This window comes from Cannabis sativa, chromosome 4 (genome assembly GCF_029168945.1).
Source record: "Cannabis sativa cultivar Pink pepper isolate KNU-18-1 chromosome 4, ASM2916894v1, whole genome shotgun sequence".
Classification (NCBI taxonomy): Eukaryota; Viridiplantae; Streptophyta; class Magnoliopsida; order Rosales; family Cannabaceae; genus Cannabis; species Cannabis sativa.
In genome coordinates this window covers 49,092,486-49,164,574 of record NC_083604.1, presented here as the reverse complement: position 1 = coordinate 49,164,574, position 72,089 = coordinate 49,092,486, and the positions used below count along the sequence as shown (strand labels likewise).

The 72,089-nt window shown below is 36.0% G+C and overlaps 5 protein-coding genes across 5 annotated transcripts in view; 3 read left to right on the top strand and 2 right to left on the bottom strand.

Moving 5' to 3' along the window:
* Positions 1-22,534: 22,534 nt before the first annotated feature.
* Positions 22,535-25,333, top strand: LOC133036968 (uncharacterized). Its single transcript, XM_061113756.1, has 3 exons — positions 22,535-22,716; positions 23,961-25,023; positions 25,133-25,333. Exons 1-3 carry the CDS (start codon positions 22,535-22,537, stop codon positions 25,331-25,333), a joined length of 1,446 nt encoding a protein of 481 aa, XP_060969739.1.
* Positions 25,334-27,746: 2,413 nt separating this feature from the next.
* LOC133036967 (uncharacterized mitochondrial protein AtMg00240-like) lies at positions 27,747-28,625 on the top strand. The gene is made up of 3 exons (XM_061113755.1): positions 27,747-27,751; positions 27,857-27,917; positions 28,173-28,625. Exons 1-3 carry the CDS (start codon positions 27,747-27,749, stop codon positions 28,623-28,625), a joined length of 519 nt encoding a protein of 172 aa, XP_060969738.1.
* Positions 28,626-29,841: 1,216 nt separating this feature from the next.
* Positions 29,842-31,011, top strand: LOC115713572 (uncharacterized). The gene is made up of 2 exons (XM_061113754.1): positions 29,842-30,073; positions 30,191-31,011. The coding sequence occupies exons 1-2, from the start codon at positions 29,842-29,844 to the stop codon at positions 31,009-31,011; spliced, it is 1,053 nt and encodes a 350-aa protein (XP_060969737.1).
* A 21,979-nt stretch (positions 31,012-52,990) lies between these two features.
* LOC133036966 (uncharacterized) lies at positions 52,991-53,422 on the bottom strand. The gene has a single exon (XM_061113753.1). It carries the CDS (start codon positions 53,420-53,422, stop codon positions 52,991-52,993), a length of 432 nt encoding a protein of 143 aa, XP_060969736.1.
* A 17,596-nt stretch (positions 53,423-71,018) lies between these two features.
* Positions 71,019-72,089, bottom strand: part of LOC115712114 (gibberellin 20 oxidase 1-B) — a 4,680-nt gene continuing 3,609 nt past the window's right edge. Inside the window, exon 3 of the mRNA XM_030640348.2 lies at positions 71,019-71,549. Coding sequence (XP_030496208.2) covers positions 71,277-71,549 — 273 coding nt within the window. The 3' untranslated portion in view covers positions 71,019-71,276. The remainder of the gene's footprint in view (positions 71,550-72,089) is intronic.

Below are 72,089 nucleotides of genomic sequence, written 5' to 3'. Positions count from 1 at the left end.
AAATACAGACTCCAAAATACTAAGAAATCGAAACCCTCCAGGTTGCACTGCCGCGATATGTACAATCATGCCGAGTTCTACCTCACTGTTCCTCCAGCTTTGCTTTTCCTTTACCTACACAAGGTAGCAAACTGATGAGTCAACAGACTCAGTAAGATATGCAAGAAATATATATAACACCTGCAATGCCGGCTTTATGATTAAGCCGCCCTGAGCTCACTAACCAAGCTCACCAAATGGTTAAGAACGTTCTTAAGGGAAGTACGACTACTGTACCAAATGCACTAAAGTACCAACTCTGTACTTGTGTTGGTAGAGCCCTAATTGTACTCCCGGAAATTACTAAGTGTTGTACCACGAACACGACGTACCCTGGGTACTCGTGTTGGTAACACCGTAACCATATTAACATACAATACTGTACTAACACTCTAATAATCATTTTATATTCGTGCTAGTAGTATAACAATCAAAACAAGCATATACATTCATATATATATTCTTACGCTATCTTACCTCGTTCTGTGCTCAAGTGTGCCGGTCAGCTTGAGTGGAAGTGCAGCTCGACGTTTTACAGGGCCCTAAACCATAATGTTCAAAATCCGATGAGAGACTCGCTAAAACACTTATCGGGGATTTAAAATAGAAACTAAACTTAGCCCTATCGATAATTAAGATGCCAATACCCTAAATTACTTAAAAACGGGAAAAACTAGGGCTCGGGAAAAAGCCCCAACCGGCAGGCCGGTTCCCAACCGGAAGTCCGGTTCCTGGGACCAACCGGTCGACCGGTTGACGCAGGCTCCCAGGAACCGGAATTCCGGTTCTGAACTGGGAACCAAAAATCCGACCCCACAACTCAAATTAATCCCAAACTTTTCAAAACTTTCCAGAACACCTGTATGCACTATAATAAAGCATAATCAAGCATCATAAACCAATATTAAACTCAGAAATCCAATTCACCATTAAAGTCACAACTTGAGCTCAAAAGCTCCAAATTGAACCAAATACTAAACAACCACCCAATTAACCTTAAAACACTCTAAATAAACCTTATACAACTTCAGAAAAACACACCCACTTGAATTCAAAACATACAGCCCCTAATTCCTAACTAAACAAGCATCAAACCTAACTTTACTAAAAAAAATGAAAGTCCAAAAGCAAGGTTGAATAATATACCTCCAATTAAAGCTTCCAACCCACCTAAAACTTGTTGAATTGAGTTGAGAAAAAACAATTCCCAGCTGATTCCTTGCTGGTTTGAAAGAAAAGAGAGAAGGAGAGGACTTGGTGATGAAGATAATGGTTCTTTTTGGTTCTTTCTTGAAGGTCAAAGACTAACTATTCCTTTGACTAAAGAAAACCCCTTAAAATTATAACATTTCTCAGCCAAAAAGATAAACCAAATAAGACAAAAGAAGTCTTGATAAAAGACCTTTCTATCCCTCCATTTAATAAAAATAATTAAAACATCTCAAGGGTAAATTAGTCATTTACCAAACCCCAAAAATACCAACACCGCTAAAACTTAACAATGATACCCCGAAAAATATTCTAAACCATATAATACAATTCTCTAAAGGCCCCAATGCCGCTTTCCACCGCTTCCGAACACAAACACAGAATTTAGGTAATTAGACATAAAATAGCATAACCACATATATGATACATTAAATATATTTCCAAAATATGCATTCATAATTATTAATTAATCTCATACATAAACCTTAATTATTTAATAATACAAGGTATTTATCATATGCGGTCTTTACAATTATCCCCCCGTTAAAAGGATTTCGTCCCCGAAATCTACCTGAACAACTCAGGATGCTGAACCCTCATATCAGATTCCAATTCCCAAGTGGCTTCTTCCACTTTACTGTTTCTCCAGAGTACCTTGACCAATGATATGGTTTTGGTTCGGAGAACCTTTTCCTTTTTATCCAGAATTTGCACTGGTTGTTCGTCATATGATAAGTCAGGTTGCAACTCCAATGCTTCGTAACTCAGAACATGCATTGGATCAGACACGTACTTCCTCAGCATGGAAACATGAAATACATTATGCACTGCTGATAATGCTGGAGGTAAGGCTAACCGATAAGCAACTTGCCCAACCTTCTCCAGAATTTCAAAAGGTCCAATAAACCTAGGGCTCAATTTACCTTTCTTTCCAAAACGTCTGACTCCCTTCATCGGGGATACTCGTAGAAAGACATGATCACCAGGTTGGAATGTAACATCCCGTCGCTTGGGATCTGCATAAATTTTCTGCCTGCTTTGAGAAGCAAGCATTCGAGCTTTGATCATATCTATTGCTTCATTCGTCTTCTGGACTAATTCAGGGCCCAAGTATTTCCGTTCTCCTGTTTCGTCCCAATGAATTGGGGAATGACACTTTCTTCCATAGAGAAGCTCATAGGGAGCCATTCCTATGGTACTTTGATAGCTATTATTGTAGGAGAATTCAATCAGAGGCAAATACTTACTCCATGACCCTCCAAAATCCATGACACAAGCTCGTAACAGGTCTTCAAGTATTTGGATGGTTCGTTCAGATTGCCCATCTGTTTGAGGATGAAAGGTTGTGCTGAATTTCAAATTAGTTCCCATAGCCTTTTGCAAACTCACCCAAAACTTTGAGGTAAATTTAGGATCCCTATCTAAAACGATTGACTTCGGTACTCCATGAAGACAGACAATTTCTTTCACATACAAATCAGCATACTGATCCACTGTATAGGTTACCTTAACAGGTAAGAAATGTGCTGACTTTGTAAAACGATCCACCACAACCCAAACTGAGTCGTACATTCCTGTGGTTCTAGGCAAGCCGACCACAAAGTCCATTGCAATGTCTTCCCACTTCCATTCTGGAAGTGTTAATGGCTGAAGTAACCCCGCCGGTCGTTGATGCTCAGCTTTGATTTATTGACAGGTTAAGCATTTAGTGACGTAGTCCACTACGTCCCTCTTCATCCCATACCACCAGAAATAGGGCTTCAAATCTTGATACATTTTGGTGGTTCCTGGATGTAATGAGTAAGGGGTAGTATGAGCTTCTTCTAAAATTTCCTTTTTAAGCTCACTGATATCAGGGACACACACCCGTGCTTTAAACAACAGCACCCCATTATCAGAAATTGAGAAGTCCTTAGCTTTGCCTGCTAAGACATCTTCTCGAGTTTTAACCAATTCAGAATCTTCTAACTGGGCCATTCTGATTCTTTCCAACAAATCTGACTGAAGTGTCAGATTAAATAATTTCTCAGTCACCAACTCAATATTTTCTCTAGTCATTTCCGAGGCTAGGTGAGAGGAAATCATGACCATGTTGGATATCTGATCAGGTCCTTTTCTGCTTAAGGCATCAGCCACAACATTTGCCTTTCCAGGATGATACAAGATTTCACAGTCATAGTCTTTTACCAATTCTAACCACCTTCTCTGTCTCATGTTCAAATCCTTCTGAGTGAAGAAATACTTGAGACTCTTGTGGTCAGTATAAATCTCACACCTTTCACCATACAAGTAATGTCGCCAAATTTTCAAGGCGAACACCACTGCTGCAAGTTCTAGGTCGTGAGTTGGGTAACGCTGCTCATAATCTTTCAATTGCCGAGAAGCATAAGCTATGACTTTATCCGCTTGCATTAACACACAGCCTAAACCCTGCCTTGAAGCGTCACAATACACCACAAACTTTTCTTGATCAGATGGCAAGGCTAGAACAGGAGTTGTAATCAATCGTTGCTTCAGCTCTTGAAAACTCTTTTCACACTTATCTGACCATATAAATCGCTGATTTTTCCTAGTTAACTCGGATAACGGCATCGCAATTTTGGAAAATCCTTCCACAAAACGCCGATAATAACCCGCTAAACCGAGAAAACTTCGAATTTCAGTGACTGTTTTAGGTCTAGGCCAATTTTTCACCGCTTCAATCTTCCCTGGATCAACCATAATTCCGTCTTTTCCAACAATATGCCCCAGAAAAGACACTTGTGACAGCCAGAACTCACACTTTTTGAACTTTGCATAGAGTTTATGATCTCTAAGTCGCTACAGAACCATTCGGAGATGTTTCCCATGTTCTGCTTCTGACCGAGAGTACACAAGAATGTCATCGATAAATACAATTACAAAATTATCAAGGAAATCCTTGAATACCCTATTCATGAGATCCATAAAAGCTGTCGGTGCATTTGTTAACCCAAAAGACATAACCAGGAATTCATAATGACCATACCTGGTTCGGAAGGCTGTCTTCGGGATATCCTCTTCTCGAATTCTCAACTGATGATATCCAGACCTCAAATCAATCTTAGAGAATACTGTCTTGCCCTGAAGTTGGTCAAACAAATCGTCAATTCTGGGCAGAGGATATTTATTCTTAATAGTTAACTTATTCAGCTCCCGATAATCGATACACATCCGAAGAGTTCCATCTTTCTTCTTCACAAATAGCACAGGGGCTCCCCAAGGTGACACACTAGGCCGAGTGAACCCTAGATCCAACATCCCTTGGAGTTGTATCTTCAGTTCTTTTAATTCAGCAGGTGCCATTCGGTAGGGTGCTTTTGAAACAGGTTCTGCTCCAGGAATTAAATCAATGATGAAATCTATCTCCCGCTGAGGTGGTAATCCAGGCAATTCCTCTGGAAACACATCCAGGAATTCCTTAACCACCTTAACTTCTTCAGGTCCAAGTAACACAGGTTTACTAGAATCTACTACCACTGCTAGGAATCCAACACATCCATTACGTAACAAATCCCTAGCTTTCAACGCTGAGATTCTTGGGACACGAGAACCTTGGACCGAACCAACAAACACAAAAGGTTCCTCATTCTCCGGTTCAAAAGTCACCATTTTCCTTTTACAATCAATACTAGCAGAGTATTTAGACAAAAAGTCCATACCAAGTATGATATCGAATTCGGCCAATGGCAACTCCACAAGATCAGCATTTAATTCTCTATCTTCAATTCTAATCATTACAGATCTAATCCACTTTCTTGAAATAACTAATTCTCCATTAGGCAACAGGGTTCCAAACCCCGTCTCGAGAATATCACTAGGTCTATCAAACTAATCAAGAAGTCTTGATGACACATAAGACCGAGTAGCACCCGAATCAAATAAAACAGTATAAGCAAAACCATTGATTAGAAGCTGACCTGTAACTACTGAAGGACTGGCAGCAGCATCAGCCTGAGTTATAGCAAAGACACGAGCCGGTGCAGACACAGGTTTGACCACAGGTTTTGGTTCCTCTTTCTTCAACTGAGGACAGTCCTTCCTGAGATGTCCCACCGAACCACACTGAAAGCAGGCTCTCCGGTTACAAGTTCCGGGATGGTGCTTCTTGCAACGCGGGCACTCAGGATAAGAATAAGTCTGACGTCCTCCTCTGTTCTGGTTTCCTCGAAACCTTTTACCTTGCCCTGAACTTCCCGAAGATGGAAAAGTTCTTTTCTTCTGTTCAAAGGTAGAACCCCCACTCTCTTTTTCAGGACCAGACGTAGGGAGGATAGTGACCCCACTAACACCGGAAGACTCCCGGGTTTCTTGCAAAAATTTCACTGCTCCTTCAGCTCAAAGAGCCTTATCAACCATTTCTGCATAAGTTGTGGTATCATTTGTTGTAATAACCAGGTCATGCCTGATCTTGGCATTCAACCCAGCCAAATACTTTTCTTTCTTGCTGAAATCTGTCGGTACGATTCCGGAGGCTAACTTGGCCAAGCGATCAAACTTGGTTGTATATTCAGTCACTGACATACCCTCACCTTGTACCAACTCAACAAATTCCTTCCGCTTTGCACTGCGGACCGCCTCATTGTAATATTTGGCGTTGAATAATTCCCGGAACTCTTCCCAGGTCATTCTGGTCACATCTCTGGTGAGGGATACCATTTCCCACCAAATCAGGGCATCCTCTTGAAATTGAAATGTGGCACATGCCACCCTATCATTTCCGACCACTCCCATAAAATTCAGTATTTTCTCAATAACGGTCAACCACTGCTCAGCCTTTAAAACATCAGGGCCTCCTAGAAATACTGGAGGCGCTTGCTTTCTGAACCTCTCATATAAAGGCTCCATGCGGTTACCAGCAATATTTTGCTCAGCTGGCACCGCAGGGGCTGCAGGAGCCGCAGGAGTCGCAGCAGGCGGTTGCGGGGGAAAGTGAACAGGAGCATCTCGTTGTCTAAGTCGTCGAATCTCTTCTTCTTGTTGCTCAATTCTAGTTTGCATCTCAGCAAACCTTTGTTCCCAATCAACAGGGGCCTGAGGTGGATTCTCCTGTCCACCTCTCGGGACTCGACCGCGGCCTCTACCGCGTCCACGGGGGTTTTGGGGATTTCTACCACCCCGACCACCTCCGGTCTCAACCAATTCACCCTGCCTTCTAACGTTTCGCTGGTCGTCCATTATTTAGGACTTAGCCTGCGAACCCACAAGGCACGTAGGTCAGACAGTGGTCAAAATATTTTCAAGACCGCAATTAAGATTTAAAACATCTCAATTAATCATATATATAACACAACATATCTTAAAACAATTTGCAAAAAGAAATAAAGCTGACGGAACCGTGAGTTGAACTCGACACTGGCCTTGATTGTACATATCTTGACGGTCTTCAGTGGACAACCCGGTGGCTCTGATACCAAACTGTAACGCCCGTATTTTATAATAATAAACTCGAAAATTAATTTTAATAATTTATATATTAATAATCACATGGATCGGGATCCCGAGTGTCAAAATACAAGTTAAAAGTACTTTACTACTATATACATATATATTTTTTTTAAAGTTTAGCGGACATGCATCCTCAAAATACAGACTCCAAAATACTAAGAAATCGAAACCCTCCAGGTTGCACTGCCGCGATATGTACAATCATGCCGAGTTCTACCTCACTGTTCCTCCAGCTTTGCTTTTCCTTTACCTACACAAGGTAGCAAACTGATGAGTCAACAGACTCAGTAAGATATGCAAGAAATATATATAAGTACTGCAATGCCGGCTTTATGATTAAGCCGCCCTGAGCTCACTAACCAAGCTCACCAAATGGTTAAGAACGTTCTTAAGGGAAGTACGACTACTGTACCAAATGCACTAAAGTACCAACTCTGTACTTGTGTTGGTAGAGCCCTAATTGTACTCCCGGAAATTACTAAGTGTTGTACCACGAACACGACGTACCCTGGGTACTCGTGTTGGTAACACCGTAACCATATTAACATACAATACTGTACTAACACTCTAATAATCATTTTATATTCGTGCTAGTAGTATAACAATCAAAACAAGCATATACATTCATATATATATATATTCTTACGCTATCTTACCTCGTTCCGTGCTCAAGTGTGCCGGTCAGCCTGAGTGGAAGTGCAGCTCGACGTTTTACAGGGCCCTAAACCATAATGTTCAAAATCTGATGAGAGACTCGCTAAAACACTTATCGGGGATTTAAAATAGAAACTAAACTTAGCCCTATCGATAATTAAGATGCCAATACCCTAAATTACTTAAAAACGGGAAAAACTAGGGCTCGGGAAAAAGCCCCAACCGGCAGGCCGGTTCCCAACTGGAAGTCCGGTTCCTGGGACCAACCGGTCGACCGGTTGACGCAGTTCTCAGAACCGAATTCGGCTCCGAATCGGGAACCAAAAATCCGACCCCCACAACTCAAATTAATCCCAAACTTTTCAAAACTTTCCAGAACACCTGTATGCACTATAATAAAGCATAATCAAGCATCATAAACCAATATTAAACTCAGAAATCCAATTCACCATTAAAGTCACAACTTGAGCTCAAAAGCTCCAAATTGAACCAAATACTAAACAACCACCCAATTAACCTTAAAACACTCTAAATAAACCTTATACAACTTCAGAAAAACACACCCACTTGAATTCAAAACATACAGCCCCTAATTCCTAACTAAACAAGCATCAAACCTAACTTTACTAAAAAAAATGAAAGTCCAAAAGCAAGGTTGAATAATATACCTCCAATTAAAGCTTCCAACCCACCTAAAACTTGTTGAATTGAGTTGAGAAAAAACAATTCCCAGCTGATTCCTTGCTGGTTTGAAAGAAAAGAGAGAAGGAGAGGACTTGGTGATGAAGATAATGGTTCTTTTTGGTTCTTTCTTGAAGGTCAAAGACTAACTATTCCTTTGACTAAAGAAAACCCCTTAAAATTATAACATTTCTCAGCCAAAAAGATAAACCAAATAAGACAAAAGAAGTCTTGATAAAAGACCTTTCTATCCCTCCATTTAATAAAAATAATTAAAACATCTCAAGGGTAAATTAGTCATTTACCAAACCCCGAAAATACCAACACCGCTAAATCTTAACAATGATACCCCGAAAAATATTCTAAACCATATAATACAATTCTCTAAAGGCCCCAACGCCGCTTTCCACCGCTTCCGAACACAAACACAGAATTTAGGTAATTAGACATAAAATAGCATAACCACATATATGATACATTAAATATATTTCCAAAATATGCATTCATAATTATTAATTAATCTCATACATAAACCTTAATTATTTAATAATACAAGGTATTTATCATATGCGGTCTTTACAAGCATATTAGAAACATTGTTGTTAATATTGTATATTATTCAATTTTTTTTTTAAATTTTAAAAAATAATATTGTAAGTATAATAATTTAAATACAAAAATTGAGAAAAAGTTTATAATCAAATCTCCTCATATTTGTTTGTTTCAATAAATGTTCTTTAAATCATTTTGATAGCATTAAAAAAATATCAGGTAAGATATTACATTACCAACAAAAGAAAAAGGTAAGATATTATATTATTTTTGTTTGAGATATGAATAGAAAAAGTGGGTCGGAAGCATTTTGATATGCAAGGAGAAACATTGGTGAGGTCAGCTGACTATACCTGACTAGCTAGCTAGAGTTCATGTCGTTTCGATGTTTTGTGTCATGATAGAAACGTTAGATTATACATACAAAACTAGTGTTTGTGTATAAGCGTTTGTTAACTTCAATGTATAATTCCTTCAAAAAAAAAAACTTCAATGTATAATAATTTAGGTCCTGGGGTACTTATATATACAAGAGAATCTTACGTAATCAGATTAAAACAATTGATAAAAGTCATTTATGTTTATTTCCTCATCTCAAATACGATAGGAAAGTTCTAAAATGGGGACACCAACTTTTGCCCATACAAACAGATTTGCTAAAATTGATGGAAGAGAAGTTAAAGCTCCACGTGAAGATGGGCCACAATGGACTCTGTGTCATTCATTCATTTATTTACTTCAGATATGTACCCTACAAATGTAACCCAAAAGGGAAATGGAAATCCTAGAAGATGATTTCTTGTACATATTAGAACAAATAGAAGAAACTGAAACTTTATATTGAATTGATCGCCAAAATTCATACACAACTAATTTAATTTTGCAATATAGTTAGGATGGTGGTAGAAGTTCATTGTGAGTATGATAATGATATATTATTGCTCAAAACAATCAAACAAGCACTTCAATGAATAAAGTTTGGTGCAACATCTAATTGTGAATTGAAAATGTTGATGTTATAATATAAATTTTTTGCTTTGAAATAAGAGCACAATCTCGTAGATATGTGATACATGAATTTAATTTTTAGTTGGAAAACAATGACGTGTCAGTAACGGCTCCTATAGATTCTCTCTTGATTGAAACTTGCGAGAATGTGTGACTGAGACAAGGTATAGTCCCACACTATGCGTAGTGTTATGTGCGGTCCAAGAGGGCACGTTACAAACTAAGTGATGCCCACAAGTTGGCCAAGTAGTGGTCAAGTGGTGGCGCATGTTGTGGCGCATGCTGGTGGCATGTTGATGCTTAGTTTGTATGCAGTGGCATTTTCGTAAATATCTTCAATATTGTTCGGAACGGGACGGGACTTGGTATTCGCCATTTATTTGGGTCTACAAATAGAATGGTGCAATCGGTTTGGCGAAACTAGGTGATTTGGTATATGGTTCTTCCCATATGTCTACAGAGCAAAAATCATTTATGTTCCTGGTAGAAGGCTAAAAGCTCAGAATGCTCTTTAAGGGGGTACCCTGGTATCAGCTCTCCACCACCCCTTGCACCTTGGTCCTAAGTGAGCTACTACTAGTCAGTAGAGATAGTAGGACGGGCATATGAGGACCGCGAGGGGACTCATATGTCTCCATGAGTTGGAGTACTCATGGACATTATCGGGCCGGCCGACCCGATAGTGCGTCGAAGAATGCCGCCAGAGGTTCACTGGTACGTTTCCCTTAGCTTGCCAGTATGTCGCTTGCACGGGACGTGGCCTAGATCCTCCAAGAGACGTTGTGGTGCGCCTTGGCCACAAGTCTCAACACGAGATGACACGGGTAGTCATTCGTGGGCTAGTTGGCATGCACGCATGGGATGGATGCACCATGCTGGAAAGGGACAAAGGTCTAGTGTATGCAACTAGTTTGGTGGCTTGTCTTGAGGGCTTGCCAACATGCGTGGAGGTATGGCGCCTTGAGGATTGGTCCATGGACGTATGGGAGTCCATGGGCGACGAGGGAGACTGTTCAGACAGTATCGAATGGGGCATGATAGAAGTGTTGGCACCTTAGCTTGGTGTTGGCATCTTGCCACACATGCTACCTTGGTCACGAGTGACAAGGTGAGCGTCGGTGTTGGGATTTTCCTTATCATAGTGAGAACCTATGGACAGTGCGAGTATCTTGGCTAAAGAGCCTCGATGAATGGATGCACTCATGGATGCTTGCGAGCATGACTCGGCTGGAGTTGTTCGAGAGACGGGAGTGTGCACGTGGCACACGGTCGCGCGAAAAATGAGCCCATTGTTACTCGGATGGTTGGAAGGCTGACCTTAGCTTAGAGAAGTCAAGGTGCTACACTGGTGTTCCGCTGCCTGAAAAGCTGAGCCCGTAACACGTAGCTTGGTAGAGTAAAAGTAGGACCAAGAGAAGTTTTCATAAATTGCGGATATATCAGTTATATTCAAGGATCAAATGATTCTCCTTTGCCTCCCATGTAAAGATCGTTGATATGTAACGCCCAAATTGTGACTACAGCGGTGGTTGTAGTATAGATCGGGCGATCAATTCCACAAGGAGGTGATTATGGACAAAAATGTTAGTAGAAAAATAGAAACAAAAGGTTAATAAATAGTGATAATAGTGACTGATGAGTTTGTGATTTTTCGTTTTTAGTAATAAATATTAAAAGAAAGCAAATAAAATGTGTAATCAATAGTAAAAGAAATAAAGGCTTTAAGAATCATTCATATGCTTGTTTAGCTATCTTGTACTCTTAATTCACAAAGTTGACACAAATAATATATAGTATTAAAATTCATTATATTTTGAGTATACAAGTTCTTGAAAATAATAGAAATAATTTAATCTTATGTAGAACCTATAAATGACATTATACATCAAGCAATAATGCAATAAAAGATTAAACATAAATATTATTTTTACTAAATAGAAACATATAGAAAGAGCATAACTAATCCTATATATCTTTAGTAAAAACAATGACAAAGAGATAGAAATAGAGATGGTGGTGATAGTGAAAGAAATGAACATTATAATCACTTTTCTTAATTTTTATGCACATAGGAAGAGCATGATTAAACCTATATGTTTAATAAAAAGTAAATAAAATGAACATAAAAGATATAACAAGATAAATACTACTATTACTACAATCACTAAATAAAATATATAGAAAGAGTATGACTAAATCTATGTATCTATATATATATTTAGTATATAATAGCATATATAGTAGTATAGATGGATGAAGTACAAGAAAATAAAAGTGAAATAAGAACTTGCATTGCTCAAATAAATATTACAAGTGAATCAAAGATACAAAACAATCTCACTTTGCATATGGAATCATCCCTAACCTTCCAAGGAAGATTAGGCCATTATGCTAATCATTCTCATAAAGAAATATGAGAAGAAAAGTGAAAAGAGATTTTGCTATAGTTTCTTTACTCTAATTACACACTAAAAAATTGTCTAAAAGATTGCTTCAAGTTATCTTCTCTCCTTCCTATTTATAGCCAAAGTGAGGGAATTAAAATAATTAATAAATTAATTATTTTAATATTTTTCTAAAAACTTCTGATATAAATGAGGTAGGTGGAATATGAAAATGGTAGCATGGTAAAATATATGATGTGCAATTTAATGGCTGAGAAAAATAGTAAAACCGGAAAATGAGCCAAATAAATACAAAGGAATAGGAAATTATAATGTATTTTTGTAATTGACATTTTGAGTACTTTTTCATGCATTGGGACACTTGGCAGCATCAAAATAATTTCAAAATGGTGGATGGAAGGAGGAGACAGCACTTGGCGCACATGGGAAGGCTGCTGGAGCTCGGATTGAACGAGAGGCGGACAAGTGGCAGCTGGCAAGTGGCTGCCGTGGGGAGACAAGCTGCAGCAGGAGGGCCCCACGCGTCTGACGCTGGCAGGAAGGAGAACAGGGCTCACGCATCCTTGTTTGGAGTGGGGAGCACGCGCCTGTCTGGGCCACTCGATCAAAGAACGGACGGCTCTGATGAGGAGAGGATGCTACGCGCGTGTGGGCTTCGATCAGGGTCCAAAATATGATCTTTTTGTAAAAAAATATATTATTTTTTTTACTCCAATTTTTCACTTTAAAATACCACAATAATTTTAATTCCTAAAAAAAAAATAATAAATTAAATCTAAATCAAATATTTTAAATATAAAAATATATCTTATTTTTTTTTGACTCAAATCAGTATCTTTATTATTTAATAAAATCGTTAAAAATTATAGAACGTGCTGTAGAGGAACAATCCTCCAACTGAAGCATACGACCTAGAGAGAAACAAGAATCTCTGGCTAACCAGCGAGCCAGCTAGTTTGCAGATCGTTTGATAAAATGCAGTTCAACATTGTCGAAAGATAAAAGCAACGCACGAACATCATGCACTAAAAGGCCAAAAGAAGATGACATAGAGACTTTACTTTGAATAGCTTGTACGCATACCAAGTTGTCTGATTCCAAAATTACTTGTCCCCAATTGTGACAATCAATCCAACTTAATACTTCTTTGATGTCAACCATCTCAGCAACTTCAGGTTGAACCCTCCCTACATGACCCCGATTGAAAGCCTCCACGATATGACCATGGCAGTCGCGACCCACACAACCCCTCCCAAACCTGTCTTCAACCATCACAAACCAGACAACCATAAAACATCTCAAACTAGAAAATTTAGTTTTTCAAACCAGAAAACTTAGACTCTCAAACCAGAAAATAATGGCAAAAACCAAAACAATCTCAAACCAATAAACAAGAACCAATCTCAGACCATAAAACAATCACACCATGTCACAAAAGACAAGACATGGGGTAACGGAACAGAACGGAAGACAAAAGACAAGGCGGTGGCGTCGTTGATCGGTGACTCTGGCCGACGTGGACCGAACGGACGACGACCCACCGGCGACGCTCCTGGACTCGACTCCCCTGTACGGTTATGGCAAAAGCTTCTCGACTTCTCATCCCTCGACTCGGATCGACTCGCTGTAGGGTTTCTCTCCCCTCCGTATTACGTGGTCGATATATCTTATTAATTTCATGAAAATATTAATGTTTTTTAATTTATTTTAAACTTTAAGCTTATTAAATGTATATTTTTCACCATTAATCACAACCCCCAACTAGCTTATTGCTAGTCCTTAGCAATTCAAGCGAAGAAAACTAATAAACAAGTTGATTAACAAGTCAAACCAAGCAAAACTATCCAAGCATTTTCAAAATATTGGTAGAGAGTCAAAAATTTCTATCAAAGTTATTTAAGTTGTAATTCTAGAGTTGTGTGTGTGCATCAAACTTTTATTTATTTTTTTAAGCATTAACACAAATAGTATCGAAAAATCTTAAAAGTGTAAAGGTCTCAACTCCGATTTCCTTACGGGTATTGAAAGTACGTATTTGCATTGGGAGGGTGACACTCTTTTGGAGTTGGAAATGTAGCAATTAACGCACAAATGAGAGAGGATAAATATTTTTTAGGATAAACAATTTGAACAAGAATTGATAATAAGATAGACACATCAAACCAATAGAATTCAAATGACAAACAACATTTGGGATTTATATGAAACACTTACAAATTAAGAGCCAAAGAACTAACTATTAAAATAGAAAAGTACAACGATAAATATGTATATATATATTTTTTATTTTTTTATAGAGAAATATGATATTTCTCTATCTTTTTTTTTTTTTTTGAATAAGATACTAAATTGAAACACTTTTTTTTAGAGAGAAAATAATATTACTCTAGTTGTCTCACCTTTTTTTTTATTATATAAATATATATATTTTTTTTTATTTAGAAAAGATGCACACTACTTGAAAATTGAAATAAAATGATGTTGCTCTTGTTCTATAAATATATTTTTTTTTTATGATTTTTTTTCTCTTTTATTTACTTTTTTTTTATTATTTTTTTTACAAGAGACAACATATACGAAGGAATAAAAATACAAAGAAATAAAATAAGATTACAAAGAAATAAAAAAAAAATAAAGGTTCTTTATTACAAAAGAAATTAATCCCTCTAGTAAATGTCATGTTCGAAATTTTAAAAGTTTAACTTTGCCAACTCAAATGACCAATAAAAATTCAAAAAGTTATTTTCTCAACTCTCACAACTCACAAAAAAATGAAAAGTTTTACACTCAAATTATTTTTCTCAACTATATGTGTTAACAACAATTTCTTTACAAGTTTGGAAGTGCATAAAATAACTCTGAAAATACAACTTGGTAACAAAACATAGCAAAAATATGACTCAAACCATAATTTTACAATCATGCTCGGATAATTTTGAAAAAAATTGACCTAAAAATTCAACAAGATAATTAAAATTCTCCAAATGAACGCTCAACAGAGCTGACCACCCCCAACTCAAAATTAGACAGTGTCCTCAATGTAACAAAATATGAAATGAAGAAGATAGGGAAAAGAGTACACCTAATTGACGATATGTACGAGACGAGAGCTAAGATAACCTGATAATGGTAACAATAACAAACATAGAAAAAAAATGTAAAAAATAAAAATATAAAGATAAAATAAAATATTATAGCATATAGAAAGAAAAAAACAAATATTCAGAGTGTATAATCTGGGTCCTCAAGAAGCACCTCTTCATCAAAGCTCATACGCTCATTATAATATTTCAGTCTCTGGCCATTGACTCAAAAAGTCCTCCCATCGGTTGGCTCCTCAACCTCAACAGTACCGTTGGAGAATACTTGTTTCACCATATATGGACCAGTCCACCTTGATCTCAACTTACTAGGGTGGAGATTCAAACGAGAATCGTACGAATGTACTTTCTGATTCGGCTCAAAATGTTTTCTCAAGATCTGTTTATCGTGAGCAACTTTCAGCTTTGCTTTGTAAATCTTGGAGTTATCGTAAGCATCATTTCTCAACTCCTTAATTTCAGACAATCGGTGTTTTCGATTCATACTTGCTGCACTTAGATCGAAGTTCAAGGCCTTAATAGTCCAATAAGCTTTGTGCTCAAGTTCGACAGGTAAATGATATGTTTTTCCATGTACAAGCTGATAGGGAGACATCCCAAGAGGGGATTTGTAAGTTGTGCGGTATGCCCAAAGTGCGTCTTGAAGACGTGTTGACCAATCTTTTCGGTCAGGATTTACCATCTTTTCAAGAATGTTTTTGATCTCCCTATTAGCTAGCTCAGCTTGACCATTGGTTTGTGGATGATAGGCCTTTGCAACTTTGTGAAGTACATCGTACTTTTGCAAGAGAGCCTCAAAAGATCGGTTACAAAAATGAGTGCCTTAATCACTAATGATAGTGCAAGGGGTACCAAACCTTGATAACACATTTTCTTTTAAAAATTTCACAACTGAAGCGTTATCATTATTTTGACATGGTACCGCCTCGACCCATTCTGAAACATAATCCACAGCAAGAAGGCTGTAAAGGTAACCAAAAGAAGGCAGAAATGGTCCCATAAAGTCTATACCCCAACAATGAAATATTTCTATGACAAGGATTGGGTTCAAGGGCATCATGTGCCGACGGGACAAGGAGCCTAACCTTTGGCACCTTACACAAGAACGACAAAAATCATTGGTGTCTTTGAACAAAGTGGGCCAGTAAAGACCGCATTGTAAGATTTTTGCAGCGGTTTTCTTCACAAAAAAGTGACCACCACAAGCATCATTGTGGAAAAAATTTAGCAGACTAGACACCTCATCATCATGAATACATTTTCGCGTAATCTGGTCGGGGAAATACTTAAATAAGTATGGATCATCCCAAAAGAAGTTTCGTACCTCGACCAAGAATTTGCATTTGTCTTGTAAACTCCACTCAGAAGGGAGTTCACCAGTTACTAAGTAGTTGACAATGTGCGCATATCACGGTAACTTAGTAACAACGAAGAATTGTTCATAAGGGAAATCTTAATGAATAGGTGGGCCATCAGCGGGATCACTGAATTCAAGTCGGGACAAGTGATCGCTACTACATTTTCAACACCTTTCTTGTCTTTAATTGTTATGTCAAATTCTTGCAAGAAGAGGATCCAACTTGTTAGTGTTATTATTTTGTGAAAATTTTGTTCTGTTCAATGTCTAGTAGTGTCTGGTGTTTTTAGTCTGTTATATCTGCACTAGCGTTCTGTTAAGTCAGTTTCTGTTAAGTGTTAGTTAGTGCCAGGTGGAATATTTTTTGGATATATAAATAGTCGGTTTCAGTTAGTAAAATGTTCATCCATAAAATCGTATAGTTTGTTAATTCAGTTGTTCGTGGAGATAGTATCGTATCTAGCTTCTCGTTGTTGTGTCTACAGGTCAGATCGTATAGCTTGAAGATGGTCATCAATGGCGAAATGATCTGAGCCTGGAGTTGCTGAGTTCTAACTGAAGGGAGTTCAATGTCATCTTCATCATCAGATCTGAAGGGATTTCAGGTTGAAGAAATGTTGAAGAAGAACTCAGTTGCTGCACAAGGGATTGTGCACTAACAATCAGGATTCTTGATTGTTGTTGGTAATTCATAACTAATTGCTGTTAAGTTTGTATTTGATTCCTTTAGAGAGAATTGGAGATTCTAATACAAACCTATTGAGAATTAGTAGATGAATTTACCCTGGTTCGGGGAACCCAAGCACTAGTCGGCTGAGATGTGTTCTCAATGCAGATGAAGCTTGTAAATCTTTGTGTGATTTACTGCTTTATTATCGATTCAAGTCTATAATTCATATCTTGAAATCAATCAACCTAAAGATAATCAACTTGGTAATTTGGATCTTTAAAATCAACAAGTTGTACTTTCAATTGGTATCAGAGCCTTAAATTTTCTAAAAATTTGTGTTAGATCCTACTCTTGTCTAATTCTTAATCCTTGATTCTAGATTCAATCTTAAGGATTGATTCTGTCGTCACTAACCACCTCTGAGTTCTCTCTCGAAGAACTACGGAACGTTTGTGTGTCTGTTCTCCACTTCTTTGTGCAGGATGGAAATGTTTAGAGAAGGAGGTTCCACCTCGAGACCTCCGATGCTGGAAGGAGCCAACTATCCATAAAAGAAAACCAAGACGCGTGCTTTCTTGAGAGCTGTAGATGAAAGAGTATGGATGTCCATAGAAGAAGGGTGGTGGAAACAAATGATGATGGAGAGTGGAATCGTTATTCCCAAACCTATGAGCCAATGGACCACAGTTGAAATGGAAAGAGCTAATTTCAACTCGAAGGCCCTTCATGCTTTGTTTAATGCTGTCTCCACTAATCAGTTGAAGGTCATAGCCAATTGTGAAATTGCAAAGAAAGAATGGGAGAAGCTAAAAATTAAAAACGAGGGAACTGATGCTGTCAAGAAATCAAGACTGCGTGCCTTGGCAAAGGCCTTTGAAAATCTGACCATGGAGGAGGATGACTCCGTAGCTGAATTCCATGCAAAATTTTGTGATATCTCAAATGAATCGTATGCTCTAGGGAAAACTTACTCTAATTCAAAATTGGTTCGAAAGGTGCTTGGTGTTCTCCCCAGAAGATTCATTTCCAAAGTTACCTCAATCCAACAAATGAGAAACATTGAGGAACTTGATCTTGACAAACTCATCGGGTCCTTGCAAAATTATGAGCTATCACTGTCCAGGTGGAAGAAAACCAAGAAACAGAAGGAGGTGGTGAAAGAAAAGTCAGATTCAAGCATTGCACTTATTCACCAAGAAAACAAGAAACCAGATCTAGAAGAATTGAATGGCATTACTGACGAAACTGTTGCCTTGTTGACGAGAAACTATGCAAAATTCTTGAAAAAGAACTACAGAAGAAATTCCCCAGCTGACAAAGAAAATTTTCTCAAGAGAAACAAAGGTGTAAATTTCAAACAAGGACAAGCCCCTACTGATCAAAAAGGTCGAGGAATTAAGTGCAGAGAGTGTGATGGATATGGCCACATCCAGGCTGAGTGCGCCAACACACTAAAAAAGAAGAAGGCCCTTGCAGCAACCTGGAGTGATAGTGAAGAAGATAAGAACTCCACAGCCACTGAAGGATCAGATGAGGATAAGCAGGTACTGGCTTTCATGGCCCAAAGTTGTCATCCAATTGAGTCTCAAGATGATGCAGTATCCACCTCATCAGAAGCTGATAGCACAGGTCGACAAAATGCTTATGAAGAAATGTTTGCACAATGGGAGTACATGACTAAACAGATCCGTGTTCTAAAGAGTTCATTAGAGCAAGTGGAGACTGAAAAAGGAAAGTTAGAAGAGACTGTCAAAAACCTCAACAGACCTCTTGATGAAAAGGAGAATGAGATCTATAAACTCACAGCTGATCTAATTAGAACCAAGCACGCTTTATAATTCATTCCCCCAAGCAGTGCATCTATCAATCAAACCCTACAACTCTAGAAGCCCTATGGTGATCGAACCTCATTAGGATATAAGATGTTGTATAAACAAGGGAATGACCTGTCTGTTGAGAATTCTCTGCCCTCTAATGTTGATTCAACAAAGAAGGAAGATGAGTTACCTGACATCTCAACCACCATTAATGAATCTGACTCATTTGAGAAGAGATAGGTTCCAACTGGACCAACTAAACTCAAGTTTGAAGGAAGGAGGACTGATGCAGAAAATCTGCTACAGAATGACAATTTCATTCCTACATGTCATTTCTGTAATAGGAGAGGTCACATTCGTCCCAAGTGCTACAAATTGCAGAACTACTTGAAAGCAATGATCAATCGTCCAAATAGTTTCCCTCAACCGAATAAGTCGCATGGACGCAAACCTCATCAAGAATGGAAAATAAATTCCAAACCAAATCCTGGTGTAGGTTTGGTTGCAAAGCTATCCCTGTTTGCCTTTGTTGAAGGACAGTGGTACTTCGACAGTGGATGCTCTCGTCACATGACTGGAAATAAGAAATTGCTAGTTAACTACAAAGACGAAAAAGGGGGATCCGTGACTTTTGGGGATGGTAACAAAGGGCAGATTGCTGGGAGAGGTGATGTGAACGTGAATGGAGTGGCTCAGTTAACAAACGTCCTATATGTGAGAGGACTAAAAGCCAATCTCATCAGCATCGGCCAATTGTGTGAGGACAACCTCTCTGTAAGTTTCACTAAAACTCACTGTTTAGTTTCATCTGATGGGTGTGTTGTCTTAACAGGAAACAGAACAGTAGACCAGTGCTATGTTGTATGCAATACCATAGTGTGCAGGACCTTCATGGACAAACCTGACTTATGGCACTACAGGCTAGGGCATTTGAACTACAGAGATCTCCAAAGATTGGTGAAGCTTCAAGCTGTAAGGGGAATTCCTGACATGAAAGTGTCCAAGGAGAGAGTCTGTGGACCATGTCAGCTTGGAAAACAGCATAAGACACCTCATCCCCCAATTAAGAGACTCCTCACTTCTCGTGTGTTGGAACTAATGCATGTGGACTTAATGGGGCCAATGCAGAATGAAAGTATTAGTGGGAAAAGATAAGTAATGGTCTTGGTGGATAACTACTCTCGGTTTGCCTGGGTCGAATTTCTTAGAGAAAAGTCTGACACATTCGGATCGTTTTCTGCCTTGATATTGAGACTGCAAACTGAGAAAGACTCCAAAGTTGGAAAAGTATTTAGGCTGAGAAGTGACCATGGAAAAGAGTTCGAAAATTCCATATTCTAAGAGTTATGTAATTGAATGGGAATTCATCATGAATTTTCAGCCGCAAAAACTCCTCAGCATAATGGAGTTGTTGAGCGAAAAAACAGAACTCTCCAAGAAATGGCTCGAGTCATGATGCAAGCCAAGGATATTTCAAAACGATTTTGGGCTGAAGCTGTCAATACTGCCTGCTATGTGTGCAATAGAGTTCATCTTCGCATTGGTACCTCTCAAACTGCTTATGAGCTATGGAAAGGAAGACCTCCAAACGTGAGCCACATGCACATTTTCGGATGTACGTGTTATGTTCTGAATGATCGTGATCACTTGGCCAAGTTTGATCCCAGGAGTGATGAAGGGACATTTCTGGGGTACTCCACCAACAGTCGTGCTTACAGGGTATTCAATAAAAGGACTCTCTCTGTGGTCGAATCAATGAACGTGAAATTTGATGACTTAGAATGACATGAAGAAGTGTGGGTCGAGGATGATGCACCTGCCCTCTCTGGCCCTAGACCAGTCATCACTAGACCGCCTCAAGTGTATCCTGACACTCCTATAGATTCTCTAAATACAGAACCAGGTGTATCAGGTGATAATCAAGCAACTGCCAGTGACCCAGGAAGAGGAAATGAAGTTGATAGTGCCCTGACCAAAGAACCCCAACAAGCAAAATTATATAAAAATGGACCCCCATCCTGGGTTCAGAAAGCTCATCCTCAGGCCACTGTCATAGGAGATCCGAATGACACCATAGTCACTAGACGAGAATTGCAGAACTTGTTAGCCTTTGCATGCTATCTATCACAAATTGAGCCCAAAAGTGTCCGAGATGCCCTGTTGGATGAGTTCTGGTTGGCTGCAATGCAGGATGAAATGGGAAATTTTAAAAGACTTGGTGTCTGGATAATGGTCCCTCAGCCAGATGGTGCGAATGTTATAGGGACAAAATGGCTTTTTAAAAACAAGTCTGATGAATTTGGGACAGTGACTCGAAATAAAGCAAAATATATTGCAGCTGGCAGCTGCTGTAGTCAATTAATATGGCTGAATAAAATGCTCACTGATTATGGATATCCTCAACACACACTGACCATTTTCTGTGACAGTACAAGCGCCATAAACATCTCTAAGAACCCTGTGCAGCCCTCTCGGACTAAACACATCGACATCAGGTACCACTTTATCCGAGATCTAGTTGAGTCAAATATGCTGTCAGTATCTCATGTGCCCACAACTAATCAATTAGCAGATCTTTTCACTAAAGCTTTAGATACTCAAACTTTTACTCACTTAAGAACATGTATTGGTCTCTGTACTATCTAAACTGTTCTTAGTGTCATCTGATCAATATATTTTGCCTATGAGTATTCTTGTGTTTCAAAGTCTCTTGAGCAATGGGTTGTTCTGTCTATCCGCATCTACTATATGCTACTTCAAATGATACTAAGCTTGAATCTTCCCCAGATAAAAAGGCTACCTCTTCCAGATGCAATGGGAAGAGCTCTCTTAAACCTTTTACTAATAAGTAGTATGCTCCTTCTCTATTAGTTCTTGGTGATCAAAGAGGACGGCTACATCTCTTGAAGAGAGTGAAAGCCATGTCTGGGTACAAAAGAAAGAGCCAGAGTGTTATAAAAAAAAGGCTTTATATTAAAAAAAAAACAAAAAACATTAGTTCTTTTTCTCATATCAGTTTTTGCTTAGTTGAGAGAGTGGTCTAGCTGATCTTCACTCTTCTTGGACCACATGAGACCACTTCTCACACACGTATGGAGATTCAAGTTTTAGTGCTCTCATGCGTATCATTATGGATGGGTGTGGGGTAATGATCTGTTGCTCAAGGTGTGCAATTTTTTTACTCAGAAGCTATATTCATTGATCAGTTGATACCGTTTTTTTTCTAAAATTTGAGTATCCCTAAGTCTTTTATTATCTGATTTGTCTAAGTGTGGGCTGTGTGCAAATATTGTTGGCATATTTGACAGATTTCTGGTCTCTATATTACTCTCATTACCTGATGACGTTGGTTTGTTTCATTTTGTGTGCCGTATTATGTGGTGGCAAATATTCAATTTGGGCGCGTGCATTTTCTTTGGCGAAGATCAAATTTAAAAAAATGATCATTATTTTTGCCTGGTCAGTTGTGTCAGGGTGCCTATACTTAAGGCCTACGGAAAGTGATCAGTCTCACTCTTTAACTTTCCTCTCAGAAACCCTAAGCGCTGCAACATTCAACCCTTTTTCTCTCTAAAATGGAGAATACCACCCCCATCGCAGTACCCCCTGTTGCTATGCTTGTTCCATCCATGGCAATGACTGTTGATCCTACAGTGGCTCCTACAGTAGAGACTACACTACCTAATCCCTGTCGTGACATTGTCCTCTACCAGTTGGAGGTCAGTGGTTCTGCTCATCATCATGAATACATTTTCGCGTAATATGGTCGGGGAAATACTTAAATAAGTATGGATCATCCCAAAAGAAGTTTCGTACCTCGACCAAGAATTTGCATTTATCTTGTAAACTCCACTTAGAAGGGAGTTCACCAGTTACTAATTAGTTAACAATGTGCACTTATCACGGTAACTTAGTAACAACGAAGAATTGTTCATAAGGGAAATCTTTATGAATAGGTGGGCCATCAGCGAGATCACTGAATTCAAGTCGGGACAAGTGATCGGCTACTACATTTTCAACACCTTTCTTGTCTTTAATTGTTATGTCAAATTCTTGCAAGAAGAGGATCCAACTTGTTAGTGTTATTATTTTGTGAAAATTTTGTTCAGTTCAATGTCTAGTAGTGTCTGGTAATTTTAGTCTGTTATATCTGCACTAGCATTCTATTAAGTCAGTTTCTGTTAAGTGTTAGTTAGTGCCAGGTGGACTATTTTTTGGATATATAAATAGTCGGTTTCAGTTAGTAAAATGTTCATCCATAAAATCGTATAGTTTGTTAATTCACTTGTTCGTGGAGATAGTGTCGTATCTTGCTTCTCGTTGTTGTGTCTACAGGTCCGATCGTATAGCTTGAAGATGATCATCAATGGCGAAATGATCTGAGCCTGGAGTTGCTGACTTCTAACTGAAGGGAGTTCAATGTCATCTTCGTCATCAGATCTGAAGGGATTTCAGGTTGAAGAAATGTTGAAGAAGAACTTAGTTGCTGCACAAGGGATTGTGCACTAACAATCATGATTCTTGATTGTTGTTGGTAATTCATTACTAATTGCTGTTAAGTTTGTATTTGATTCCTTTAGAGAGAATTGGAGATTCTAATACAAACCTATTGAGCATTAGTAGATTAATTTACCCTGGTTCGGGGAACCTAGGCACAAGTCGGCTGAGATGTGTTCTCAATGTAGATGAAGCTTGTAAATCTTTGTGTGATTTACTGCTTTATTATCGATTCAAGTCTATAATTCATATCTTGAAATCAATCAACCGAAAGATAATCAACTTGGTAATTTGGATCTTTAAAATCAACAAGTTGTACTTTCAATTGGTATCAGAGCCTTAAATTTTCTAAAAATTTGTGTTAGATCCTACTCTTGTGTGATTCTTAATCCTTGATTCTTGATTCAATCTTAAGGATTGATTCTGTCGTCACTAACCACCTCTGAGTTCTCTCTCGAAGAACTACGGAACGTTTGTGTGTCTGTTCTCCACTTCTTATTGCAGGATGGAAATGTTTAGAGAAGGAGGTTCCACCTCGAGACCTCTGATGCTGGAAGGAGCCAACTATCCATACAGGAAAACCAAGATGTGTGCTTTCTTGAGAGCTGTAGATGAAAGAGTATGGATGTCCATAGAAGAAGGGTGGTGGAAACAAATGATGATGGAGAATGAAATCGTTATTCCCAAACCTATGACCCAGTGGACCACAGTTGAAACGGAAAGAGCTAATTTCAACTCGAAGGCCCTTCATGCTTTGTTTAATGTTGTCTCCACTAATCAGTTGAAGGTCATAGCCAATTGTGAAATTGCAAAGGAAGCATGGGAGAAGCTGAAAATTAAAAACGAGGGAACTGATGCTGTCAAGAAATCAAGACTGCGTGCCTTGGCAAAGGCCTTTGAAAATCAGACCATGGAGGAGGATGAGTCCATAGCTGAATTCCATGCAAAATTGTGTGATATCTCAAATGAATCATATGCTCTAGGGAAAACTTACTCTAATTCAAAATTGGTTCGAAAGGTGCTTGGTGTTCTCCCCAGAAGATTCATTTCCAAAGTTTCCTCAATCCAACAAATGAGAAACATTGAGGAACTCAATCTTGACGAACTCATCGGGTCCTTGCAAAATTATGAGCTATCATTGTCCAGGTGGAAGAAAACCAAGAAACAGAAGGAGGTGGTGAAAGAAAAGTCAGATGCAAGCATTGCACTTATTCACCAAGAAAACAAGAAACCAGATCTAGAAGAATTGAATGGCATTACTGACGAAACTGTTGCCTTGTTGACGAGGAACTATGAAAAATTCTTGAAAAAGAACTACAGAAGAAATTCCCCAGCTGACAAAGAAAATTTTCTCAAGAGAAACAAAGGTGTCAATGTCAAACAAGGACAAGCCCCTACTGATCAAAAAGGTCGAGGAATTAAGTGCAGAGAGTGTGATGGATATGGCCACATCCAGGCTGAGTGCGCCAACACACTAAAAAAGAAGAAGGCCCTTACAACAACCTGGAGTGATAGTGAAGAAGAAAAGAACTCCACAGCCACTGAAGGATCAGATGAGGATAAGCAGGTACTGGCTTTCATGGCCCAAAGTATCCACCTCATCAGAAGCTGATAGCACAGGTCGATAAAATGCTTATGAAGAAATGTTTGCACAATGGGAGTACATGACTAAACAGATCCGTGTTCTAAAGAGTTCATTAGAGCAAGTGGAGACTGAAAAAGGAAAGTTAGAAGACACTGTCAAAAACCTCAACAGACTTCTTGATGAAAAGGAGAATGAGATCTATAAACTCACAACTGATCTAATTAGAACCAAGCACGCTTTACAATTCATTCCCCCAAGCACTGCAGCTATCAATCAAACCCTACAGCTCTAGAAGCCCTATGGTGATCGAACCTCATTAGGATATAAGATGTTGTATAAACAAGGGAATGACCCGTCTGTTGAGAATTCTCTGCCCTCTAATGTTGATTCAACAAAGAAGGAAGATGAGTTACCTGACATCTCAACCACCATTAACGAATTTGACTCATTTGAGAAGAGATAGGTTCCAACTGGACCAACTAAACTAAAGTTTGAAGGAAGGAGGACTGATGCAGAAAATCTGCTACAGAATGACAATTTCATTCCTACATGTCATTTCTGTAATAGGAGAGGTCACATTCGTCCCAAGTGCTACAAATTGCAGAACTACTTGAAAGCAATGATCAATCGTCCAAATAGTTTCCCTCAACCGAATAAGTCGCATGGACGCAAACCTCGTCAAGAATGGAAAATAAATTCCAAACCAAATCCTGGTGTAGGTTTGGTTGCAAAGCTATCCCTGTTTGCCTTTGTTGAAGGGCAGTGGTACTTCGACAGTGGATGCTCTCGTCACGTGACTAGAAATAAGAAATTGCTAGTAAACTACAAACACAAAAAAGGGGGATCCGTGACTTTTGGGGATGGTAACAAAGGGCAGATTGCTGGGAGAGGTGATGTGAACGTGAATGGAGTGGCTCAGTTAACAAACGTCCTGTATGTGAGAGGACTAAAAGCCAATCTCATCAGCATCGACCAATTGTGTGACGACAACCTCTCTGTAAGTTTCACTAAAACTCAATGTTTAGTTTCATCTGATGGGTGTGTTGTCTTAACAGGAAACAGAACAGTAGACCAGTGCTATGTTGTATGCAATACCATAGTGTGCAGGACCTTCATGGACAAACCTGACTTATGGGACTACAGGCTAGGGCATTTGAACTACAGAGATCTCCAAAGATTGGTGAAGCTTCAAGCTGTAAGGGGAATTCCTGACATGAAAGTGTCCAAGGAGAGAGTCTGTGGACCATGTCAGCTTGGAAAACAGCATTAGACACCTCATCCCCCAATTAATAGACTCCTCACTTCTCGTGTGTTGGAACTAATGCATGTGGACTTAATGGGGCCAATGCAGAATGAAAGTATCAGTGTTAAAAGATATGTAATGGTCTTGGTGGATAACTACTCTCGGTTTGCCTGGGTCGAATTTCTTAGAGAAAAGTCTGACACATTCGGATCGTTTTCTGCCTTGATATTGAGACTGCAAACTGAGAAAGACTCCAAAGTTGGAAAAGTATTTAGGCTAAGAAGTGACCATGGAAAAGAGTTCGAAAATTCCATATTCTAAGAGTTATGTAATGGAATGGGAATTCATCATGAATTTTCAGCCGCAAAAACTCCTCAGCATAATGGAGTTGTTGAGCGAAAAAACAGAACTCTCCAAGAAATGGCTCGAGTCATGATGCAAGCCAAGGATATTTCAAAACGATTTTGGGCTGAAGCTGTCAATACTGCCTGCTATGTGTGCAATAGAGTTCATCTTCGCATTGGTACCTCTCAAACTGCTTATGAGCTATGGAAAGGAAGACCTCAAAACGTGAGCCACATGCACATTTTCGGATGTACGTGTTATGTTCTGAATGATCGTGATCACTTGGCCAAGTTTGATCCCAGGAGTGATGAAGGGACATTTCTGGGGTACTCCACCAACAGTCGTGCTTACAGGGTATTCAATAAAAGGACTCTCTCTGTGGTCGAATCAATGAACGTGAAATTTGATGACTTAGAAGGACATGAAGAAGTGTGGGTCGAGGATGATGCACGTGTCCTCTATGGCCCTAGAGCAGTCATCACTAGACCGCCTCAAGTGTATCCTGACACTCCTACAGAGTCTCTAAATACAGAACCAGGTGTATCAGGTGATAATCAAGCAACTGCCAGTGACCCAGGAAGAGGAAATGAAGTTGATAGTGCCCTGACCAAAGAACCCCAACAAGCAAAATTATATAAAAATGGACCCCCATCCTGGGTTCAGAAAGCTCATCCTCAGGCCACTGTCATAGGAGATCCAAATGACACCATGGTCACTAGACGAGAATTGCAGAACTTGTTAGCCTTTGCATGCTATCTATAACAAATTGAGCCCAAAAGTGTCCGAGATGCCCTGTTGGATGAGTTCTGGTTGGCTGCAATGCATGATGAAATGGGAAATTTTAAAAGACTTGGTGTCTGGATAATGGTCCCTCAGCCAGATGGTGCGAATGTTATAGGGAGAAAATGGCTTTTTAAAAACAAGTCTGATGAATTTGGGACAGTGACTCGAAATAAAGCTCGGCTTGTGGCTCAAGGATATAGTCAGGTAGAAGGAATCGACTTTGATGAAACCTTTGCACCAGTGGCATGATTAGAATCTATACGACTGCTACTCATCATTGCATGCTTCCTGAAGATCAAACTCTTCCAAATGGACGTCAAGAGTGCTTTTCTCAATGGGGTAATTCAAGAGGAAGTCTATGTCAAACAACCACAGGGATTTGAAGATCCACATCATCCACACCACGTGTACAAGCTCAATAAAGCCTGATGTGGACTGAAACAGGCTCCACGCGCTTGGTATGATCGACTCACCTCATTTCTCATCTCTCATGGCTTCATCTGAGGTACTGCAGATAGCACTCTATTCATTAAACATATTGAAAGAGGAATTTTTGTTGCCCAAATATATGTTGATGACATCATTTTTGGCTCAACTTGTGATAGTGAAGTCCATACATTTGTCACCTTAATGACTAATGAGTTTAATAGGTGACCTTAATTTCTTTCTAGGACTCTAAATAAAACAACTAGATCATGGCACATTCATATCACAGTCCAAATATGTCAAGTCTATGTTAGATAAGTTTGGATTCTCACAGGTCAAGCATGCACATACACCAATAGGCACCACATCCAAATTGTCACGAGATGAGTCTGGTGACCCTGTAGACCCCCCTCTATACAGATGTATGATAGGTGGCTTACTGTATCTCACAGCGAGTCGTCCTAATATATCCTTCAGTGTATGTTTATGTGCCAGGTATCAAGCCAATCCTAAACAGTCCCATCTCTCTGCAGTCAAAAGAATTTTCAAATATCTACCTAGGACAGTTAACTATGGTCTTTGGTATAGTTGTGACACCAATACTTCTTTGGTAGGATATAGTGACTCTGATTGGGCAGGGTGTTTAGATGATAGGAAAAGCACTTCAGGGGGATGCTTTTACATTGGGAATAACCTAGTCTCGTGGTATAGCAAAAACAGCAGTCCATCTCACTTTCCACTGCAGAAGCAAAATATATTGCAGCTGGCAGCTGCTGCAGTCAATTAATATGGCTGAATAAAATGCTCACTGATTATGGATATCCTCAACACACACTGACCATTTTCTGTGACAGTACAAGCGCCATAAACATCTCTAAGAACCCTGTGCAGCCCTCTCGGACTAAACACATCGACATCAGGTACCACTTTATCCGAGATCTAGTTGAGTCAAATATGCTGTCAGTATCTCATGTGCCCACAACTAATCAATTAGCAGATCTTTTCACTAAAGCTTTAGATACTCAAACTTTTACTCACTTAAGAACATGTCTTGGTCTCTGTACTATCTAAACTGTTCTTAGTGTCATCTGAACAATATATTTTGCCTATGAGTATTCTTGTGTTTCAAAGTCTCTTGAGCAATGGGTTGTTCTGTCTATCCCCATCTACTATATGCTACTTCAAATGATACTAAGCTTGAATCTTCCCCAGATAAAAAGGCTACCTCTTCCAGATGCAATGGGAAGAGCTCTCTTAAACCTTTTACTAATAAGTAGTATGCTCTTTCTCTATTAGTTCTTGGTGATCAAAGAGGACGGCTACATCTCTTGAAGAGATTGAAAGCCATGTCTGGGTACAAAAGAAAGAGCCAGAGTGTTATAAAAAAAAAAGGCTTTATATAAAAAAAAAAACACAAAAAATCGTTCTTTTTCTCATATCAGTTTTTGCTTAGTTGAGAGAGTGGTCCAGCTGATCTTCACTCTTCTTGGACCATATGAGATCACTTCTCACACACGTATGGAGATTCAAGTTTTAGTGCTCTCATGCGTATCATTGTGGATGGGTGTGGGGTAATGATCTGTTGCTCAAGGTGTGCAATTTTTTTACTCAGAAGCTATATTCATTGATCAGTTGATACCGTTTTTTTTTTCTAAAATTTGAGTATCCCTAAGTTTTTTATTATCTGATTTGTCTAAGTGTGGGCTGTGTGCAAATATTGTTGGCATATTTGACAGATATCTATTCTCTATATTACTCTCATTACCTGATGACGTTGGTTTGTTTCATTTTGTGTGTCGTATTATGTGGTGGAAAATATTCAATTTGGGCGCGTGCGTTTTCTTTGGCGAAGATCAAATTTAAAAAAATGATCATTATTTTTGCCTGGTCAGTTGTGTCAGGGTGCCTATACTTAAGGCCTACGGAAAGTGATCAATCTCACTCTTTCACTTTCTTCTCAGAAACCCTAAGCCCTGCAACATTCAACCCTTTTTCTCTCTAAAATGGAGAATACCACCCCCATTGCAGTACCCCCTGGTGCTATGTTTGTTCCATCCATGGCAATGACTGTTGATCCTACAGTGGCTCCTACAGTCGAGACTACACTGCCTAATCCCTGTCGTGACATTGTCCTCTACCAGTCGGAGGTTGGTGGTTCTGCTCATCACCCAAGTCTTGAGTCGACTCCGTCTCCGCCCTCACCCCCGGTCAGTCAGAAACCTCGTACGTTTCTAGGTAAGGCTCCTCCCCTGTCTAAAAAGGTTAGACCTTCTCTGTCGTCACCTTCCTCACTTGTGTCAAAATGAGTCACTCGTTCTTCGTCGAGTCATCAACCTCCCTCAAAACCCGTAGGACTTCCTCGTCCTCCATCTAAGGTTTCTATTCCTACCCCAACCAGTGAACGTGTTCAACCCAAACGAAAGTCCTCATGTGATACCACGTATCAACCACCTGAAAAGAAATCCAAGACAAAACCCATTCCAGTTGCCTCTACAGATTCATCTCCTAAACATTCGTCTAGAGGTTCTAAAAAATCCAAACTTCCCAAAGCACCTATATCGACTGTCGACCTAGCATCTGTACAATGCTTTGTTGATGCCTCTAAAGCCTCTGTTTATCAACGGTGGTTTGGTAATCGTGAGCTTTGGTTCGAACAAGCGGTTATCTTAGATGATTTTCCTAAACTGCATGAGTTTTTAAAACTCAGGAAATGGGTAAACACGGTCACTAACTTGTCTGCTCCTCATCCCATCTTAGTTCGAGAATTCTATGCCAACCTAGATAGGACTGTTATTGCTGAGGGTCATCCAGGGTGTGTGAGTGCCTTTGTTAGGGGTCATAGAGTTCCATTTGGTCCATCCACTATTGCATGCTTGTTGAAAGTTGAGTCCATCAGAAAACCAACATATGGGAAACAATTCAATCCAGATCAAACTTTGATGGGTAGAGTGCTAACTGGTAGGGATGACTATATTTGGGAGAAACAGGAAATCTTGGTCACTCATCTGACTCCATTCTATAGGGTTCTTCATCGGGTAGCTTTGTACAATTGGTTCCCTAATTCTCATTTGTCATCTGTTACACTTGAGATTGGCAAGTTCTTGTATGTTGTAGGAACTCATCTGTCCATTGATCTGCCATCGCTCATATTTGAAAGGATACTTGAAGCCTAAGAAACTACTGGCACTCGTAACAAGCTCCCATTTCCAAGCCTTGTTCAACGAGTTCTTATGGCTGCTCACCCTCCTCTTACAACGCATGACTATCAAGTTCAAAATCCTGTTCTCAGTAAGAGCTTTCTCTCTATGGTCAATAGGAAGCCCTCATCAACCACTCCCTCTGTATCAAAAGTGAGTAAAGGCAAGTCTCCTATGTTCAAAGGGCTTTCAGATTCCAGCTGGCAGGTACAAATGTTTTCTGAGTTTCAATCTTTTTCCAAACGTTATAAGAAGGATCAAAAATGTCAACTTGCCTTTGAGGCCTCCATGTATCAAATGGTTCGCTCTATCAAGTCGACTCTTTTACACAATTTTCCTGGGGATTCTCTGCCTGACATCTCTCTGCCTGAGTTTCATCGAGATTTGTTTGGAGTATCATCTGATACGTCTAGAAGTAATGCACATGTGCAGCGGGAGCCTTCAGCATTTGACCCTGTCACCAGTTCAGCCCAACCTGATCTGAATCCTCCAGCTGACTCGCCTCCAGTAATCTCTGCAACACCTTTGGTGTCGACTAGGCCACATTCCCAGGGGGAGTCTGGCACAGAACAGGATCCAACAGCTCATATTCAATGAAGGGGGAGATATTTGTAATTCGTTTTGTTTTATGGTAGCTCTGTTTATATTCCTAAAGACATTTATATTTGGATCATTAATTCTGGAATTGCTATTTCTTTTGTGGTCTTTAGTTTTTTTTGTTAGTCATTGAACATAACCTGTCAAGGGGGAGAATGTTAGTGTCATTATTTTGTGACAGTTTTGTTCTGTTCAATGTCTAGTCGTGTCTGGTGTTTTTAGTCTGTTATATCTGCACTAGCGTTCTGTTAAGTCAGTTTCTGTTAAGTGTTAGTTAGTGCCAGGTGGACTATTTTGTGGATATATAAATAGTCGGTTTCAGTTAGTAAAATGTTCATCCATAAAATCGTATAGTTTGTTAATTCAGTTCATTGTGGAGATAGTGTCGTATCTTGCTTCTTGTTGTTGTGTCTACAGGTCAGATGTATAGCTTGAAGATGGTCATCAATGGCGGAATGATCTGAGCCTCGAGTTGCTGAGTTCTAACTGAAGGGAGTTTTGTGTCATCTTCATCATCAGATCTGAAGGGATTTCAGGTTGAAGAAATGTTGAAGAAGAACTCAGTTGCTGCACAAGGGATTGTGCACTAACAATCAGGATTCTTGATTGTTGTTGGTAATTCATTACTAATTGTTGTTAAGTTTGTATTTTATTCCTTTAGAGAGAATTGGAGATTGTAATACGAACCTATTGAGTATTAGTAGATGAATTAACCCTGGTTCGGGGAACCCAAGCACTAGTCGGCTGAGATGTGTTCTCAGTGCAGATGAAGCTTGTAAATCTTTGTGTGATTTACTGCTTTATTATCGATTCAAGTCTATAATTCATATCTTGAAATCAATCAACCTAAAGAGAATCAACTTGGTAATTTGGATCTTTAAAATCAACAAGCTGTACTTTCACAACTAATTAAGCGCGCCTTATCATCCTTTTTGGAAAGGAGGTACTTAAGGGTGGAGTGATCGGTGAAGATCGTAATAGGTGATCCAATCAAGTAAGCTCAGAATTTGTCAAGAGCAAAGACTATGGCAAGCAACTCTTTTTTAGTAGTGGAATAGTTCATTTGAGCACTATTTAGAGTTCTACTTACATAGTAGACAAGAAAAGGTTTCCCCTCCCTTTGTTGTCCAAGAACAGCTCCAACAGTAAAATTACTAGCGTCACACATGATTTCGAATGGAAGAGTCCAATCGGGTGACTGAATAATGGGAGCAGAAGTGAGTGAGTTCACAAGTGTTCGGAAGGACTCCTCACACTTCAGTGTCCACTCAAAAGTAGCATCTTTGGCTAGGACGTTGCATAATGGACGAGAAATCATTGAAAATTTTTGTATGAACCTCCTATAAAAACTAGCATGGGATAGAAATGACCGGATGTATTTCACAGTCTTAGGGGTAGGCAATTTAGAGATGAGGTCAATTTTAGACTTGTCAACCTCAATCCCTCTTTCAGAAATAATGTGGCCTAAGACAATTCAAGAAGATACCATGAAATGGCACTTTTCCCAATTAAGAACAAGACCTTTCTCGATGCATCGTTTTAAAACGGCTTCAAGATTCAGAAGTCATGTGTCAAAAGATTTTCCAAAGACGGTTAAGACATCCATGTAAACTTCCATGGTGTTTTCAATCATGTCACTGAAAATGCTCATCATGCATCTTTGGAAAGTAGCTGGTGCATTACATAGTCCAAATGGCATACGCCGGAAAGCATATGTTCCGAAAGGACAAGTGAAAGTGGTCTTTTCTTGGTCCTCTTATGCAATCTCAATCTAATAGTAACCTGAATAATCATGGAGAAAGCAATAGAAAGGATGACCAGCTACGCGCTCAAGAATTTGATCAATGAATGGCAGCGGGAAATGATCTTTACGGTAGGCAGCATTCAATTTTCGATAATCGATGCACATACGCCAACCCGTCACTGTTCTTGTGGGAACAAGGGTCCCTTTTTCATTTTGGACAACGGTAACACCTGATTTCTTAGGCCCTACCTGAACTGGACTGACCCATTTAGTGTCGGCTACTGGGTAAATGATACCTACATCAAGAAGTTTTAACACTTCATTTTTCACTACTTCTTTAATCGATGGGTTCAATCTTTTTTGAGGGTCCCTTCGTGGGATAACCTCTTCTTTTAGATTAATTCGATGGGTGGAAATTCGAGGGCTAATACCTTTGATATCAATAAGCGTCCAACCTATCGCAAGTTTGTATTTTGGTAGTAGCTCGAGTAACTACAATTCTTGAGAAAGTTGAAGGTCGGACGAGATGATAACTGGAAAGGTGTCGCCATCTCCCTGGAAATCATGTTTCAAACATTTGGAAGTTGGTTTAGTTGAACATTGGGAGTTTTTTCAGCGAAAGCTTTTAGTTCTTACCTCTCACGAGGTAATGCTTCAAAGTGTGGTTTCCAAAATTTCTTCCCTCTATTTTGTGTGTCCAAGTGATCAACAGTAGCGAGAGTGGACTCAACAAGACTGGGATTTTCATTTTCGAAGTGAGAGAGGAGTTCATCAAGATTAACAAAATTTCTTTGCAATTGATTCTCCTCAGAAATAAGATTGTCAATCATGAATGTTTGATGACATTCTTCATCCTCTTAAAGTTGTTTCCCAATGTGAAATTTTTTGACCTCAAGTGTCATATTTCTGAATGATATTTTCATTTGACCATTACGATAATTAATCAAAGCATTTGCAGTGGCAAAGAATGGTCTTCCACGGATGATAGGAATTTTCAATTCCATGTTGACCATAGATTGGGTATCAAGAACAAGGAAGTGTACGGGGTAATAGAATTTCTCAATTTAAACAAGAACATCCTCAACGATGCTCTGAGGCTTTTTGATAGAGCGGTCAGCAAGTTGTAGCACAACAAATGTTGGCTTCATTTCTACAAGACCAAGTTGCGAATACACAGAGTAAGGCATGAGATTCAAACTCACGCTAAGGTCAAGCAAAGCTTGGTTGACTTCATAAGTCCTAATTTGGCATGAAATGGTGGGACAATCAGGATCATTGTATTTTGGCGGTGTCTTTTGTTCAATCACCGGACTCACTTATTCAGTCAAGAAAGCAATCTTCTTGACATGGTGCTTTCTTTTTGCAGTGCAAAAGTCCTTGATGATTTTGGCATAAGCTGACACTTATTTTATCACGTGGAGCAAAGGAAGATTAATCTTCACTTGTGTCAAGTGCTCAAGGAGTTCATCTTGGTTTTCAAGAATTTTCTCAACAAGTCTAAGAGCCTGGGGAAATGGTACTTTGACTTGAGCATTGAGTGGTGCACTGTCAGGGGCAACTTTTGGATTTGAAGCAGTGGTTTTGATGAATGGATCGTCCAAAGTTTTATCACTTCTTGTTGTGATGACGTTAACCCCTTTAATAATGGGATCCTTAGAGGTGGAAGTTTCAGCCATATGTTCCCCTTATGCATTGAATTGAGGTTAGGAAGGAAGTTTGCCTTTCTCAGAAATAGCCAAGGATGCGGTCAATTTTGAAAATTGACTTTTTATTTCTTGGACATCTTCCTTTAACTGATGATTTATTTTGGTTTGTTCCTCAATGAATGTATGAATGGTATTTTCAAGGGAGTTCCCTTGTTGTTGAGCATTGTATTGGGGCGCAGGATATGTCTTTGGAGGTTGAGCTTGATTCTCATTTCTCCATTTTCCTGTTGATGTTTGAGCTTGGTTGGAATTATCTCTCCAACTGAAATTCGGGTGGTTTCTCTAATTAGGGTTGTACATATGGGAGAATGGCTTATTATATTGCCCTAAGGCATTGCATTGCTCCTCATGAACCCCCCTCATTTCTTTGAAAACTAAGAAGTCCTTAGCTAAATGCTCATTTTCTCCATAAATGAAACAAGGTTCAGGTGGTCTTGTTTGAGCTTGGGCAACCAAGCGCCCTTTTCGGCCATCTTTATTTGAAAGGATTTCAACTTTCTTTTTTAAAGCTTCGACTTGGGCCTTTATATTGCCCTCTTCCCGCAGTTGGTAAATCCCAGCTGGTCGATTTCTATTGGTGCTTTCAGCAGCAGTTGGACCAATCCATGTGTGAGATTTTTCAGCAAGCTTAATGAGAAACTCAAGAGCTTCTTCGGGTTCCTTTTGAAGAAACACACTGTTACACATCATTTCTACGAATTAGCGCTCATGACTTGTGAGGCCTTCGTAGAAGTAGCTCACGATTCTCCAACTTTCATACCCATGGTGTGGACACTGACTTAGGAGATCTTTAAAATCTCTCCCAAACTTGATAGAACGTTTCAATGTCTTTTTGGGAAAATATTGAGAATTGTCTTTTCAAACTGTTGGTCTTATGGATGGGGAAATATTTAACAAAAAATGTTTTGGTCATTCTATCCCATGTTCCAATAGACCTAGATCTTAAAGAAAACCACCAACTTTTAGCTTTATCCTTCAAAGAGAAAGGGAAAAACTTTAAACGTGCAGCATCATTGTGTTGGGTTTTATGCCGTAAATAAAACTCTATTTCAATGTAATCTAGATTATTCAATATCAATAAAATAACAGAAGTATTTTTCATTCATTTGTGTATGTTTTGGTTCATCTTATCAATTGTTTGTCTATTTGATTTATAAATTCATTCAAACCCTTTTCACATACTTGATCATGTTTATTGTGTTGTCAACACAGTGGAAAGTAAACATGACTATGTGAATAAAGATTCCTAGATTTATCAGAACACTGGGTTTTACTGATATGACAATCTACAATAGAGTTTACTTGCATTTGGAGAAATGCTATGTTCTTTCTAGAGCATTGGTTAAAGTAAAGCTTGTGTTGGATGCATGGAGTATGCATTGGAATGGACCGATATTGAATTTTGATATAGATTTATTAAACTTACCGTAATATCTATTCAATTCAATATCACTTAGTTGATCCTAGATCAAATGATCTAAATCCTGATATGATTAGGTTCAATCTCAAGAGTATTATTCGTGTTCTTTGATCTGTTAGTTAAGCCTACTTTTGGGTCAAGGTGATACGTACATTTTGGGAACACGGTAGTGCAATTGAGTGGGAGTGCTAACATAAATATGGAATCTATAGCTTCTATCTGGCGAATAGAAAGTAAAGGATGATTTCCTTCGAGCTTAACCAAACGAAAATAAATGGTGGAGTACTCATTTCACTTAGCTGAAATATCATTTATACAGGGTTAAGTGTTTTAAGGATAAAATACATTGTAGGGTGTTACGGTAATTAAATCCCTTTATAGTGTAAATCATCCATGTAGAGGATCATTGATCAAATTAGGATTATAACAATGGATAACTAATGACGTGTCTATATGGTGGAAGATATAGATCATTCTATATAACTGAGAGTGCAATTTTAAGTTCTATGCGTGGATTCAACGAAGAATTAATAAGTCAGTGAATTTAAGTTGTAAATTCTTGATCTGCTTATTGGAAGATCGGATATATAGACCCAGGGTCCCCACACTAGTTGAGACAATATTACTTGTAAGACTCATTTAATTGATTTTAATTAATCAATTATAATTCTCAAGTTAGACTATGTCTATTTGTGAATTTATCACTTATTAAGGGCAAAATAGTAAATAGAGAGTTTAAAGGGTATATTTATTAATTGGGAAACTTTGATTAGTTTTATTAATAAATAAAATAAATGAAAATAAATTATTTGATAACTAATTATAATTATTAAATAATTAGATTTGACATTTATGTGGTTGAATGAGAGAAATGGAAATTTTTGAGAAAATGGGAAACTAGAAATGATGAAAAAGGAAAGTTAGAAAAGTGGAAGGCTTGTTTCCATAATGCTATGGTCGGCCACCTTTGCTTCCCTTTTCTAATTTATTTTTTATTTTTTAATGCCAAGTAATTCAGCCATAACCCTATGTTTTCTTTACCTAATGCAAAAGAAATCTGAAACGTTTGAAAAGTTTCAGGAATTTCATGCTTTGGCTCAAAACCAATTAGATAAAACATTAAAGATCTTGCGAACTGATAGGGGGGGAGAATATATGGATAGGTAGTTCAAAGATCATTTAATTGAACTTGGAATTGAATCCCTATGTACTGCCCCAACCACTCCACAGCAAAATGGAGTTGCAGAAAGGAGAAATCACACTCTCTTGGAAATGGTTAGGTCTATGCTGAGTTATTCAACTCTGTCTACGTCCTTCTGGGGATATGCTATTCAAATGGCAAACGACATTTTAAATGTTGTTCCATCTAAAGAAATCCTTAAGACACCCGTCGAACTATGGAATGGTCGTACACCTAATTTACGCCATTATAGGATTTGGGGGTGCCCAGCTCATGTCTTGAGAAAGAAAGAAGGCAAACTGGAATCGCAAACTGAAGTTTGCATGTTTGTCGGAAATTCTAAAGAGACTAGGGGTGGACTATTTTATAGTCACAAGGATAACAAAGTGTTTGTTTCTACAAATGCTACTTTTCTTGAAGATAACTATATTAAAGACAACAAATCGAAAAGTAAAGTTGTATTAGAGGAAATGCTTACAGATATAGTTCCTTCAAATGTTCCACCCTCTTCTACTCAAGAAGAGGATAATCCCACTCCCTCAGTTGTAGAAACTGAGAAAACTACTACCAAAGCTCCTGTTCAGAAGATCACCGCTCCTCATCGTAGTGGGAGGGTTTCTACAAAACCATCTCGTTATGGCTTGGATGGTGAAGTCAATATGGTCATTGGTGACTGTATTGATGACGACCCTGTTGGGTTTTATGCCCTAAATAAAACTCTGTTTCAATGTAATCTAGATTATTCTATATCAATAAAGTAACAGAAGTAATTTTTCATTCACTTGTGTATGTTTTGGTTCACTTAATCAATTGCTTGTCTATTTGATTTATAAATTCATCCAAACCCCTTTCACATACTTGAACATGTTTATTGTGTTGTCAACACAGTGGAAAATAAACATGACTATGTGAATAAAGTATTCCTAGATTTATCAGAACACTGGGTTTCACTGATATGACAATCTACAACAGAGTTTACTTACATTTGGAGAAATGTTATGTTCTTTCCAGAACATAGGTTAAAGTAAAGCTCAGGTTGGATGCATGGAGTATGCATTGGAATGGACCGATATTGAACTTTGAATTAGATTTTGAAACTTACCGTAAACATCTATTCAAATCAATATCAGAAGTTGATCCTAGATCACATGATCTAAATCCTGATATGGTTAGGCTTAATTTCAAGAGTGTTATTCGTGTTCTTTGATTTGTTAGTTAAGCCTAAAACTTTAGTCTGGGCAATACATACATTTAGGGAACACGGTAGTGCGATTGAGTGGGAGCGCTAACATAAATATGGAATCTATAGCTTCTATCTGGCGAATAGTAAGCAAAGGGTGATTTCCTTCGAGCTTAACCAAACGAGATAAATGATTGAGTACTCATTTCACTTAGTTGAAATATCATTTATACAGGGTTAAGTGTTTTAAGGATAAAATACATTGTAGGGTGTTACGGTAATCTAAGTCCCTTTACAGTGTAGATCATCCATATAGAGGATCATTGATCACATTAGGATTATAACAATGGATAACTAATAATGTGTCTATATGGTGGAACATATAGAGCATTCTATATACTGAGAGTGCAATTCTGAGTTCTATGTGTGGATTCAACGAAGAATTAATAAGTCAGTGAATTTAAGTGGTAAATTTTAGATCTGCTTATTGGAAGCTCGGATATATAGACCCATGGTCCCCTCACTAGTTGAGATGATATTACTTGTAGGACTCATTTAATTGATTTTAATTAATCAATTAAAAATTCTCAAGATAAACTTGTCAGTTTGAGAATTTGGCACTCATTAAGGGCAAAACAGTAAATAGAGATTTTGAAGGGCATATTTATTAATTAGGAAACTTTAATTAGTTTCATTATTAATAAAATAAATGATAATATATTATTTGATAATTATTTTTAATTATTAAGTAATTAGATTTATCATTAATATGGTTGAACAGTGGAATTGGCAACATTTCACAAAAAGGGAAACTATCAAGTGTAGGAAAAGGAAAGTTGGAAAAGAGGCAGACCTTGTTTCCACATTGCCTAGGCCGGCCTCCTTTACCTTCCTTTTCCCTTGATTTTCTCAGTTCAAAATGTCAATCATAGCCCTTGGTGGTCTTCTATAAATAGAAGGCAAAGGCTTCAGAATTTAACATCTCTGAAAAAGCTTTTCACAGCATTATTCTGAAAGAATTTTCTCTCAGAAAATTCTCTCTGAGCCGCCACCCTCTCTCTCTCTCTATACCTTCACTGTTTCGAAATATATGAGTGCTAGAGTAGTGCCCACACACATCAAGTAATACCTCAATCATAGTGAGGAAGGCTGTGTAGAATTCAGAGACAACAAAGAAGGACTTTCGGGCTCAGATCTTGATTATACTCTGCTACAGAAAGGAATCAAGGGTTAGAGATCTGAGTGGGAGGAGACATATATATTCCGCTGCAATCACTGTAAGATTTCTGATACTCTTATGTGTTTAATTTCATATCGTTTTAGAAGTTCATATTTAGGTTGTTAAATCAACATACTTGTGAGTAGATCTAAGATCCTGGTAAAATAACTTCCAACAACTGGCACCAGAGCCATGGTAATTGATTTGCTTGCAAGAAATTTGGACTTAAAACGATTTGCTTGTTTTTTGGATGGTATCATGTTGCTTTGAGTGTCATATTGATGTTTGAATGTTGTTTGTGAATTCTGGGAAAAATGGTTACTGTTTTTATTCTGTAATTATTTTTGTTGGATAGTTTGGAAAATTCTAAGCAATTTACTTTTTTACAGAACTCGATTTCGATTTAATTTGAATTAGTTATGAATTTTTGAAAATTGGAAAAATCGGGGTGACGAGCAACCTCATCACGCGCGCGGAAGGGCTGCTTGCAGCCTCCCTGCGCCGTGATTTCTCGGCCAATCACCCCAGATCCGCGCGCGGATGGCCATGCACAGCATGCCATCCGTACAGTTCATCCAATTTTCCAATTTTTTCGATTTTTCATGCTATTTCATGGAATTAAATTCCGATTTTTTGTGTAGTTTTGTATGTTGATTTTTGTTTTTCAAATTTCAAATCTAATTATCAGAAATAAATTAATTTTAATTTTTAAAATTAATTTTAGATATTAGTGTAATTTGATTTTGAAAATAGGAAAAAATCAAGTTTTGCTTACCTTTTTCTTATTTCCTTTAAAATTTGATTATTTTATTTTTTTAAAGGTGAGATATTAATTTTTTTGGTAACTTGACCTTAATTAAAATAAGATCATAATAATCATGATAATTTTAAAAGAGGAAATAAGGTATTTTTGTTAACTTTTAAATTTTGTTATTTTTTAATTAAATTAAATTCTAAAACAAAAAAAGGGTATGTATTTACCATTTTCTATTTTATTTTTAATTTATTAAATAACATGAAATTTAAAAGGAAAGTTAGCAATTTATTTTGAAATGACATTTAGGTTACCCAAAACCTAATTTTTCAAAATGGTAGGTTTAATTTTATTTTTATTTTTCGAAATAAATGATTAAAATTAAATAAATCCTACATCCAACTATCCAAATCTAACCTTGTTGCAGGAGTATGTGTTTTAGATTGTTTGTAAGTTTTCTAAAACCTATTATTGCTTGATCTAAATTGCCTTGGTTAAATTGATGATAGATCAGTTGATCTAATTTTAACCAAAGGTTCAATTGACGATAGATCAAGTAAATAATTTGTAACAGGTAATTTTTACAAACTTCTTTCATCTGTGTATGACTTAGCAACATGATAGGATCCATCCAAATGTGTATGCCTGTGTGAGCCTATATGTTTAATTTCTATTATAGATACATATAGGTGGTTGTTGCTAAATAAAATATCATAACTGATAGATTTTATTTAGGCTCATTTAGTTGTGAGCCTATTCAATTAATAACAGTTATTCATTGTAAGGTTAAATTCCTCTCTTTTGGGCCTTGTGTGAGAGTTGGGAGCCTTAGAAGTGGGTGCGACATACTGGACCCAGCTCCCCCTCACATGAACAACCCCAATTGTGAAGGCCCATTTGCCTGATTTGGATAACTGTGATAGGTTAATTATATTTGTTTGACCTAATAAAAGATTGATTAGCAACATAATTAATTTCATTGTTCCTTGAAATTAATTAAAGAAAAACATAGTTTGAATAGTCATATTCTAGAAAGCTATATGTATTTTTCTTGTTTCAATTAAATATGGAATTATAACCATATAAATTCTTTCTGAATCTTAATTTTATAATTTCATTAAATATTCCTATTTAAGTTGAGATTTAGTTAAATCTATCAAATCAACTTAGATTTGAATATTTTTGAATTTCCTATTATAAATTAAGTTGAAGAATTTTGGAAATTGGTTATTAAGATTCCTTAGATATTTTTTTAAGTTGATATTTTCTAAATATGGGAACTTAAAATGGAATATATTCTAAATTAAGTGGTTACTACTTAATTGGTAATATTTAATTAAGTCATTGTTTGAGGAATATTTTTAAGTTGGGTATTTAGATTTTCTAAACAACTTAAATAAGATATTTTTCAAAATTATTCCATTTTTGAAATTTAATTAAAGTTTTTTACTCTAATTTGTAATATTTCATTATTGAGATATGGAATATAAATGATTAGACAAAATACATGTTTAAATAATGAGCTTTAATCAAAGAGAAATTCGATCTCCATTGTTGGTTTTACATAGCTATTGTTTTAGTGAGTAATCCTCCCTAATGGAGGAACGTTCATTAGCAAGTTAGCGCCGTTTAATCTCGAAAGATAAGTATTCTTATAGGTTTATTTATATGGTTCATGACCACCCTAATGGTGGCGACTATGTAAGACTTATAAGAATACGAAACAATGGTAGAAGCTCATAAGATAGAATTGCCTTGACTCTCGCCTAAACGGGACAACGCTGAATTCCAATCTTGATCGAATAAAAGGTTGCTAGAATGTTTGACATTTTAGATGAATTGACAACTCTATTCAATGGATGATGCTTTGACTCTCGCCTAAACGGGACACTGTATCAGTTCGTTGGAAACCTTGGAAAATAAACTATGTTAGATTTAGTATTTTTATAACATAAGTGATTGTTTGTTTTCTGAACCTGTGTATGAATTTATAGAACCGAAACCTTACTTCTGTTTATTGATATGTTGTAGTGCCAAAATTAATAACCCTCATCCCGATCCACTCCTAGTTAGTATCTTTGCAAAAGAACTCAATAGTGTGAAAATGCATCCTGGTAGTTGCATTAACTCGCACCTATTGTTGATGAATCTGAAATTCCAAAAGGCAAATCTACTAGGAATTGATTTATCAAAGGAACAATGGGTGAAACTCATACTTTATAGTCTTCCTCAGGAGTATAACAGTTTTGTTCTATATTACTTATTGAATAATCCTAACTCCTCCGACATGAATAATCCTAGCCTTGTTTCCACATTGCCTAGGCCGGCCCCTTTTACCTTCCTTTTCCCTTGATTTTCTCAGTTCAAAATGTCAATCATAGCCCTTGGTGGTCTTCTATAAATAGAAGGCAAAGGCTTCAGAATTTAACATCTCTGAAAAAGCTTTTCACAGCATTATTCTGAAAGAATTTTCTCTCAGAAAATTCTCTCTGAGCCGCCACCCTCTCTCTCTCTATACCTTCACTGTTTCGAAATATATGAGTGCTAGAGTAGTGCCCACACACATCAAGTAATACCTCAATCATAGTGAGGAAGGCTGTGTAGAATTCAGAGACAACAAAGAAGGACTTTCGGGCTCAGATCTTGATTATACTCTGCTACAGAAAGGAATCAAGGGTTAGAGATCTGAGTGGGAGGAGACATATATATTCCGCTGCAATCACTGTAAGATTTCTGATACTCTTATGTGTTTAATTTCATATCGTTTTAGAAGTTCATATTTAGGTTGTTAAATCAACATACTTGTGAGTAGATCTAAGATTCTGGTAAAATAACTTCCAACAGACCCATTAACCTATAAACAGGCAATGGCAAGTCCGCAACGGAAGCGTTGGTCAGCCGGCATGGATTCAGAAATGGATTCAATGAAAAAGAACAAAGTCTGGGAATATGTAGATCCACCCATTGACTATCGTCCAATCGGATGCAAATGGGTCTACAAGAAGAAAAGAGGCGCTGGAGGCGAAGTCGAAACTTTTAAAGCTAGACCGGTCGCCAAGGGTTATACCCAAAGAGAAGGTGTGGACTATGAAGAAACTTTTAGTCCTGCCGCCATGCTCAAATCCATCCGAATTCTTCTCTCCATCGTAGCCGCTTTCGATTATGAAATCTGGAAAATGGATGTCAAGACAACCTTCCTTAATGGGCTTCTTGAAGAAACCATCTATATGGAGCAACCAGAAGGCTATGTTCTTCCTGGGCAAGAAAATAAAGTTTGCAAATTAAATAGGTCTATTTATGGACTTAAGCAAGCTTCATGCTCATGGAATAAAAGGTTTGATGAGATCATTAAAACCTACGGCTTTCATCAGAATGAAGATGAACCTTGTGTTACCAACTCAAGGAAGACCAAGTAGTAGTATTCCTTGTCCTTTATGTTGACGACATTTTGATCATTGGCAACAATATCAAGAAAATGACTCACATTAAGGAATGGCTAGACACTCAATTCGATATGAAAGATTTGGGTGAGGCTGCCTATGTTCTTGGTATTCAGATTATTAGAAACCGGAAGAACAGATCCCTTGCTCTCTCTCAAACAACTTACATTGACAAAGTTTTAGAGAGATTCTCCATGACCAATACCAATGGGGCAAATATGCCTTCTAGATATAGTATCCGTCTATCTAAGGAACAGTGTCCTACTGATCTTCAAGAGATAGAGGACATGGCAAAAGTTCCTTATGCTTCTGCAGTTAGAAGTCTAATGTATGCAATGTGATGCACTAGACCTGACATCTGCTATGCAGTTGGAATCGTGAGCAGGTATCAGTCAAATCCAGGACAGGAACATTGGAATGCTGTTAAGTATATTCTGAAATACTTAAAGAGTACAAGACACTACGTGTTAGTCTACAAGGGTGGTGATCTAAATCCCATAGGCTATACAGACTCAGATTTCCAGACATGTCTTGAAGACAGGAAATCTACATCTGGGATGGTGTTTACTCTTGGGGGTGGAGCAGTGGTTTGGAGAAGTGCGAAACAAACCGCGACCTCAGATTCTACCATGGAGGCAGAATACATAGCTTCAGCTGAAGCTGCTAAAGAGGTTGTGTAGCTTAGAAATTTCTTCACTAGTCTTGGTGTAGTACCTAGAATGGAAAAGCCTCTAGTCCTTCTTTGTGATAACAACGAAGCAATAGCCAACAATAAGGAACCTCGGAGCCACAAGAGAAGCAAACATATAGAAAGAAAATATCATATTATCAGAGAATATGTGGCAAGAGGGGATGTACTGGTGGAGAAAGTGGACACACAAGACAACTTAGCTGATCCATTCACCAAAGTCTTGGAAGTGACTGCTTTTGAAAAGAACCGTCAAAATTTAGGGTTAATTGAAATGTACTGATTAGTTTTATATTAGAGCAAGTGGGAGTTTGTTGGGTTTTATACCCTAAATAAAACTCTATTTCAATGTAATCCAGATTATTCAATATCAATAAAATAACAGAAGTATTTTTCATTCATTTGTGTATGTCTTGGTTCATCTTATCAATTGTTTGTCTATTTGATTTATAAATTCATTGAAACCCTTTTCACATACTTGATCATGTTTATTGTGTTGTCAACACAGTGGAAAGTAAACATGACTATGTGAATAAAGATTCCAAGATTTATCAAAACACTGGGTTTTACTGATATAACAATCTACAACAGAGTTTACTTGCATTTGGAGAAATGCTATGTTCTTTCCAGAGCATTGGTTAAAGTAAAGCTTGGGTTGGATGCATGGAGTATGCATTGGAATGGACCGATATTGAACTTTGATATAGATTTATTAAACTTACCGTAATATCGATTCAATTCAATATTACTTAGTTGAACCTAGATCAAATGATCTAAATCCTGATATGATTAGGTTCAATCTCAAGAGTATTATTCGTGTTCTTTGATTTGTTAGTTAAGCCTACATTTGGGTCAGGGTGATACGTACATTTTGGGAACACGGTAGTGCAATTGAGTGGGAGCGCTAACATAAATATGGAATCTATAGCTTCTATCTGGCGAATAGAAAGTGAAGGATGATTTCCTTCGAGCTTAACCAAACTAAAATAAATGATGGAGTACTCATTTCACTTAGCTGAAATATCATTTATACAGGGTTAAGTGTTTTAAGGATAAAATACATTGTAGGGTGTTACGGTAATTAAATCCCTTTACAGTGTAAATCATCCATGTAGAGGATCATTGATCAAATTAGGATTATAACAATGGACAACTAATGACGTGTCTATATGGTGGAACATATAGAGCGTTCTATATAACTGAGAGTGCAATTCTAAGTTCTATGCGTGGATTCAACGAAGAATTAATAAGTCAGTGAATTAAAGTTGTAAATTCTTGATCTGCTAATTGGAAGCTTGGATATATAGACCCAGGGTCCCCACACTAGTTGAGACAATATTACTTGTAAGACTCATTTAATTGATTTTAATTAATCAATTATAATTCTCAAGTTAGACTATGTCTATTTGTGAATTTATCACTTATTAAGGGCAAAACAGTAAATAGAGAGTTTAAAGGGTATATTTATTAATTGGAAAACTTTTATTAGTTTTATTAATAAATAAAATAAATGACAATATATTACTTGATAATTAATTATAATTATTATTAAATAATTAGATTTGACATTTATGTGGTTGAATGAGAGAAATGGCAATTTTTGAGAAAATGGGAAACTAGAAATGATGAAAAAGGAAAGTTAGAAAAGTGGAAGGCTTGTTTCCATAATGCTATGGCCGGCCACCTTTGCTTCCCTTTTCTCATTTATTTTTCATTTTTTAATGCCAAGTAATTCAGCCATAACCCTATGTGGTCTTCTATAAATAGAAGGTAAAGGCTTCAGGTTTGACACACACTTTACAGCATTATTTTCTTTCACTCAAAAACATTCTTGAAGCCCCCACTCTCTCTCTCTTCCTTCTCTGTTTTTCGAAGTCCCTCTAAGTAATAGAGTAGTGCTCACACACATCAAGTAATACCTTAATCATAGTGAGGAAGGCTGCGTAGAATTCAGAGTTAACAAAGAAGGACATTCGGGCTCAGATCTTGATTATACTCTGCGATAGAAAGGAATCAAGGGTTAGAAATCTGAGTGGGAGGAGACATATTATTCCGCTGCACCCAATGTAAGGTTTCTTAACTTTATATGTGTTTAATTTATTATCGTTTTAGAAGTTCATATTTAGGTTGTTAAATCAACATACTTGTGAGTAGATCTAAGATCCTGGTAAAATAATTCCAACACATTGATGGTTGCTCGGTCATAGAAAGGGTCAACAACTTCTCGAATTCTCTAATATGCACATATGGATTTTTATTTTCCATTCCACGAAAAGTCGGTAAAAGTTGAATAATGCCGGGTTTGACACCAAGATTTGGCATATTAGGTGGAAATATAAAACGTGATGGTATGGAAGTATGAGTAGGATGAAGGTAATCATTAAGTGTTCTCTGTTGTGCTTCATTATTATTATTCATGGCGAAAGGATTACCGATTATTGTGTGAACGGGAGAAGGAATAGTGGATGGATTGGAAGAGTTTTCACCAGAAGTGGTTTCGTCAAAAGAAGAGTTACTCATCCACTCTAGTTTGAACCTTTTTTTTTTAATTATTTTATTAGTATTATTTTGTTATAGTAAAGAGCACAAAAATACAATATTACAATGACCAACACAAAAATATTCCCAGGCCAGTTGGAAAGATTGCCAAGGTACCGCTTCGTCCCAACCTTGCCCAGACAGAACCGAGATTCCCAGATAAGGTGGAGGGTACACTAACACAAACCTTATTTAAAAACCAACTTTTCTAGACAGAACAATTTTAGTTTGTGTCATATATAATATTAAACTGTTGTTTTATGTATTTTATGATTTTTTTAAAGGACTTAAATTCTAAGAATAATAAAAAATAAATAAATAAATAAACGAGAAAAAAAAAAAGAGAACTAAAACATAATATAAACTATCATACTAAACAAAAGTCAAAGTGAGAACAAAAAAAAAATTAAAAGAAATAATTTTTTTATATCAAGAAATCATTTCTGATAAGGAAGATCAGATAAAATCGCAACCTTAGAGCATACTTTGAATTTCTTGGTAATTTTTTTTTCAAAAATATTTACACAACATAAGAAAATATTCACAAGAAAATAAAAAAATTATTAACCTCTTGATTTCAGATTCACTAAGTTTTTGAAAAAAATTACCTCCCCGGCAACGACGCCAAAATTTGATATGTAACGCCCAAATTGTGACTGCCACAGCGGTGGTTGTAGTATAGATCAGGTGGTCGATTCCACATGGAGGTGATTATGGACAAAAATATTAGTAGAAAAATAGAAACAAAAGGTTAATAAATAGTGATATTAGTGACTGATGAGTTTGTGATTTTTTGTTTTTGATAATAAATATTAAAAGAAAGCAAATAAAATGTGTAGTCAATAGTAAAAGAAAGGACTTTAAAAATCATCTATATGCTTGTTTAGCTATCTTGTACCCTTGATTCACAAAGTTGACACATATGATATAGCATTAAAGTTCATTATATTTTGAGTATACAAGTTCTTGAAAATAAAAGATAATTTAATCTTATGTAGAACCTAGAAATGACATTATACATCAAGCAATAATACAATAATAAAGATTAAACATAAAACTAAACATAAATATTATTTTTATTAAATAGAAACACATAGAAAGAGCATGACTAATCCTATATATCTTTAGTAAAAACAATGACAAAGAGATAGAAATAGAGATGGTGGTGATAGTGAAGGAAATGAACATTATAGTTTATCGAGGAACTCCTTCATGTTGTTAATTGAGATCCTCTAAATGTCTTTCCATATCTTACTCAATGAGAGGATGCCTCGAGCATGGTCGTATACTGACCTTCTTTTGTAAGGCTATTGTTGAGCCTGAGATCCCTGGCCAGCCCCTTAGACCGCTGGTTGGTGGAATCGGGCTATTCTCGCCATAAGACCTTCGTGCCAAGGCCTGTCCTTCTTTGGATAGGGGAAGGTTTGTCCTGGTTCCTGAAGAACCTAGTTAGTTAGCTTGTTGATAGACCCTCTCTGATCTATCAACTAGTCTTCGTTGGAGTGGATCTTTGATGAGATCCTAGCCTCTTCCATTTGTTCTCTGATTGAATCGCCTTATCAAGTCATTGGCTTCTCTGTTGCGGCGATCCAACTTTTCCTGGTGAGTTCAAAGGATGTACTATTGGTCATCCATCCATCTCAAGAATTCTCATCTCTACTTTGCGAATACATCACAATCAATAGCGTGTGGTTCTTAAGTTAGGCTGGCTTGGTAGACGGCCTCTCTCAGTCTAGCTAACTCGAGATCTTCTCCCAAGTCCACATGGGGCTTGCCAATTCCTGGTCCTGTCTCTCCAACATAGTACTAGAGACGAGATTCGGTTGTTGAACCTGAGGGCTATTCCCCAAGGGTCTTTCCTTTAGTGGGAGGCGCCAGTGGTGGGTCTTCCTTCGGAGGCAAGGGTCTGCTGCTTAGATCCACCGGGATGTTTGTGTCACTCTGGCAGCTGTAGTGACCAAATTCGAGGTGCCTGTCATGATGGTAAGATTGACCACATCTGCATGGGAATTCCAATAGTGGCTGGAACATGAACATCATGATCTAAGCGTCTTGAGGAAGACCTAATGATGTAGATGGTGCAACCAGAGTTCTCGTGTTCACCATGGCGTTTGAATAGATTACTTCATAGCTTTCTCTTAATGAAAGTACCAATTTGTTGACCTCAAAAATTGCCAACCGACAACAGGGTTATATTAATCTGATGCTTGCCACGTGTTACAGAATTAGAACTAGAAAGTAAAAGAACATAAGGATTTTATAGAGGTTTGGCCCCCTGAGTTAGCGGGTAATGACCTACTCCTTTTTTAGTTGTATTGATACCGAGAGATATACTATAGGTGGGATCTGATATAGCTCTCTTAAGGTTACAAAGTAATCAATGATGGAAAATCTCAAGTATTGAGAGAAGCTAAGGGGTGTGTGTGTGTGTGTGTGTGTGTGTGTGTGTGTGTGTGTGTGTGTGAGAGAGAGAGAGAGAGAGAGAGAGAGAGAGAGAGAGAGAGAGAGAGAATATACTCTATAACTTATAGCTTACTTAGTTATGACTTAATGACTTAGGGTTTTAGGGTTGAGTTAAGACTATTTATATAGGAGAGCTTAAACCCTAATTAGTAGTTAAAATAAGAGATAGTTACATATTAAATTAGTAAAATACAAAAGACTAAAATGTCCCTTAAAAATAGGTATTTTCTATCTACTTTATTGGGTTGTTAGGGCCTAATTCGCACTTTAGCTTGCAGTCGACGTGTAAAGGTGTGCATCGAGGTCTTACCAGATCCAATCCTTGTTGGCCATGCACCTGCAGGATGTAGGCTAGCCAGCCTTGCGATGTCCAGAAGCTAGCGGCCATAGGGCTGGCCAGCCCCCTTGAGGTGGTTGGTCTGTTGCCCGCCATCCCGTTTAAGTGTCGGGATCCCCGTTGGCTAGGGTGCTTACTTGACATCCTTGTCGGTAAGCTATACTGTTACGTGGCGCTGACATCGGCTATGTAAGCATGCCACGTCTGGTAGGTAAAAATCGAAATAACAATAAAATTTGGAATTAATATTAAATCTAGCTGCTTAATCTGTGAGAATAATAATGAGTCACATGAACATTAATTTTTTGAGTGTTAGCACTATTTGTCTGAAGTGTTTGATTGTATGAGTACATGCCACTCATAATTATGAATTATGTGGGCTTGTTAATTGGATTAGATGATGTAGGCATTCTCGAACCCGTCCGAGTGTGTAACATTCATTATAAAAAATAATTACTTTTAATATATTTTTTTAATCACAACATAAATTTTGTTGTGACTAAATGTAATTTTTAGACACAATAAAAAACTATTTGTTACTAAAATATTGTATTTAGATACAAATTGTCACTAATATAGTTTTAGTAACAACAAGTATTGTGACAAAATATATATAGTCATAATAAATTATAATTTTTGTGACTAAATATACATTTAGCCACGGACCTTTTAATCACATTATAGGAATAATAATTTATAATTAGTCACAACTTTTTTTAACTTTTAGTCACAAATTTTATTATGATTAAAAGTAAGATTTTCTATAATAATTACACTCTAAGTGCTAGTATTTATCCTATTTAGAAGGCCATAAATGAGGCTCTTTAGAACCTCAAGATGCCTCTAGTTTCTTTTGTTGCCAAAAGTATTAAAAATGATGTTTGTAAAGGACTATTTTTTAAACATGGACAATATAAGTCGATTGGGAGAGCAATTTAATTACAATATTTTGGCACTACTTCAAAATCATCATTTAAATGTTTTTAAGACCTTTCAGCGTCGGTTTTGGCAAAATTTACTACCGATGCTGATCTAGGTAACACTGTAGAGTCTAAATTAAATAACCGACATCATAAGGGTACGTATGACGTCGTTTATTTGCTAGGAACCGATGCCATAGGGGTGTATATGGTGTTGGTTCCTAGCAAATAACCGACGCCATATACAGCCTTAGGAACCGACGGCAAAGACCTAAGGATTTTTTTTCAGTTTATTTAATTTAATTTAATTTATTTAAATTATATATTTATTAACAAACTAGTTTGATCCATCAGCAACCTCTCTAATTACTCAATTGCAATATTTAAAAAAAGTCGCCAACAAGAAAGAATATAAATATATAGACACGATAAAATCATCAAATAATTTGTCAGTAGAAAAAAAAGTGAGGAATTAAAATATTAAGTTTAATTTTTTTTTTTTTACGGAAATCAAATCTAAATTTAAAAATAAGAAACATTTATTGATTTTAGTTCATTATAAATTTAAAAACATTAACATCTTTAACTTCTCGTGTTTTCAATTAATTGAATTATAAAAGTATATTAAAAAATAACTTTATTAATTTGTTGGAAATCAACTATTTTTTTTTTATTTTATTAACTTTAATTTATTTTCTATTTTTTCTTTAAACATTATTATTATTATTATTATTTCATGTTAATTGTACAAAACATTTAATAGCTACTTTATTTTATCCAGCCATATATAAATTTATTATTATTTTTTTCTTTTTTGAGATAAATAGAACTTAAAAATGGAGAATAAACACGTGGCTAAATACATTCTTCTAGGGTTCCTGTTATATGTTGTATTGTATTGTATTGTATTGTGTTAGATTGTATTGTATTATATTGTATTATATTGAATTGGATTATAGATATCATATTTTTATATATTACTATGTTAAACTTTAACTTATGCTAAAATATTATATATTTAAGTATCCATAAAAATGAATACCACGTATAGTTTTACATAAAAATATTCCATAAAATACAACTCAATATAATACTATACAATACAATACGGTGTAATACGACGTACCAAACGAATAGTATTATTTAGGAATATTGGCGGCTAAACCACCTGAACTTAACGGTTTGTAACAGTTAACCACAAAAACTGAATTTTTGGCGGCTAAACTACCTAAACCCTGGTTCCGTTTTGCTCTGCACACCTCCATCCAAAAATCACAGTTAAGTGCCATAGTGGACTGTCCACGTGTATGCACTTGTACACGTGGTAAATTTTTAGTAGTCCACGTAATTTTAAATTTAAAAAATAATTATAAATTTTAAAAATTAAAAAAAAAAAATCTTTTTCTTTCTTTTTTCTTTTTCTTTTTCTTTTTCTTTTTCTTTTTCTTTCTCTTTCTCTTTCTTCTCGAATCTCGACAAAACCCTTTCTTCTTCTTCTTCTGCCATTACTACAATCAGAACCCCAAAATCCCTAAAACCACCCCTGAAACCACCATCACCACTGAAACCACCTGCTATCGCCATCACCATTATCGAGATCGACAAACCCTCCCACCCAATACTCAAAAACCCTTGTATTTTGTTGTTGCCAATCACACAATTGTTGCATTTATCTGAGTTGTTTGCTTAGAGTTTGTCCTGAAGTGCCACGGTATTGTTGTTAATTGACATATTTAATTTCATTTCCATTTGATCTTGTTCTTCATCGTCTACCTATGGCTGCAAAAGTCCAGAAGCTTCTTCCTTCCTTCAACGATTTCATCAAAGAAATCATCAAGTTGGGCAACGATATTCTCAGCTCCATATCTCAAAACCATAAAACAATGTCTCAAGTTGTCAACCCTTTCTCCGATCCCACCTTCCGATTCCCACTCCATTACCTGACTCGTTGTTGTTGTTGTGGTGGTCATCGTCGTTGTCCTCTCCAACTCACTTCTAAGCTCATCCATGGCAGCCTTAGACCTCCTGAACTCATACAAAAGAATCCCCAACCGACCACCGATCTGTTTGATCTCCACCGCCACTCTCTGTTGCAACCTCCCCGTCGATATCATAAATGACGATCCAAAGAACAAGCAACCTTCGTACCCACCTCCGCCTCTCAGAAAACTCGATTCCGGCCAACAGTAAACCAGCCCCATAAAGTAAGATCATCAGCAGTAGTGATGGTGGTTTCAGGGGTGGTTTTAGGGATTTTGGGGTTTTGATTGTAGTAATGGCAGAAGAAGAAGAAGAAGAAGAAGAAGAAGAAGAAGGGGTTCTGTCGAGATTCGAGAAGAAAGAAAAAGAAAAAGAAAAAGAAAAAGAGAAAGAGAAAAAAAAAAGAAAAAATAAAGATTTTTTTTTTAATTTTTATAAATTGTTTTTTTTTTAATTTTTTTTAAATATTTATAATTATTTTTTAAAATAAAAATTACATGGACTACTAAAAATTTGCCACATGTACAAGTGCGTACACGTGGACAGTCCACAGTGGCACTTAACTGTGATTTTTGGACGGAAGTGTGTAGAGCAAAATGGAACTGGGGTTTAGGTAGTTTAGCTGCCAAAAAATCAGTTTTTGTTGTTAAATTTTATAAACCGTATAGATCAGGTAGTTTAGCCGCCAGTATCCCTATTGTTTAATACAATACTATGTTTTATATTGACTTGTATTAGTAGATTGTGTAAAGTTATAACATACTTTCAATACACTCGACCCCTCATACTCGTAGAGATACGCTCGGGCCGCAATGTTGTTGATATTATCAGAGAAGAGATATACTTGCTGATCAAGGGCCCTCTGGTCATCGAAATTGTACAGGAGAGGTGGCTCGTTGAGGGAAACAAACTCTTCAGCATAGATTTGTGGTCGACCCTCATCCTCACGAGCGTATTGTTGTGGAACATACACCTGATCAGCGACCTCCCCTCCTTCCTCTTGTTGGTCAGTGTTTTTCTTCTGTTTAAGGGATTAGATTTTGGGTTTTAATTTATCAATCTCCTTCTGTTGCGGCACAACATCAGAAACTTCCCTTTTCTTCCTACCGAACAATTTAGATGCACTGGTCAGGAACCTGCAAATCATGAAATAAAATTACCTATGATTTTTTTTGTATAACTAAGGAAACAAAATTTCAAGTACTAGCATACCCAGCAGCCCTGACACGTCCGGGATGCTCTGGTGTCCCGAGCTCCTGCGTCTGGATATCGTTTTGGCCATGGACCTAAATTTTTCCCTGAGTAAGTTGCTCCTGTAATTGAACCAAATGTACATATTCAAGCAATTATTATATGAATTATATATACTAACTCATTAGTAGTACTCAATTAAGGATTAATATATACTTACTATCTTTTTGGCAATTTTCTTGTCGTAATCCGTGACAAGTTTTGTTCTCTTGGACCGAGATTTGATCCAAACACGATGGCGTGGGGGATCTTGAACGTCGAGGTCCTTTTTCTATATTATTTTATAACAATTAAATGAGTGTAATTATATTTTAAAGAACATTATTAGAAATCATTGATTACTTACCACATCTTCCCTTACGTTCACCATTCCACTCCGACCACTTCGATGTTTGGATTGGATTTTTGTTGAATGTTCTATTTGCACCTTACTCAATTCCTACAATGCAAAAAAAAAAAAAATATAATTAGATACATGTACTTGTATTTAAGAGTTTATCTTAGTACAAATTGTTGGAAGTTACTTTACCAGGAACTTAGATCTACTCACAAGTATGTTGATTTAACAACCTAAATATGAATGAGTCTTACAAGTAATATTATCTCAACTAGTGGGGGGACCAAGGGTCTATATATCCGAGCTTCCAATAAGCAGATCTAGAATTTACCACTTAAATTCACTGAGTTATTAATTCTTCGTTGAATCCACACATAGAACTCAGAATTGCACTCTCAGTATATAGAATGCTCTATATGTTCCACCATATAGACACATCATTAGTTATCCATTGTTATAATCCTAATGTGATCAATGATCCTCTATATGGATGATTTACACTGTAAAGGGACTAAATTTCCGTAACACCCTACAATGTATTTTATCCTTAAAACACTTAACCCTGTATAAATGATATTTCAACTAAGTGAAATGAGTACTCAATCATTTATCTCGTTTGGTTAAGCTCGAAGGAAATCACCCTTTGCTTACTATTCGCCAGATAGAAGCTATAGATTCCATATTTATGTTAGCGCTCCCACTCAATCGCACTACCGTGTTCCCAAAATGTATGTATTGCCCTGACCAAAAATTAGGCTTAACTAACAAATCAAAGAACACGAATAACACTCTTGAGATTGAGCCTAACCATATCAGGATTCGATCATGTGATCTAGGATCAACTTATGATATTGAATTGAATAGATATTTATGGTAAGTTTCAAAAATCTATTTCAAAGTTCAATATCGGTCCATTCAAATGCATACTCCATGCATCCAACCTCAGCTTTACTTTAACCTATGTTCTGGAAAGAACATAACATTTCTCCAAATGTAAGTAAACTCTGTTGTAGATTGTCATATCAGTAAAACCCAGTGTTCTGATAAATCTAGGAATACTTTATTAACATAGTCATGTTTACTTTCCACTGTGTTGACAACACAATAAACATGATCAAGTATGTGAAAAGGGGTTTGGATGAATTTATAAATCAAATAGACAAAAAATTGATTAATTGAACCAAAACATACACAAATGAATGAAAAATACTTTTGTTACTTTATTGATATTGAATAATCTGGATTACATTGAAATAGAGTTTTATTTAGGGCATAAAACCCAACAAACTCCCACTTGCACTAATATAAAACAAATCAGTACATTTAAGTTAATCCTAAATTCTGACGGTGCTTTTTGAATGAAGTTACTGCCAAGACTTCGGTGAATGGATCAGCTAAGTTATCCTGCGTGTCCACTTTCTCCACCAGTACATCCCCTCTTGCCACATATTCTCTGATAATATGATACTTTCTTTCTAAATGCTTACTTCTCTTGTGGCTCCGAGGTTCCTTAGTGTTGGCTATAGCTCCATTGTTATCACAAAGCAGAACTAGAGGCTTTTCCATTCCAGGAACTACACCAAGACTGGTGAAGAACTTCCTAAGCCAGACAACCTCTTTAGCTGCTTCAGCCGCAGCTATGTACTCTGCCTCCATGGTAGAATCCGAAATCGCAGTTTGTTTAGCACTTCTCCAAACCACTGCTCCACCCCCAAGAGTAAACACCATCCCAGATGTAGATTTCCTGTCTTCAAGACATCCCTGGAAATCTGAGTCTGTATAGCCTAAGGGATTTAAAGCACCACCCCTTGTAGACTAATACATAATCTCTTGTACTCTTTAAGTATTTCAAAATATACTTAACAGCATTCCAATGTACCCGTCCTGTATTTGACTGATACCTGCTCACGATTCCAACTGCATAGCAGATGTCAGGTCTAGTGCATAGCATAGCATACATTAGACTTCCAACTGCAGAAGCATAAGGAATTTTTGCCATGTCTTCTATCTCTTGAGGATCAGTAGGACACTGTTCCTTAGATAGACGGATACCATGTCTAGAGGGCATATATGCCCCATTGGTATTAGTCATGGAAAATCTCTCTAGAACTTTGTCAATGTAAGCTGTTTGAGAGAGAGCAAGGGATCTGTTCTTCCGGTTTCTGATAATCTGAATACCGAGAACATAGGCTGCCTCACCCAAGTCTTTCATGTCGAATTGAGTGTCAAGCCATTCCTTGATTTGAGTCATTTTCTTGACATTGCTGCCAATGATCAAAATGTCATCAACATAAAGGACCAGGAATACTACTACTTGGTTTTCCTTGAGTTGGTAAACACAAGGTTCATCTTCATTCTGATGAAAGCCGTAGGTTTTAATGATCTCATCAAACCTTTTATTCCATGAGCGTGAAGCTTGCTTAAGTCCATAAATAGACCTATTTAATTTGCAAATTTTATTTTCTTGCCCAGGAAGAACATAGCCTTCTGGTTGCTCCATATAGATGGTTTCTTCAAGAAACCCATTAAGGAAGGTTGTCTTGACATCCATTTGCCAGATTTCATAATCGAAAGCGGCTACGATGGAGAGAAGAATTCGGATGGATTTGAGCATGGCGCCAGGACTAAAAGTTTCTTCATAGTCCACACCTTCTCTTTGGGTATAACCCTTGGCGACCGGTCTAGCTTCAAAAGTTTCGACTTCGCCTCCAGCGTCTCTTTTCTTCTTGTAGACCCATTTGCATCCGATTGGACGATAGTCAACGGGTGGATCTACATATTCCCAGACTTTGTTCTTTTTCATGGAATCCATTTCTGAATCCATGCCGGCTGACCAACGCTTCCGTTGCGGACTTGCCATTGTCTGTTTATAGGTTAATGGGTCGTCATCAATACCGTCACCAATGACCATAATGACTTCACCATCCAAGCCATAACGAGATGGTTTTGTAGAAACCCTCCCACTACGACGAGGAGCGGTGATCTTCTGAACAGGAGCTTTGGTAGTAGTTTTCTCAGTTTCTACAACTGAGGGAGTGGGATTATCCTCTTCTTGAGTAGAAGAGGGTGGAACATTTGAAGGAACTATATCTGTAAGCATTTCCTCTAATACAACTTTACTTTTTCGATTTGTTGTCTTTAATATAGTTATCTTCAAGAAAAGTAGCATTTGTAGAAACAAACACTTTGTTATCCTTGTGACTATAAAATAGTCCACCCCTAGTCTCTTTAGAATTTCCGACAAACATGCAAACTTCAGTTCGCGATTCCAGTTTGCCTTCTTTCTTTCTCAAGACATGAGCTGGGCACCCCCAAATCCTATAATGGCGTAAATTAGGTGTACGACCATTCCATAGTTCAACGGGTGTCTTAGGGATTTCTTTAGATGGAACAACATTTAAAATTTCGTTTGCCATTTGAATAGCATATTCCCAGAAGGACGTAGACAGAGTTGAATAACTCAGCATAGACCTAACCATTTCCAAGAGAGTGCGATTTCTCCTTTCTGCAACTCCATTTTGCTGTGGAGTGCTTGGGGCAGTATATAGGGATTCAATTCCAAGTTCAATTAAATGATCTTTGAACTACATATCCATATATTCTCCACCCCTATCAGTTCGCAAGATCTTTCATGTTTTATCTAATTGGTTTTGAGCCAAAGCATGAAATTCCTGAAACTTTTCAAACGTTTCAGATTTCTTTTGCATTAGGTAAAGAAAACATAGGGTTATGGCTGAATTACTTGGCATTAAAAAATAAAAAATAAATGAAAAAAGGGAAGCAAAGGTGGCCAGCCATAGCATTGTGGAAACAAGCCTTCCACTTTTCTAACTTTCCTTTTTCATCATTTCTAGTTTCCCATTTTCTCAAAAATTTCCATTTCTCTCATTCAACCACATAAATGTCAAATCTAATTATTTCATAATTATAATTAGTTATCAAATAATTTATTGTCATTTATTTTATTTATTAATAAAACTAATCAAAGTTTCCCAATTAATAAATATACCCTTTAAACTCTCTATTTACTGTTTTGCCCTTAATAAGTGATAAATTCACAAATAGACATAGTCTAACTTGAGAATTATAATTGATTAATTAAAATCAATTAAATGAGTCTTACAAGTAATATTGTCTCAACTAGTGTGGGGACCATGGGTCTATATATCCGATCTTCCAATAAGCAGATCAAGAATTTACAACTTAAATTCACTGACTTATTAATTCTTCGTTGAATCCACGCATAGAACTCAGAATTGCACTCTCAGTTATATAGAATGCTCTATATGTTCCACCATATAGACACGTCATTAGTTATCCATTGTTATAATCCTAATTTGATCAATGATCCTCTATATGGATGATTTACACTGTAAAGGGATTTAATTACCGTAACACCCTACAATGTATTTTATCCTTAAAACACTTAACCCTGTATAAATAATATTTCAGCTAAGTGAAATGAGTACTCCACCATTTATTTTTGTTTGGTTAAGCTCGAAGGAAATCGTCCTTTACTTTCTATTCGCCAGATAGAAGCTATAGATTCCATATTTATGTTAGCGCTCCCACTCAATTGCACTACCGTGTTCCCAAAATGTACGTATCACCGTTACCCAAAAGTAGGCTTAACAACAAATCAAAGAACACGAATAATACTCTTGAGATTGAACCTAATCATATCAGGATTTAGATCATTTGATCTAGGATCAACTAAGTGATATTGAATTGAATAGATATTACGGTAAGTTTAATAAATCTATATCAAAGTTCATATAGACCTGTTTAAGTCCATATATGGACCTGTTTAATTTGCAAACTTTATTCTCCTGCCCAGGAAGAACATAACCTTCTGGTTGCTCCATATAGATGGTTTCTTCAGGAAGCCCATTTAGAAAGGCTGTCTTGACATCCATTTGCCAAATTTCATAATCTAAAGCGGCAGCTATGGAGAGAAGAATTCGGATGGATTTGAGCATGGCAACCGGACTAAAAGTTTCCTCATAGTCCACACCTTCTCTTTGGGTATAACCCTTGGCGACTAGTCTAGCTTTGAAAGTTTGGACTTCGCCTCCAGCACCTCTTTTCTTCTTGTAGACCCACTTACATCCAATTGGACGATAATCATCAGGTGGTTCTACATATTCCCAGACTTTGTTCTTTTTCATGGAATCCATTTCTGAATCCATGCCGGCTGACCATCGCTTCCGTTGCGGACTTGCCATTGCCTGTTTATAGGTTAATGGGTCGTCATTAATACCGTCACCAACGACCGTATTGATTTCACCATCCAAGCCATAACGAGATGGTTTTGTAGAAACCCTCCCACTACGACGAGGAGCGGTGACCTTCTGAATAGGAGCTTTGGTAGTAGTTTTCTCAGTTGATACAGCTGAGGGAGTGGGATGTTCCTCTTCTTGAGTAGAAGAGGATGGTACATTTGAAGGAACAGTATCTGTGAGCATTTCCTCTAATACAATTTCACTTTTCGGTTTGTTGTCTTTCATATAGTTATCTTCAAGGAAAGTAGCATTTGTAGAAACAAATACTTTGTTATCCTTGTGACTATAAAATAGTCCACCCCTAGTCTCTTTAGAATTTTCGACAAACATGCAAACTTCAGTTCGCGATTCTAGTTTGCCTTCTTTCTTTCTCAAGACGTGAGCAGGGCACCCCCAAATCCTATAATGGCGTAAACTAGGTGTACGACCATTCCATAGTTCGACGGGTGTCTTAGGGACTGCTTTAGATGGTACAACATTTAAAATGTCGTTTGTCATTTGAATAGCATATCCCCAGAAGGACGTAGACAGAGTTGAATAACTCAGCATAGACCTAACCATTTCCAAGAGAGTGCGATTTCTTCTTTCTGCAACTCCATTCTGCTGTGGAGTGCTTGGGGCAGTATATTGGGATTCAATTACAAGTTCAGTTAAATGATCTTTGAACTGCATATCCATATATTCTCCACCCCTATCAGTTCGTAAGATCTTTAATGTTTTACCTAATTGGTTTTGAGCCAAAGCATGAAATTCCTGAAACTTTTCAAACGTTTAGATTTCTTTTGCATTAGGTAAAGAAAACTGTATCTAGAGAAATCGTCACTGAAAGTGACAAAATACTCATAACCTCCTCTGGCTTTTACATTCAGCGGTCTGCAAACATCTGAATGCACTAACCCTAGGGGTTGTTTGGCATGCTCTCCCTTCGCAGAGAAAGAACGTTTGGTCATTTTTCCTTCTAGGCAAGACTCACAAACTGGCAGTTCTCCTAAGACGACATTTTTCAATGGACCGTCTCTGGTTAGCCTATTGAGTCTATCAAAGCCTATATGACCTAAACGTAAATGCCATAGATAAGTTTGATCATCATTATCAATCTCTTTTCTCTTAAGGCTTCTAGGTTTAGCTACATTGAAAAGTTCAGTATTTAGTGAGATTTGAGTATCAGGTCTTAAAACATAAAGCCCTTGTTCCATGTTTGCAACACATATATGAAATCCATTACGAGAAATTGAACAATTTGAACTCGAAAAATTCAATATATAAAATTGTGTCTGTAAAAATGAAACACTAATCAAGTTTCTACTAAAATTGGGAATATATAAAACATTCTCTAAAAGTAAAAACTTCTTAGAATTAAACTTGATTCGGGCTGTTCCTCTTGCTTTAACTGATACGAACTCGCCATTTCCAACATTTAGCTTTCACTCATCTGGGTGAAGATTTTCCCAAGTTTCAAGCAGCTGCATTGAAGAACATACATGGTTAATAGATCCAGAATCAACAATCCAGGAGGATTTGTCGTTCTCTAAAACACATGATTCAAAGACAAAAGCATCGCCTTCGTTTGAATTGTCTAGAAGCCTGGGACATTGTTCTTCTTTATGTCCCTTTCTATTACAATTCGCACATAGAACATGATGTCTGATAATTGTACTTGAAGAAACAGCTTTGTTAGAGCCTTCATGCTTAATCTTCTTCCTCTGATTAAAGTTTGCAATACCAGGAGGTCCCATTGCAATCAGGTTCCGCTCATGGGCCCTCAACTCAGTCTCGAGTTTGTCCATGTCGGAGGAGTGAGGATTGTTCAATAAGTAATATAGAACAAAAGTATCATACTCCTGAGGAAGACTACTAAGTATGAGTCTTACCCATTGTTCCTTTGATAAATCAATTCCTAGTAGATTTGCCTTTTGGAATTTCAAATTCATCAACAATAGGTGCGAGTTAATGCAACTACCAGGATGCATTTTCACACTATTGAGTTCTTTTGCAAAGATACTAATTAGGAGTGGATCGGGATGAGGATTATTCATATTGGCACTACAACATATCAATAAACAGAAGTAAGGTTTTGGTTCTATAAATTCATACACAGGTTCAGAAAACAAATAATCACATATGTTATAAAAATACTAAATCTAACATAGTTTATTTTCCAAGGTTTCCAACTAACTGATACAGTGTCCCGTTTAGGCGAGAGTCAAAGCATCATCCATTGAATAGAGTTGTCAATTCATCTAAAATGTCAAACATTCTAGCAACCTTTTATTTGATCAAGATTGGAATTCAGCGTTGTCCCGTTTAGGCGAGAGTCAAGGCAATTCTATCTTATGAGCTTCTACCATTGTTTCGCACTCTTGTAAGTCTTATACAGTCGCCACCATTAGGGCGGTCATAAACCATATAAAAAACTTATAAGAATACTTATCTTTCGAGATTAAACGGCGCTAACTTGCTAATGAACGTTCCTCCATTAGGGAGGATTACTCACTAAAACAATAGCTATGTAAAACCAACAATGGAGATCGAATTTCTCTTGATTAAAGCTCATTATTTAAAAAAATATGTATTTTGTTTAATCATTTATATTCCATATCTCAATAATGAATTATTATAAATTAAAGTAAAAACTTTAATTAAATTTCAAAAATGGAATAATTTTGAAAAATATCTTATTTAAGTTGTTTAGAAAAATCTAAATACCCAACTTAAATATTCTTCAATCAATGACTTAATTAAATATTACCAATTAAGTAGTAACCACTTAATTTAGAAGATATTCCATTTTAAGTTCCCATATTTATAAAATATCAACTTAAAAAATATCTAAAGAATCTTAATAACCAATTCCTAAAATTCCTCAACTTAATATACAATAGGAAATTCAAAAATATTCAAATCTAAGTTGATTTGATAGATTTAACTAAATCTCAACTTAAATAGGAATATTTAATGAAATTATAAAATTAAGATTCAGAAAAAATTTATATGGTTATAATTTCATATTTAATTAAACACAAGAAAAATACATATAGTTTTCCAGAATATAATTATTCACACTATGTTTTTCTTAAATTAATTTCAAGGAAGAATGAAATTAATTATGTTGCTAATCAATTTTTATTAGGTCAAACTAATATAATTAACCTAGCACAGTTATCCAAATCAGGCAAATGGGCCTTCACAATTGGGGTTGTTCATGTGAGGGGGGCTGGGTCCAGTATGTCGTACCCACTTCTAAGGCTCCCAACTCTCACACAAGGCCCAAAAGAGAGGAATTTAACCTTAAAAATGAACAACTGTTATTAATTGAATAGGGTCACTACTAAATGAGCCTAAATAATATCTATCAGTTATGATATTTTATTTAGCAACAACAACCTATATGTATCTATAACAGAAATTAAACATATAGGCTCACACAGGCATACACATTTGGATGGATCCTATCATGTTACTAGGTCATATACAGATGAAAGAAGTTTGTAAAAATTACCTGTTACAAATTATTTACTTGATCTATCATCAATTGAACCATTGGTTAAAATTAGATCATTGGATCTATCATCAAGTTAACCAAGGCAATTTAGATCAAGCAATAATAGGTTTTAGAAAACTTACAAACAATCTAAAACACATACTCCTGCAACAAGGTTAGATTTAGATAGTTGGATGTAGGATTTATTTAATTTTAAACATATATTTCGAAAAATAAAATTTAAAATTAAACCTACCATTTTGAAAAATTAGGTTTTGGGTAACCTAAATGTCATTTCAAAATTAAATTGCTAACTTTCCTTTTAAATTTCATGTTAATTAATAAATTAAATAATAAAATAGAAAATGGTAAATACATAACCTTTTCTTGTTTTACAATTTAATTTAAGTAAAAATAACAAAATTTAAAAGTTAACAAAAATACCTTATTTCCTCTTTTAAAATATCATGATTATTTTGATCTTATTCTAATTAAAGTCAAGTTACCAAAAAAAAAATTAATATCTGACCTTAAAAAAATAAAATAATCAAATTTTAAAGGAAATAAGAAAAGAGGTAAGCAAAACTTGATTTTTTTCTATTTTCAAAATCAAATTACACTAATATCTAAAATTAATTTTAAAAAATAAAATTAATTTATTTCTGATAATTAGATTTGAAATTTGAAAAACAAAAATCAACATACAAAACTACACAAAAAATCGGAATTTAATTCCATGAAATAGCATGAAAAATCGAAAAAAAAAATTGAAAAATTGGATGAACTGTACGGATGGCATGCCATGCTTGCTCATCCGCGTGCGTCTCTGGGGTGCACGCCGAGGAATCACGGCGCAGGAAGGCTGCTTGCAGCCATTCCGCGCGTGTGATGAGGGTGCTCAGCACCCCGATTTTTCCAATTTTCAAAAATTCATAACTAATTCAAATTAAATCGAAATCGAGTTCTGTAAAAAGGTAAATTGCTTAGAATTTTCCAAACTATCCAACAAAAATAATTACAGAGACAGAAAAGTAACTATTTTTCCCAGAATTCATAAACAACAATCAAACATCAATAGGACACACAAAGCAACATGATACCATCCAAAACACAAACAAATCGTTTTAAGTCCAAATTTCTTGCAAGAAAATCAATTACCATGGCTCTGGTGCCAGTTGTTGGAAGTTATTTTACCAGGAACTTAGATCTACTAACAAGTATGTTGATTTAACAACTTGAATATGAACTTCTAAAACGATGGAAAATTAAACACATAAAAGTATCAGAAATCTTACATTGGGTGCAGCGGAATATATGTCTCCTCTCACTCAGATCTCTAACCGTTGATTCCTTTCTGTAGCAGAGTATAATCAAAATCTGAGCCCGATAGTCCTTCTTTGTTGTTTCCGAATTCTACACAGCCTTCCTCCCTATGATTGAGGTATTACTTGATGTGTGTGGGCACTACTCTAACACTTATAGATTTCGAAACAGTGAAGGAATAGAGAGAGAGAGGGTGGCGGCTCAGAGAGAATTTTCAGAGAGAAAATTCTGTCAGATTAATGTTGTGAATGTGTTATGAAAACTGAAGCCTTTGCCTTCTATTTATAGAAGACCACCCAGGGCTATGATTGAATTAATTGACATTTAAAATTGAAAAAATCAAAGAGAAAAGGAAGCTTAAGTGGCCGGCCTAGGAATTGTGGAAACAAGGCTTGCCACTTTTCCAACTTTCCTTTTCCTACATTGATAGTTTCCTGTTTTGTCAAAAACTGCCAATTCCTTTGTTCAACCACATAAATGTCAAATCTAATTATTCAATAATTAATTATCAAATAATATATTGTCATTTATTTTATTAATAATAAAACTAATTAAAGTTTCCTAATTAATAAATATGCCCTTCAAAATCTCTATTTACTGTTTTGCCCTTAATAAGTGATAAATTCTCAAATAGACACAGTCTATCTTGAGAATTTTAATTGATTAATTAAAATCAATTAAATGAGTCTTACAAGTAATATTATCTCAACTAGTGGGGGGACCATGGGTCTATATATCCGAGCTTCCAATAAGCAGATCTAGAATTTACCACTTAAATTTACTGACTTATTAATTCTTCGTTGAATCCACACATAGAACTCAGAATTGCACTCTTAGTATATAGAATGCTCTATATGTTCCACCATATAGACACATCATTAGTTATCCATTGTTATAATCCTAATGTGATCAATGATCCTCTATATGGATGATTTACACTGTAAAGGGACTAAATTACCGTAACACCCTACAATGTATGTTATCCTTAAAACACTTAACCCTGTATAAATGTTATTTCAACTAAGTAAAATGAGTACTCAATCATTTATCTCGTTTGGTTAAGCTCGAAGGAAATCACCCTTTGCTTACTATTCGCCAGATAGAAGCTATAGATTCCATATTTATGTTAGCGCTCCCACTCAATCGCACTACCGTGTTCCCAAAATGTATGTATTGCCCTGACCAAAAATTAGGCTTAACTAACAAATCAAAGAACACAAATAACACTCTTGAGATTGAGCCTAACCATATCAGGATTTCAATCATGTGATCTAGGATCAACTTATGATATTGAATTAAATAGATATTTACGGTAAGTTTCAAAAATCTATTTCAAAGTTCAATATTGGTTCATTCCAATGCATACTCCATGCATTCAACCTGAGCTTTACTTTAACCTATGTTCTGGAAAGAACATAACATTTCTCCAAATGCAAGTAAACTCTGTTGTAGATTATCATATCAGTAAAACCCAGTGTTCTGATAAATCTAGGAATACTTTATTCACATAGTCATGTTTACTTTCCACTGTGTTGACAACACAATAAACATGATCAAGTATGTGAAAATGGATTTGGATGAATTTATAAATCAAATAGACAAACAATTGATTAATTGAACCAAAACATACACAAATGAATGAAAAATACTTCTGTTACTTTATTGATATTGAATAATCTGGATTACATTGAAATAGAGTTTTATTTAGGGCATAAAACCCAACACAAATATAATTAGTGTACCTAAAATTCAAGACTTAGTCGACTTTCAACAAATTTCAACCAATCAGTAAGGTCGATTTCTGGATGCTTTATAGGGACTTCTGCCAATCATTGTACATCATTCTCTTCTAATGCGGGCATTATAACGTCTTTTGTCATTCCATTCTTGAAGTATTTCATTAACTTCCCAGCAAGGATCAGACAATCAAGTTTGAACTCATCTGGCACTATAAAATCCGTCTAGTTTGAAGGAAAACAAACACGATTAGAGTTAACATCTGAATTAATAAAAAACAAATCAAAATTCTCACAAATAACCGCTGACTTGTATATCTTTCCACACTTTATTTTTTAGTGTAAGGTTGACTTCTTTCCAATTTTTATAGGATAACCCTATCTTCTGACGACATCTAACTCCTAAACTCGATACTAGCTTAGAGTAGTTTTTGCCACAGTACAGTCCTTTGTCATTCACCCTGAGTTCCACTCTTTTTCTTGGTCCATCAACTTGGATATTTCATTCATCTGAGTAGCTCCTTGTGTAGGTATCGGCCTAGGACACTTTGCTTCTGGGTCTGAATGTGATCTTGAACTTGAGTTGGCCATATCTACACCATTAACAAATAAAATTAAAAGTTAGCTATATAACAAGTAATCAATACGAAATATTATGTTGTAAAAGTTGTAATTAACTAATTAGGGTAGTGTTTAGTTGATTGGAATATTGGTAGAATTGGAATGACTTTTCCTAATGTGAATCTATTCATTTGTTTGGTTTGTCATTTATAATTGAAAAGTTTATATAAATGTGTTATGTCACCTAATTTCTTACAACTAGCGAGTAATTAACTAGTTATTTATGTTATGTACTTTTCTTTTAATATTTATATTTTTTTAGTAAAATTTATTCTAATTCTACCGAAATTTCGGCAACATAATAGTTGTTATTGGACGTTCTTAAAAATTTTAAAAGTGCCTATTAAAGTAACAAATAAAAAAAAATATAACAATACAGAACAAACAAAATAACATAAACAATACAAAATTTATCCAGTCACCCGACCACAGTACATGTATTCACAGAACCTACTTCAGTACGGATGAATATTTAAGATATTCAAACTCCACTAAGCATGAATTAATAATTAATTATAGTAACAAAAAGTTGGTGAATGTATATACCTATATCACGTTAAAATCCGATCAATACCGAAATATATCAAACCTTAAAAATTAGCTCACAACCTACAATATAATACAATATATAACCAAATTAGAATTTTAATTATTTAATTACTTACTAGTTATTAAAAAATATAACAAATTACTAGTTACCAAATTCTATAGTTAATTTTTTTAAAAAATAACATATACATATATAATCAATTATATATCACACTATCATAATTTTAAAAACATTATTTCTAAACTAATTAAATTCCTACTACCTCATTCTTATTCACAACAAATATATATACAATACAATTACACAAAATACACAAATAGTATATACACAATATATATACACACAATATATATAAACACATATTCAATAATAAAACATAAAATATATACATATATATTATATATCAAGTTAATAAATATTTATCTTATAAACACAATTTGGCGACAAATTGCGACAAAAATCCGGCTACCTATAACACACACAATATAATATTAATAAAATAAAAAAATCCCAAAAAAATTTTACAAAAACGAAATAATACCAATGTACATTAATAAAAGGGAAATTATAGTAAATGGCCCCAAATCATAGGACTATGCTAGTTTATGCTCTCATTTTAAAAAAATAGAACAAATGTCCCTAAATCATAACACTATGTTAGTAGATGTCCTCATTTTAAAATCATTATTTTTTTATTTTTTTTAGAATTAGAAGTAAATTATTTAAACATTATGATATATCTATATTAGTTTTGTTAAAATCTTTTTTATTTAAAAGTTATGTCAATTTTTTTTAATTTTTTATGAGTTGTTTTGGGTTGTTGGTATATAGATTTTGTTGTACGGTATATTTCTATTTTGTTGTATAGTATATTATTATTTTTAGATGATTATTATTTTTTATTATGATATGTATAATATTGGTATATAATTTTATTAGCATAATAAAAATATATTAATGTATGTATATAATTTTATTGCCATGCTATATATATTTAATTATTATTTTTATATTTTTTGATTGTCTGATTATTTATTTTAAATAATATTTAATTAGTTTTTATTTTATTATATACAATGGTCATGGTATATATATTTTAATTGTGGTATATAATTTTGTTAGTATAGTATACATACATACATATATATATTAGTAATCTATATTTTTTTATTATTATTATTTGTATATATGTTTTGGTGAATGGTATATGTATTTTTTGTTATACAGTATATAATTTTTTTAAATAATATTTAAGTTCTATTTTCTCTTATGCTTTTGTTGACATGATATATAATTTTATTAGCATCCTATATATTTTTATTTTTATTTGTTGTTATTATTATATATATTTCTATTGTAAGGTATATATTTTATGTTATATGGTATATAAGTTTTATTGTATAGTATATCATTTTATTTTAGATAATGCATGTTTAGTTTTTATTTTAGTATACATAAAGGTGATATATAATTTTGTTAATATGATATATATAATTTTTTTTAATAATATTATATTATTTTGTTTATTTTTTATTGTAGGTATATACGTTTTCTTGTATGGTATATAGTTTTTGTTGTTTGTCATATATCATTTATTTAATATGATACTTAGTTTCTATTTTATTATATATAATTTTTTTGGTATGTATTCATATTTTAATGGTGGTATATATAATTTTTTTAGCATGATATATATATTTTTTGAGTATTAATTTAGTATTGTTACAATTTTTTTGTGGTATATAATTTTATTACTAAGGTATATTAATTTTCAGTACTACGATATATTTAATACTGCTGTATATATTTGCATGATCTAATATATTTATTTATTTTTGTTACAATATAATAATATGCAATACTAAAAAAATTACATAATTCAATTTTATTATTATATATATTTTTTTAAAAAAAAATATGTGATAAATGTATTTTTATAATTTTTATTAGCTAATTTATTAGATTTTGCCATTTTCTTAATTTTTCTAAAAAGTGGACATTTACTAACTTAGTTTCTAAATTTAGGGTCATTTTGCATCTCAACCCTCAATAAAATGAAGAGTAATTTGCGGCGTAAATACCTAAGTTTATCTACTGGTTGCAGTATTTGTTAACTTTTTTTTTTTAGTTATTTTGGATTTAATTGATGTGGAAATTTAATATTGATGATGTGTCATTATTTTAAATGACGTGTCTTGCCATCTGTCACTCAACGTGGCAGAAAACGGTAAGGTACCTACGGAACGTTCAAAACTGTAACAGATTGTATTTTTACTGTCAAAATTTTAACTTAGGTATTAAACTGCAACCATTAGATAAACTTAGGTATTTACGCCGCAAATCACTCTAAAATGAATAGAAATCATATTTATACCTTAATGGAGGTTGAGATTCAACGTTTTCTCCGCTAAAATCGGTGGCCGGAGTTATACTACCACTTTTTTTTTATAATAAGTTCGGTTTGATATATAGAGGGGGAAAAAAACTAAACTTTTTTACAGTGTAGGTTTAGGTATTGAAAATAGAAGAATTGAAGACAAAAATAAAGTAAAATGGTGAAGAAATGAGGGAGAATGAGGCTATTACAGTGGTGGTTGGCGAGGATTTTTTCGTGGGTTTGAGGCTGCTATGGTGGATGTTCTTCGTGCTGAAGAAGATGGTGAAATGAGGAAGACGAAGCAAGGGTTTTGATATATAACCTTATGGCATCCGTTATTTGGTATTAACCGACACCATAAGTGCCACGTGTTGACTAAAGGCGGCACCTATGGCGTCGGTTAATACCAAATAACCGACGCCATAGGGTTAACCAAAAACCCTCAATTTTCCCCCAACCCCAACTGACCATATAGATATATATAAATTTTATACCTATGATTTTTATCAAAAAACCGTTTCTAAATATCAATGCGGATATTTTTACACCTTTTAACTTCTTTTTTTATAAAATAGGTTGAAAAAAAAGAAACTAAAAGCCCAGTAGTGTGGTATTTATAAATTTATTTCTGCTTAATACCATTTTGAGCTAATATACTAAAAACAGTAAAAAGTATATTTTGCTTGAAAAAAAAAAGTAATGTTGTTCTAGTTAAAATAATTTTTTTTTTATGTGTACTATTGTAATAAACTTGCAATCAGTTGAATAAAATTTCATGAGTGATGAATTGTTGAGAATAATTTGAGAAATGATATATTTGCACAGTAAACAAATTAATATCCACCAAAAGAGTAAAAAATTTTGACACCATAATCCATATGCATTAAAGTTGATACACAATCCCAAAACGCACTAAACACGTATGGGTCCCAGGTGTTAGACAATTTGCAAACTTCGATTTAATATAATATATCCATATTTATATACACATACAAGATAGAAACTAGGGATATATATGATATATAGTACAGAGGGAGAGAGAGAGAGAGAGAAGATGAGTACGTATAAGGTGGGATGATGGAGGTGCAATAAAGAAAAGTCCAAAAGGAATAATTAATTAAAAGCGGGCTTGCTTTGAAGATAGTAACCAGTGAATGAAGCTTTGGAGTGTAGCAACATCAGCTCTGTAGTGATTTTGAGTGAACTCCAACAGATCTGACCATGTGAAGTCAGGGTATTTCCTTGGCCCTTCTCTGCAAACCAGATCTTTTGGGGGTCTCACCACTTTGTCCTCTCTTGGGCTTACGAAAAACACTAATGACCTCCGAATTTTATACCTATTTACCACTGCTCGGTGGAGGCAGCTCTTGTATCTCCCGTTCGACAATGCCTACAAATAAATCATTATATTCAATTCCAACGTTGGATGAATAATTCTTGTTTCATATAATTAAATATATCTAAATAAATACATATGTTGTCAAAAATAAATAAATAATAATTAAATGCACATACAGTCTACAGAACAGTTTCATGCCACTACAGTGTTGTTACCTATAATAATGCAAGTATTTTTAGAACTTGGAGTACAACATTTCTTTTTTTATTTTTCCTTTTGCACAGAGAAGCAATTATTGGATACATTACTACTTTAATGACATATGGATGAGTACACTGGTAGAATTATTTCATAGCCATTACATTATATCACAAAATCTCGCTCGAATCTCATCCTAGTGATTTGGCCTTATTGACCCATTTCAGCTCCTTTTCAAAACAGCTACAGTCCGGAAACATGAGCAGGTGGAGTTCTATTGTACGTTTGTGTGATTTACTTATCACTTAGTCTTTTCAAAGAGCATTATATATGATCACATCTTATCACATTTGAAGATTATAATAAAGGCATCATTGCCCCACAAATTACACC

Coding starts and splice junctions, on each gene's coding strand:
- LOC133036968 (XM_061113756.1), top strand. CDS start 22,535: ATGGAGAATACCACCCCCATCGCAGTACCCCCTGTTGCTATGCTTGTT. Junction 22,717..23,960: donor CATCATGAATACATTTTCGC/GTAATATGGTCG, acceptor TTCTTATTGCAG/GATGGAAATGTTTAGAGAAG. Junction 25,024..25,132: donor GATCAGATGAGGATAAGCAG/GTACTGGCTTTC, acceptor ATGACTAAACAG/ATCCGTGTTCTAAAGAGTTC.
- LOC133036967 (XM_061113755.1), top strand. Junction 27,918..28,172: donor CTCTCATGGCTTCATCTGAG/GTACTGCAGATA, acceptor GGATTCTCACAG/GTCAAGCATGCACATACACC.
- LOC115713572 (XM_061113754.1), top strand. CDS start 29,842: ATGGAGAATACCACCCCCATTGCAGTACCCCCTGGTGCTATGTTTGTT. Junction 30,074..30,190: donor GAAACCTCGTACGTTTCTAG/GTAAGGCTCCTC, acceptor CAAAACCCGTAG/GACTTCCTCGTCCTCCATCT.
- LOC133036966 (XM_061113753.1), bottom strand. CDS start 53,422: ATGGGGCTGGTTTACTGTTGGCCGGAATCGAGTTTTCTGAGAGGCGGA.